At 33.9% G+C, this 72,089-nt stretch overlaps 1 protein-coding gene, 1 long non-coding RNA gene, 1 other non-coding gene and 1 pseudogene across 4 annotated transcripts; 3 read left to right on the top strand and 1 right to left on the bottom strand.

Annotated features, from left to right (window-relative positions):
- Window positions 1–18,052: 18,052 nt before the first annotated feature.
- Window positions 18,053–26,728, top strand: LOC132616156 (ferredoxin--NADP reductase, leaf-type isozyme, chloroplastic-like; annotated as a pseudogene).
- Window positions 18,809–22,144, top strand: LOC132643279 (uncharacterized). Of its 2 annotated transcripts, XR_009583590.1 has the most exons (4): window positions 18,809–18,986; window positions 19,412–19,519; window positions 20,986–21,060; window positions 21,879–22,144. It is a non-coding gene; the product is annotated as an uncharacterized LOC132643279 (long non-coding RNA). The 2 variants fall into 2 exon arrangements; XR_009583592.1 differs by lacking the exon at window positions 20,986–21,060 and having other exon boundaries at window positions 18,813–18,986.
- A 30,153-nt stretch (window positions 26,729–56,881) lies between the features above and the next one.
- Window positions 56,882–61,711, top strand: LOC132643263 (stearoyl-[acyl-carrier-protein] 9-desaturase, chloroplastic). Its single transcript, XM_060359914.1, has 3 exons — window positions 56,882–57,119; window positions 59,791–60,295; window positions 60,898–61,711. Exons 1-3 carry the CDS (start codon window positions 56,995–56,997, stop codon window positions 61,456–61,458), a joined length of 1,191 nt encoding a protein of 396 aa, XP_060215897.1. The 5' UTR covers window positions 56,882–56,994; the 3' UTR covers window positions 61,459–61,711.
- Window positions 61,712–66,458: 4,747 nt separating this feature from the next.
- On the bottom strand, window positions 66,459–66,581 carry LOC132619323 (small nucleolar RNA snoR86). The gene has a single exon (XR_009574680.1). It is a non-coding gene; the product is annotated as a small nucleolar RNA snoR86 (small nucleolar RNA).
- Window positions 66,582–72,089: the final 5,508 nt, after the last annotated feature.

Raw genomic sequence — 72,089 nt, 5'->3', positions numbered from 1 at the left:
GGCTATTTTGTGGTTGAATGTAAAAAATAAAGTATATAAAAGGAGAGCAAATCTAAAAAAGACGTACAAAATTATAAGAACAAAGATCATTAAGAAAAGACTCCTTTAAGAAATATTAAAGTGTTTTGCTATGTAATTTATTGGCATGTAATTTTTATTAGCTAAATGAAAATAGATAATGTTGAAAGAAGAGGACGAGACGGCGAGAGAGTCCCAACTTAAAAGCTGATTTTTAAATTAAGCATGAAAAATATAAATGTAAAAAGTCACTAAATCAAAAGTTTTATTTTTTATCTCCGAGCATTAGAAAAAGGACCAAAAACTATGTCGATAATATCACCGCGCGAAGCACGGATAAGTTTACTAGTTTATATAAAAGTGAAAGTTCTACTTGCATATATACCTAGTATTTAAATTTTAAAAAAAAATTGAATAAAGATTAAATATCCTTTATTGTATAACTATTTGGTATCCGTCCTAACTAATTCGTATTCTTGCCACATAAGATCGATAAAAGGGAAAGCACTCCCATCGAAATATTTTTCAGTCCCATAAAGAAAGTCTATGCAGCCCACCACATGAATATTTAACTTAAATTAGATATTTGTTGTTTTCACTTCATATTCTAAACGATTTTGAAATTATGAGATCTCATACGACAGAGCATATTTTTCTTTTTCTTCGGCCATATTTAAGTTTGGAAGCAATTTGAAAAATATGAGATATTTTGATTCAAATATTAGTTATATCGATGGTTGGCTTGCAGATTAAATTACTATGCAAATTCTCACCTCTTGGGTGTTTATATTTTTCTTATAACCTCTTCTAATAACCAATGTATTTGTCACCCAATCAACATCATTTTTTTATTTTTTATTTTAGTTTATTTATAGGCACATATTCTTTTTTCAAATCTTATTTGGTTCTCATTCTCAATATAAAATAACTTTTATTAACTAATATGGTTGATGCACTTAATTAAAAGAGAAAATTTAGTAATTTTTCTAATCAAAGAGTAGGCAACTTGTGCTGCTGATAGCTACTCATAGTACTTTCTCCGTCCTATCTTAACTATCGCTTTAACTCGAAAAGATTGTCCCAAAATATTTATCACTTTAAGAATTCAAGACTAAATTTATAATTATTTTTAACTATGCCGTTAACATGAATGAAATAGTTATTTTTAATAAATAGGGGTAACTTAGTAATTATACCTTGTATTTTTTTTTCTTAAAGAGTGTAAAAAATTAAGTAACACAGGATCACGCTAAAGAAATATATAGTTCAACCACAATAAAGCAAAACTGCACAAAGAATCGGTTGAAAAAATACGAGTAACATAGGATTGATTTAAAAATATTCATAATCCAAGAAAAATAAAGCAAAATATAACAAAATAAAGGAAACATAGTTGAGAAAATCGAATTAACATATGAGGGTAAAACGGGAAAATTAGTGCACAATTATGTTACCCATCATTTAGTTAACCTTCAATCTTAATTTCACGAAATACTATTCATCACAAGATATCCAAATTCATCTTTTCTATTTTTAGCCCTAGGGTTCTTAACACATTAGTTCTTCACAATTAGTGTGTAGGATGACTATGAGATGATGATAATCGACAAATAAATAATGAATGCTAGGTTAGAATCTTACCCCAAAGTGCTTGTGAATGCTTTTCCGTTGTTATCTCCTAACCCTCCAACTATTGAAGATTTCATCAATTCTTGGGGACTAATCTTTCACCCACCATTAATGGAGCTTAAGCTTGTTATGAGATTTGAGAAAGGAAAGATAATGAATCACGTGAGGGCACTTACCTTTGAGGAGGAACTCCTAGCCCTAGGAAAATAGCCCCTTATGTTCTAGGGAAGTGTTTTTGGGTTTATGAGGGGAAAGACTTGAAAAATAACACTTAAAAACGACTTTCAGCCCAGTGCACCCGCTGCACCCTTTGCTATAGCGGGTGCCCAAATTTCTGATTTGTTCAAAACTTCATTTTAGCCCTCGAAACTCATCCGGAACCTCCCGAACACAAACCATATATGCGTTTTGATTGTAAACCACATTACCGACGCACCGTGATCTCGTAATTCCCAAAAGAGATCATTTTAACCCCGTGTTGACCAAGTCAACCCCAACATTATGAAACTAAGCCTTCACTCAAGACTCAAAACATCCCTAAACGCCTTGGGACCCAAACCAATGGCTTCACTAAGTCATAGGTCGTACTAACGGGACTCGGGGAAAGGGTCAACACGGTTAAATGGGTCAAAGCACTATAACGACTAAACGGGTCGTTACAACCTTTAATTAAGTATCCTAATCTATATCTATATATAATTAAAAAGAGGATAGTTTGCAATAGATACCTTTCCCCCACGAACCTTAAATTAGGGATACCACGATATCAATCAGCAGGTTTTTTCAGGATGCAGCAGATTTCAAAGGGCAATAAATCACGATGCAGCATTTTGTCAACACTCATAATTCTTGACAAGAATCCTGGTTGTTCTCTGCAAAAAGCTCTTTTTACACCAAAGTGAGTAATACGATTTCTAATTTATGAATAATACTTAAATTTCTTCTAACATAATTGATGTACTTCACATTGATTAACATCTGCACAATATTCTTTTCACGGTTTACTGTTTTTCTACATTCATGGGTATATCATTTAGGTATTTGGTGAATTGGGTAACCAAATCAATTCCTCTACATTAATGAACACAAGATATTTGATTATATGCCTGAATAATTTGGATAATGTGATTTTACTCTTCTCTTATAACAGTTGCTCTATAATATTGACTTTTCGTTTCTACTTGCTAACTCACTATCAATATTGATTCACACTTCTTCTCTATTAATAGAGGAATTAATGGCAGCTGAAAGTAATTTTATTAGCGAAATTAACACCAAGCCGATGATTGGAAGTTAAAGGTTCGTATTGTAAGGCTTATTCTTTTTCAACTGAGCTTATTCTGATGGATGAAAAGGTTATGTGTTTTCACTTTACTTCTATTTTGCACTGTTTACATATGCATCAGTATATAAGAAAAATATGCAGAAAAACTTAGTCTTATTAACTGATTTAGTGTTTTTGTAGGGCAACAACATTGACACAAGTGTTGGCAGGAATATTATTCAAAGTTTGAAAACGATGAACCAAGAAATCAAGGAAATTGGTTTGTACATCATGAAGAATTTTGTGGTTTGTCCAAATAAGGAGAAACTGAGTGTTGACACCCAATTTTGTCCCTCCTTTATTCCAATTTATTTCCTTGGGCTTTTAAATTTATTAACGAGCTAAATACTTTGTTTTCACTACTATTTTTATTACTATTAACCTCGTTACTTTCATTACTTTATCAATAATTTTAAATGGTTCGTCATCGTTTCATTTTAGGATTTGTACTCGTTAAATTTTTTTTTTTTTACTTTATACACACTAATTACTATTTGCCTTCACCTAATATATTTTGTACTAGTTATTAAGTTAAAAGCCCAAGAATAATTAAATAGAGGAGGAAGGATCGACAATTTTCAGTCAAATTATTAGCCCAAACGACCAGCCCATTACCCCTTAATAATTCACCCGACCAGCCCACACTTTAATTAATTAAATCAGTCCACTACCCGGTCTAGCCCATTACACTACCCACTTAACAGATCAGCCCACTTCACCCACGATCCGACCGGAGCGGCCCAACAACAACTTGACCCGACCCGGTTCATTAGAATGAAACCATTAGGGTTCATTCTTTTCCCTCTTGAACCAGCCGCATCCCTTCAGCTCTCTCTCTCGTCTCTCCCTTCTCTCCTATCCCCCATTTCCATTTCAAGTTAAACCCCAAATCCCTTTAGCCATGGCAGATCCTTGCCCCCCACTTTCGTGCAATTCTCCTTCACTCTCTCTCTCAACCAACGATTGTGGCAAAATCACAGATCATTTTCACAAAAATCAGGCCATGCATGGCCATTTGAGGAAGTGAAATTAATGAATAGGTTTTGTTTTCTTTCACCATGATCTGCCTGTGATCTGAAACAAGTTAATGATTTTCATCCATTTGTGAAAAAAAAAAAGAATCTGCTTTATCAGCCTTCTGATGTCTCGAGTACAAGTTTTCAAGGGGATTTTGTCTCCATCTTCTTGGTTCCGGATTAAAGTCAGAACAAGCCCTAACGTTCGGATTTGGGGAAAGATTTCAACTTCAAATCCCGCTCAAAAATCGCAAACCCTAGTCTTTTCCACCTATATATATGTGACATAGTCTTCAGCTGAAGGGGGAAAAAAACGAATCCCTACTCTCTGTTTTTTTTCTTATTATCGGGTTCGATTCATCGAAAAAAAAGGAGATCAAAAGATCCTTAGCATTTTTTTTAACTGGCATTCTAAACTTTAAGATTGCTTAAAAAACATCTCGTTCTGTCTCGGTTAACTTTAGCCGCGACTAAGATATTCGGTTTACCCAACTCTAGTTTCGAAATCGTTCGTGTATTCGAGAATAGATTCGAGACCTCTACACCAGTTCACTGCACCCGACAAAGGTAATTTTCCCTCCTTTAGTTATTTTATTTGGTTTTCTGTTTGATCATGTTGTTGTTTTGTTTACATTTTAATTAAGTTTGTAGTGGTAGGATGTTTTCCTGCTGTTATTATCAGTAGATTGGCATGTCTGTTTGCGATGTATTCATCGATTAGCTAAGTATATGGTAAAATGCTAGTTTACATGACATGTTGGTCAAATGAGTATGTTTGGCTCAATTGCTATTTGTTCAAAATAGGATTGTTAGGAATCTGTTTTCAATTACTGCTTGTTCACGTTTATGTTGATGCGCAATACTATCATGATGCTTTAAGTGTTTCATATAAGTTTAGTAATTACATAATGCCGTAACTGCCTGAGATTAAGGCTTATAAGAGATAAATCTGGTTCGATATAGGATATGTATGCATATTCATGGTGATATTGTATGGCCTTAGTAACATTTTATCTAGTTGTTGTGGTTAGTAAATTTGCTAAACTGTGATGTAGTTGGCCTAATTTATAAGTGTAAAGGTTTGGCCTTCGGTTGACTCATTCATTAACCATAGTCCAAATGGGAATTAAACATCAGTCTCATCTAGTCTCCAACCCCTCTATTGTTGATACTCAGTTGGGACAAGATTGTCATTTGCATAGTTTTTGCCTTGCTGCTACTGTTGTTTGCTATGAAATAGTACTATTTTGACAGATGCTACACTTGATGATAAGAGGTTATTGCACTTTGTCATTGTTATGGCTATTTGCTGGTCCGAAGTATCATTTTTTAGGAAAGGTTGTTGCATTATTAGAACTGGTCTGGTTTCTGATGCCCATTTTGTAGATAAATTTCATTTCATTTGGGTTGTGGTGTGTCCTTAAGGGCAGATAACTTGCGGTCCTAGGAACAACTTGCTGTTATGAATTTTGGGCCCACTGTGTTGCTATACCGGACTGAGCAGATTCTCTATTCTGACACCTATTTTGGAAAATAATTGCTACTTATGGTTGTTGTATTGCTGCCATTTTATTGCTATCCCTGACATGTAAACTATTTATAATCTGGATTGGGTTTTTGTTGTGTCACGAGAATTAACTAAAACAAATCAGTACCTACGTGGTTAAGTTAAATTCATATTACGTATGCATTTAAAACCATGATAGCCTCGGGTAAATTTCCTCGTCACTAATCTTTATCTTTTTCTTTACATGTACACATCGGAGAAAATGGAGTCCTAATTCGGGACTCATCATCTGCCGCATTCGGTGTTGGGCCAAAGCCCAACGAAATTTTCTTCTCGAGTCATCCTCAACCCGCAACATATAAAAGAAAATTCTTGGGTCAAGCCCATATGGCAAAAGAGCCGAATACCATAGCCTTTTAAATGGGCTAGGCCCATCTACTTTCTCTACTCTATTCCTTTTGTATATTTGACTTGTATGGATTGACTAACAATTTATCTTATTCTTGTTCTTTCTTAGCTTAGATGAATCCTAGCGGGGTTTGTAGGATTTCTAGTTTGAAAGATTAAGTAGGTTTGTTTAAGACTTAGAATGAGTTTAAATGTTGATATCTATAACATTTTGGGCTACATGAATGATTTCCCAAAAGGACGCCAAGAGAAAATAATAACTATACTTTCCAAACAAATCATGTTGATTTCAAAACATTTTAAAATAATGAAGACTTGAATCATTCCTTTTATACATTAAAATCCTCTCTCCGATTTCCGACGATTTCGTCATGTTTTAATAACGTAAAACTTTAAAACTTTATCGATATCAATCTTACAATGATTCTTTTAATTTTTTACTCGGTATAACTTATTTTCTTCAAAGTATTTACAAAACGTTATACATCCCGCACCTTCTCAGTTTATTTACAACTAAGCTCTTTTACACCAATTATTATTTTTCTACAAATTCTATTTTAAATAGCATTACTATATGTCTATCTATAACTTTAACAATTCTTATAAAGATATTTTCTTAAATATTATAAAATGTTACATTTACATTTTAGCCTAATTAACTTTAAGTCCGGTAGGTTAACCATTGTTAATGGATCTTAAAGGGTGCCTAATACCTTCCCTTTAAGTTAGTTGAACCCTTACCTAGATTTTTGGTTTCGTAGACTTAAAACGGAGTTAACTTTAATTAACCTTAGGTGCCCTAATTCACCGTAAATAATTAGGTGGCGACTCTTAACTTTAAATAATCCCGGAATTACCCGGATGTTGTAAACTATTTTGACCCCGGTTAAAATAGGGTATAACAGCTTGGCGACTTCACTGGGGACTACTTAGGTTCTAACCATAACGGACTTAGTTTAATTAGGCTTTGTGTGCTTGTCTGAATTACTCTATTTGTTGTTAGCTGTTTTTACATGCTATTATTTCTTTGTTTGATATAAACTGTTTATATGTTACTGTTTTGATATAAACTGTCATTCCGTATCACTTTTCTCCACATTTGGAAATTCACACTATCACACGTACACGCGAGATGTGTTTTGCGCACCCGCAAATTTCTTTCAAAATCCAAAATTTTAGGAGAGTTGGCATATGCGCGGGGTGTCTGGATTTTCCGTGTGACGGCGTAGCCTTCTCACTCGAGTTATCCGCTCGGGAACCTTGCGTCTAGTAAACCCGCTCTTAGTCAACCTAGGATAGAGCTAAACCAACACCCTTTATTAGGAGCATACATTTCATGACATAGGAGGTTTAATACCCTTGGTGTATTAAACTCATTAGATGACTTTACCCAAAACGTCCAAGTCGGTTCACGACCCCAAGTGACACTAATCATACTTTATGTGCATGTTTAAGGGGTAACTGTGCCTAAATATTGACTATTTGCTTTAACTAATTAAACTTTGGGAGGGAGAGAATGACTAACGTTTCTATGACAGGTATGAAAACTTTATATTGGACGACGTTTCAATCAACAATTGACGAGGATCAAAGGACATCACAAACTGGAGCTAGAAGTTAGACATAGGAAATTGCATTTACTTTACTTAGATTAGGAAACATTTTGTGTTGTACTCACTTGATATGTAATAAATATTACATTACTTTTGTACTTTATTTTGGGGAATAGAATTTGTTTAATTAACCAAAAGCAATGGGATGACATATTATGGCACATTTTACCCTTCAAACAAACGTTAGGCCTACCTCTGGCACAAAGAGGTCACGTGCATATTAGGACGCGTTATCGTTTGATATACTCATTTGCATTTGTTTGACAACTTGTTTGACTTTATTTGATGAATTATTTGCTACATGACTTACTTGACTTTACGTGATCATGACTTTACCTAGACTGACATCATTTGCACTTTATGCTTCTTTTTATTTTTTATTCCCAAAGAGTTGATTCGTGTTGACACTCGAGCTGGCCGACCACCCTTACCGCACAAGGTCAAAAACGTCATCATTACCTCGACGTAGTTGGGTTGTTCAAGGAAAGGAAATCATTATGTCTGATCCGGCCGCAACCATTTCAACTGGTTTGGAAAACATCGTAATCTCTAGTGATCCCCCCGAGACTTCCGAACATAGAATCACTATTCAACATGACGAACATATCGCCCGCCTGACTCAAGAGATTGAGGACCTACGTGGCGAACTAAATCGGGTTAGGGACCTGACCAACTTATCCGTTACACTCCAAAGTCCACCTCCTGAACCCAGAACTGTCGCACCAAATCCACCTCGTTTTCCATCACTTGAATCTCCAGTTCCTGAACATTTTCCTCCACAAAATAATGCACCTACCAACAACAACTTTCCTCCAATCACCCTCGCAAATCCACCAAATTCGTCATCCGTCTATACTCCTCCACAAAGTCAACCACCCACCTACACTACCTATACTCCTCCCCAAAGTCAACCACCCACTTACAATACCTATGCTACTCCTAATCCACCACCCGTCAATCCACCAAATCAACCGTTGGCTCACACTCCTTATATCCCTTTAACCGCCAACATTAATCCACCACCTACAACTACTCCTCTAAACCCACCAAACCAACTACCTACAAACACCACTTATAACACACCACCTCCAGTCCAAAACACTCCCACTGTCCAAACTTATCCAACCCAGTATATACAAGGGGCACATTTTGCCACTCCTAATGCGCAATATGTTCCTCTGGTATATGCAGCGGAAACACAAGCCTTCACCAACCTAGTAACGGTCAGGTTTCAACCCGAGGTAGATCAATACGAGGAAATGGAAAAGGATGCAAAATCAGGAGCAGATAACCTATTGCTAAAAGAGATCCACAGCCTCAAAGAGGCAATGAGAAACCTTCAAGTTGCCAGAGGAAGCAAGAGTGTAGAATATGAGGATCTGTGTGTTCAGCCTGACGTTGACTTACCCCCAGGCTACAAACCGTCGAAATTTGATACTTTCAATGGAACCAGCGATCCCCATACACACTTAAGGGCTTACTGTGACAAGCTGGTTGGAGTAGGTAGAGATCAGAACATAAGGATGAAGCTATTCATCAGAGGCTTATCCGGTGAGGCCCTTACTTGGTACACACAACAAGACGTCCGTAAATGGCGTGGTTGGAGTGATATGGCACAAAACTTCATGGACCGATTCACTTTCAACACTGATATCACACCAGATAGAGTCTATATGACTAAGTTAACTAAGAAGTCAACTGAGTCGTTCCGCGAGTATGCTCTACGTTGGAGGTCAGAAGCAGCCAGGGTTCAACCCCGATGAGTGAGAAATGACTGCTACCTTCATTGAATGCCAGACTGGCATATTTTATGAGAAAATGATAGGCATGATGGGGCAGAAATTCACAGAAGTCGTCAGAATGGGAGAAGCCTTAGAAGAGGGAATCAAATCAGGAAAAATTCAGGATCCTACTGCTTTGCAAGCAGTAAACAAAGCTATTCAATATGGTTCTATCAGTGGGACCAAAAATAAGAAAGAAGATGTAGCTGCGGTCATGAACATCCAAGGGCATAAGCCGAGCCAAGCCATTACATACTTTAACCATCCACAACAACCTTTCTACCTTTACCACTATGTTGAACCCTACCAAGCTCTACTATCTCCTTACCCTGTCTACAATACCCAAGCAAATTACTGCCAACCCCGAGCACCTCCACATCAAAAACCACGTCCATATCAATCCGTTCAAGCTCCAACTTACCAAAATCGACCACATGATACACCCAGAACCCGTCCAAACCCTAACATCAAAAACACCCGAAATTACACTCGGTTCGCTGAACCCTTGGCTCAATTGTTCGAAAGACTAAAAGTCGCAGGCGTGGTACAACCAATTGAGAGGAAAATTCCCGATCCTATTCCAAGATGGTTTGATGGTTCCAAACGTTGTGCATATCATTCTGGAGTTGTTGGGCATGACACTGAGGATTGCTACGGGCTCAAAAACAAAATCGAAGCCTTGATTAAAGAAGGAGCGATCCAGCTCACTGGAGCTCGGCCCAATGTGGACAACAACCCTCTACCTACTCACGAAAATGCCAACGTGAACATGGTAACTGTTGAAGAGGATAGGTATTCGAAAAGAGCCATTATGCCAATTGAAAAGGGCATGTCATCAACTTTTGCTGCTCCCATGGGAACAATCCAAAGACAAGCACCAATAGAGATTGTTGTTACAACTACTCGCGACACCGAGACACCGACCATCCAGGGTGCCGAACCAGGAGAAACTCTGAAGAATTGGACTTGTACTCCGTCCCTGGTTCGCCGGGAGTCTTGGTAGATTTAAACATGTAGTGAAATTTTTGAAATAGCACGATTTTAAAATTGAGGCTTAAATCGTGCCCCAAAACTTTTGTTGTTTTGCCTCATCTTTTGGAAGCTTAAATTGCAAAAACTATGAATGCATTTTTGATTTTCCTTAATCATCTATTATTGTTATTTTCCACTTTATTTATCGAATGCCACCTCTATGATTGTGACATGAAATGAACGAATGAATAACCTACATCTCAAGAGAATAACAAAGAAAACTAGAGGACAAGATAAGATTTCGCTCGGAAGAAATTGAAATAGCCGATAGACAATGACACAAGCATGAAAGCTATCAGTCAAGAAGAAATCAAGGAGGACATTAGGTTAGACAGCCTAGTTTGCAACCTTTCCTTTAACAATTGTACGAACTACGCTGACCTGATTCCCGTGGTGGGATACGTAGGCAGCCCACATAGGGTTCGATTGCATTATAACAGAAAATCCAAAAATCCTTATGTAAGGAGAACTACACATCCAAAAATCCTTTCTATCAACATACAGACAGTCGTATTTAGTTAGAAATCCAACAAACATTTTACCATTTACATAACAGAACTACGCTGACCTGATTCCCTTGGCGGGATACGTAAGCAACCTATACAAGGTTCGGTCACACCACATCATAAGTTTAGCATACCCTTCTGAGCCTGAAACTGGGGCATATTTTGAAAGATTAGACAAGAGAAGAGTTGGACATCGACAAGATTAAAGCTACCAGACAGGAAGTATTATAGACCAATGACTTTGGAAGTGTCACAATCTAAAGTTGGCAGAAATATTTTACAACTTACATACATATATTTACACATATATCTTTCCTTATATACATATACTTACGTATATATCTTTCCTTATACATATACTTACATATATACCTTTCAAATGAAACACTTTCTTTTAATTGTTTCACTACTATTCATCTACTGAGGCTTGAACGGAGATCGCAAGATCCAAACAGACTAGACGAATGGAGCGCCAACAACGCCAAGCTTCGATTCAACACGAATCAACCTCCCCCTCCCAAACTAAGAGTTTTTCTTTGAGTGCAGGAACCTAAAACTGCGAGATCAACAGTCAAGTCTATCAATCATGGCCGAAAAGCATCATTTGGCTCATTATGGCCTCGCCTCAAAAGCCAAACGACTTTATTTCCAACTTTATCTTTAATTTTATTTTTATCACAATAACTTTATGACTTTATTAACAAATATACCTATTTTGTAGGTTGTCGAGATTGAAGACGAATTAAATCAGGATTACGTGTCATTAGTTTGGCTTGTCACGATACCGTCAACATCATCAGCCAAACGGCTATGCTATCACTTTACGCCATACTTCATCAATTATTTTATCATTCAATTTACCTACTTTAACCACTTTACCCTGAACTTTACAGGAACCAACATTAAGTCTCCGAAGACAACCGGAGGCATCCTTTGGCTATTCAGCCTCTTTCGCATTAGGAAAACGACTACACCATCACTTTACTTTACCAATTACTTTATCATTTACTTTACCAACTTTAACGACTTTATCCTGAACTTTACAGGAATCAACATTAAGTCTCCGAAGACAACCGGGGGCATCATTCGGCTATACAGCCTCATATGCATAATCCAGATGGCTACACTATGACTTTACTCTCTACTTTATCATTCACTTTACCAACTTTAACGACTTTACCCTGAACTTTACAGGAATTATCATTAAGCCTCCGAAGACAACCGGAGACATCATCCACTTTACGACTTTACCCCGAACTTTACGGGAAACTTCATAAAGTCTCCGAAGACAACCGGAGACATCATTCACTTTACCTACTTTAACCACTCTACCCGAACTTTACGGGAATTTTCATCAAGTCTCCAAAGACAACCGGAGACATCATTTACTTTACTTACTTTAACCACTTTACCCGGACTTTACGGGAATTTGGATCAAGTCTTCGAAGACAACCGGAGACATCATTCACTTTACCCACTTTAATGACTTTACCCGGACTTTACGGGAATTTGCATCAAGTATCCGAAGACAACCGGAGACATCACTCACTTTACCTACTTTAACGACTTTACCCCGGACTTTATGGGAATTTTCATCAAGTCTCCGAAGAAAACCGGAGACATCATTCACTTTACTTTAACGACTTTACCCCGGACTCTACGGGAACCTTCATCAAGTCTGCGAAGACAAACGGAGACATCACTCACTTTACCTACTTTAACGACTTTACCCCGGACTTTACGGGAATTTCCATCCAGTCTCCGAAAAAAACCGGAGACATCATTCACTTTACTTTAACGACTTTACCCCGGACTTTACGGGAATCTTCATCAAGTCTCCGAAGACAACCGGAGATATCATATGGCTATACTGCCTCATTTTCATAAGCCAGACGGCTGCACTCATATTTCACTTTCTACTTCATCGATTACCTTATCATTCACTTTAATAATTCTACCCTAATTTCACAGATATCGTCGAGTCCCTGAAACAACCGGAGACATTATATGGCTATACAGCCTCTTCTACACAAGCCAAACGGCTACATTTTTACTTTACTCTCTATTTTATTACTTTACTTTATCATCCACTTTACCTACTTTAATGACTTTACCTTAAATTCCACAGACGTCACTTATCATCAAGTCCCGGAAGACAGCCGGAGGCCTTATTACTATCATTAAAATCTCCAAATACAACTGGAGATATTATTACATCTTCAGCATAAACATCACACATTCATTCAAGTCCCTGAAGACAACCAGAGACAACATTTAGACACACGACCTCACTATAACCCACACGGCTTCATCTTCATTCTCACACTTATATTTATCATCATTTTACATTCTTTATAAGATTTACATTTTCAACTTTACCCCAGACTTTATTACTGAATTTGACATAAATTTCAGTTTTTGACAGAAAGTACGACCCACATACAGAGACACAGCACAACGTGGAACTTTATCTTACGCAGTGAACTGGGGCAAACATGCTGAAGAGGAATATCAAACTCACAAGCAAGGGTCACGGATCTACTCTCGAATTCAATTCCGCCTATGTCCACAAACAGGTGATACGTAGGTTAATTTCTCTTTCATATCCACCGCTAAAACTCTACTCAATCAACTCCTCTCACAATCATGTAAGCCTTTTCTATATCCCGGTCTCACCATAATTCAACACTGGGGCAAAGCGTAGCGTCGGTATTGATTCGCTTCTTTCAAACTTCATAGAGCTTGATTCTCACAAAACTCGAGACATGTAGGCAACTCGAGATTGGGTTCGACCATAATTCTTTCCATCCAAGTTCTTCCAAGTTCATATTTGTCGGTCGGAACAAAATTGGCTACTACGTCAACTTCTTCGCCCGAAAACTCTTACATCGTCTCCGGTCGAAGAGGGGCATCTGTTGACACCCAATTTTGTCCCTCCTTTATTCCAATTTATTTCCTTGGGCTTTTAAATTTATTAATGAGCTAAATACTTTATTTTCACTACTATTTTTATTACTATTAACCTCGTTACTTTCATTACTTCAGCAAAAAATTTAAATGGTTCGTCATCGTTTCATTTTAGGATTTGTACTCGTTAAATTATTATTTTTTTTACTTTATACACACTAATTACTATTTGCCTTCACCTAACATATTTTGTACTCGTTATTAAGTTAAAAGCCCAAGAATAATTAAATAGAGGAGGAAGGATCACCAATTTTCAGTCAAATTATTAGCCCAAACGACCAGCCCATTACCCCTTAATAATTCACCCGACCAGCCCACACTTTAATTAATTAAATCAGTCCACTACCCGGTCCAGCCCATTACACTACCCACTTAACAGATCAACCCACTTCACCCACGATCCGACCGGAGCGGCCCAACAACAACTTGACCCGACCCGGTTCATTAGAATGAAACCATTAGGGTTCATTCTTTTCCCTCTTGAACCAGCCGCATCCCTTCATCTCTCTCTCTCTCTCATCTCTCCCCTCTCTCCTATCCCCCATTTCCATTTCAAGTTAAACCCCAAATCCCTTTAGCCATGACAGATCCTTGCCCCCCCACTTTTGTGCAATTCTCCTTCACTCTCCCTCTCAATCAACGATTGTGGCAAAATCACAAATCATTTTCGCAAAAATCAGGCCATGTGTGGCCATTTGAGGAAGTTAAATTAATGAATAGGTTTTGTTTTCTTTCACCATGATCTGCCCGTGATTTGAAACAAGTTAATGATTTTCGTCCATTTGTGAAAAAAAACAAGATCTGCTTTATCAGCCTTTTGATGTCTCGAGTACAAGTTTTCAAGGGTATTTTGTCTCCATCTTATTGGTTCCGGATTAAAGTCAGAACAAGCCCTAACGTTCGGATTTGGGGAAAGATTTCAACTTCAAATCCCGCTCAAAAATCGCAAACCCTAGTCTTTTCCACCTATATATATGTGACATAGTCTTCAGCCGAAAGGGGGGAGGGGGGGATGAATCCCTACTCTCTGTTTTTTTTCTTATTATCGGGTTCGATTCATCGAAAAAAAAGGAGATCTAAAGATCGTTAGCATTTTTTTTAACTGGGATTCTAAACTTTAAGATTGCTTAAAAAACATCTCGTTCTGTCTCGGTTAACTTTAGCCGCGACTAAGATATTCGGTTTACCAAACTCTAGTTTCGAAATCGTTCGTGTATTCGAGAATAGATTCGAGACCTCTACACCAGTTCACTGCACCCGACAAAGGTAATTTTCCCTCCTTTAGTTATTTTATTTGGTTTTCTGTTTGATCATGTTGCTGTTTTGTTTACATTTTAATTAAGTTTGTAGTGGTAGGATGTTTTCTTGCTGTTATTATCAGTAGATTGGCATGTCTGTTTGCGATGTATTCATCGATTAGCTAAGTATATGGTAAAATGCTAGTTTACATGACATGTTGGTCAAATGAGTATGTTTGGCTCAATTGCTATTTGTTCAAAATAGGATTGTTAGGAATCTGTTTTCAATTACTGCTTGTTCACGTTTATGTTGATGCGCAATACTATCATAATGCTTTAAGTGTTTCATATAAGTTTAGTAATTACATAATGCCGTAACTGCCTGAGATTAAGGCCTATAAGAGATAAATCTGGTTCGATATAGGATATGTATGCATATTCATGGTGATATTGTATGGCCTTAGTAACATTTTATCTAGTTGTTGTGGTTAGTAAATTTGCTAAACTGTGATGTAGTTGGCCTAATTTATAAGTGTAAAGGTTTGGCCTTCGGTTGGCTCATTCATTAACCATAGTCCAAATGGGAATTAAACATCAGTCTCATCTAGTCTCCAACCCCTCTATTGTTGATACTCAGTTGGGACAAGATTGTCATTTGCATAGTTTTTGCCTTGCTGCTACTGTTGTTTGCTATGAAATAGTACTATTTTGACAGATGCTACACTTGATGATAAGAGGTTATTGCACTTTGTCATTGTTATGGCTATTTGCTGGTCTGAAGTATCATTTTTTAGGAAAGGTTGTTGCATTATTAGAACTGGTCTGATTTCTGATGCCCATTTTGTAGATAAATTTTATTTCATTTGGGTTGTGGTGTGTCCTTAAGGGCAGATAACTTGCGGTCCTAGGAACAACTTGCTGTTATGAATTTTGGGCCCACTGTGTTGCTATACCGGACTGATCAGATTCTCTATTCTGACACCTATTTTGGAAAAAAATTGCTACTTATGGTTGTTGTATTGCTGCCATTTTATTGCTATCCCTGACATGTAAACTATTTATAATCTGGATTGGGTTTTTGTTGTGTCATGAGAATTAACTAAAACAAATCAGTACCTACGTGGTTAAGTTAAATTCATATTACGTATGCATTTAAAACCATGATAGCCTCGGGTAAATTTCCTCGTCACTAATCTTTATATTTTTCTTTACATGTACACATCGGAGAAAAATGGAGTCCTAATTCGAGACTCATCATCTGCCGCATTCGGTGTTGGGCCAAAGTCCAACGAAATTTTATTCTCGAGTCATCCTCAACCCGCAACATATAAAAGAAAATTCTTGGGTCAAGCCCATATAACAAAAGAGCCGAATACCACAGCCTTTAAATGGGCTAGGCCCATCTACTTTCTCTACTCTATTCCTTTTGTATATTTGACTTGTATGGATTGACTAACACTTTATTTTATTCTTATTCTTTCTTAACATTGATGAATCCTAGCGGGGTTTGTAGGATTTCTAGTTTGAAAGATTAAGTAGGTTTGTTTAAGACTTAGAATGAGTTTAAATGTTGATATCTATAACATTTTGGGCTACATGAATGATTTCCCAAAAGGACGCCAAGAGAAAATAATAACTATACTTTCCAAACAAATCATGTTGATTTCAAAACATTTTAAAATAATGAAGACTTTAATCATTCCTTTTATACATTAAAATCCTCTCTCCGATTTCCGACGATTTCGTCATATTTTAATAACGTAAAACTTTAAAACTTTATCGATATCAATCTTACAATGATTCTTTTAATTTTTTACTCGGTATAACTTATTTTCTTCAAAGTATTTACAAAACGTTATACATCCCGCACCTTCTCAGTTTATTTACAACTAAGCTCTTTTACACCAATTATTATTTTTCTACAAATCTTATTTTAAATAGCATTACTATATGTCTATCTATAACTTTAACAATTCTTATAAAGATATTTTCTTAAATATTATAAAATGTTACATTTACATTTTAGCCTAATTAACTTTAAGTCCGGTAGGTTAACCATTGTTAATGGATCTTAAAGGGTGTCTAATACCTTCGCTTTAAGTTAGTTGAACCCTTACCTAGATTTTTGGTTTCGTAGACTTAAAACGGAGTTAACTTTAAAGATAACTTTAATTAACCTTAGGTGCCCTAATTCACCGTAAATAATTAGGTTGCGACTTTTAACTTTAAATAACCCCGGAGTTACCCGGATCTTGTAAACTATTTTGACCCCGGTTAAAATAGGGTATAACACTGAGGACGAAAGACCACAAGTGTAAGTTGACTTTTCACGCAGAAGACCACTGTTGAGGAAATACAGGACCCACATTTCAACATGTGTATCTTCAAATTCAGTCCCTCTGGGCAGCTGTCTAATCCACAAGAATTTGACGACACCGAACTATTCGATAATTAAATTTTTTCCTTTTTTCTTTTACTTTTCGTTATTTTCTTTTAGTTGTCCATGGGTTGAACTGATTGCCAAAACGTACAGACCAAACTACTATCTACATTATACTATTAAACTTTAAACAACAACTCATGAGCCAAAGTAGTAATTTCAATATATCTAAACTCTTTGAGCATTCGGTGGATCTCACACGTTAAAACCCAATACTATTTTGCAGAACTGGAAATGAATCTACCAACATTTCATATTATGTGTTTAATAAAATTATCTACATTTGTCACCAAACAAAGATTCTGCAATTCCAACATTGTTTTGATTTGAATATTTATGGAATTGCGTTTCAAAGTAGACTGTGTTTAGTGAACACTTAACTTCCTTGGTGAATCTTCATTTGGGACTACCGTGTGAGCAACACTTCCTACACTATTTGTAGGTGTGCACTTCATAATGATCCCAAAAAAAAATGGGAAAAAAATTCCCACAATATGTCAGACATTGTACATATACACATGTTTCTACTCTCCACTCTTTTTTTTTTTTTTACAATCCGTCAATTGCACGGGTATGTATGTCATTCTTAGATGTCCACTTAACACTAACATCACTGGTGATGATGCTCCTGGTGAAACTTGGCACATGGTCTTAGCATTGAGGGCATATCACTTAATCTTACAAATTACTGGTCTTTTCTATTTGTACTATAAACTGATAAAGTTTTGTTTGAGCTATACTGTTTTTGTTGGGTTGATCAGGTCCCATATAGAGAAGGCGAATCCATTGCTGTGATTGCTGATGGTGAAGATGCCAATGGGAAGCCTCACAAGCAAAGATTGTACTCCATTACATGCTAATAGTGCCCTTGGTGACTTCGTTGACTCCAAAACTGTAAGCTTTTAATTCCTATTTATTCAACTATTATAGATCACTCTTAACAGATTGATAAACATATGCCTAGATTGTGGTTTATATTGACATTTATCAATTCTACCAACAACTATAGGTGATACATTATATATATTCCAAGCATAGTCATAATTGTTTAAGGTCTCACAAGTAGGGGGTGGGCATAAATACCGAAAATCAAAAAACCAAACCGAATCGAACCGAATGGATTCGGTTTTTTGGTTTTCGGTGTTTCGGTTCGGTTCCGATTTTTTTAAATAAAAAATTCGATGTTCGATTTCGGATCACCGGTTTTTCGGTTTAACCGAATATTTAATATAATATTTTTTTACAACACTCATATATCAATATCAGATATAAGTCCTCACTCAGTCCACTCCACTATCAAGCCCAAATTAATTATTCAAGCCCAAACCTTTTCATTTCACTAGTAAACCACTAAACCCTAGTCTCTAACATCATTTGACTTAGGGTTTTCATTTCCTCTTCTCCCACAAACTAAGTCACAACAATTTTCATTTATTCTTCTCCCACAAAGGCACAAACCAGCGGCTCTGCCCCCACAAACTAGCGGCGAAGCTCTCACATTCTTAAGGTAATTTTATTTTCTTCTTATAATTTCTCATTTTTAGGCTTTAGCTCTTACATTCTTAATTTCTCAAGGTAATATCAATTCTTATTCAGATGAAAAACAGGGTGTAGCTTACATTCTTCATTCTTGAATCACCGAATTTGTAATTTTGTAAAAATAGGAGTTGGATATGTTTTAAATTCTTTTATTTTTAAGTAAAGTTTGAATCTTTATTTTGGACTTTTCACTTTTTACAGTATACTCACTGTCACTGGCCACTCATTTGATGTGGTATTTTTCCAGATTTGTTAAATTTTCTTAAATTATCAGTGGATTAGAATAATTTCTTGCATATTTGCTACTTTTTGCTTGGTTCTGTTGAGTGTTTGTTGAACTGCTCTACTGTTATAGAGTTTTATCTTATAGTTTCTCTTTTTAATTTTTTATAGATGGCGGATGAAACTAGATTAAGTTTGGCCGGTTCAACTGATAGCGTACCTGATAGCGTACCTAATATAGATGATAGCAATGACATCTCACTTGACACCGAGCCCCAGGTAACAAAGAACAGAAAAGAAAAGATATGAAATCTAGATCAGATGTTTGGGATCATTTTGATAAGGTCGTTGTAAATGGTATTGGTAAAGCGAAGTGTAGACATTGTAAAAATCTTTATGCAGCTAATACATCTGTAAATGGGACAACGGGATTGAGACAAACATATAGCTTTGAGGTGCCTACCATATAAAGTCAAGATTGAAACTTGCACTCAGAAAAAGATAAATTTTGCATCTAAGGATGAGCATGAGCCGTGTTGGGAATTTGATCAACAATTAATTAGGAGGGCTTTATTTGAGATGATAATTTGTAACGACCCGTTTGGTCGTTTACCACTTTTGAACTCGTTTTCGCTAAAATACCCTTTTCATAGTTTTAAAGGGTATTCTTGACTTGCGGGAAATAGGTGGCACGGTGATTTAATTGACGGGTACTTTTAGAAATATTTATTTAATGTGTGCATATATTTATTAATGGGAATATTATTTGCACATGTATACAAGGCATGGGGTGAGAGTATTTTTTTTTATTTTTTTTGGCCGAATGTGCTAATGGATTGGTGGACTAAAGTGCAATTGTTTGGTTATTAAATGGTAAAAGAAGTGGGTCAAGCCCACCATCCTTCACGTAATTGGTCTTAGGGGTGTTTGGGAATAAATGAACTTTCTTTTTTACTTTATACCTAGTATACTAATCAAAAAGGAAACTGCATATATTCGGTTGGGCTACATTCCACTTCGGGAAAGAGGCGAAAGAAATTTTGTTGAAGGAATATTTTCATGGAGCAAACTATTGAGGCATCAGGGAACGTGGAACAATGAAGAAGTTCTTTATATTTTGTTTGTTCTGAGTGTTCAATTTTTTTTTTTTTATGTTTAATCATTCGGTGATGATGGCGTCAATGATTAGAGGGAATGAATAAGAGTAGTAATTAGGCAATGATGGGCTAATCATTGGAAAGGGTTAAGGATTGTGGTTCTGCACCTTTTTCACGTACTGGTTACTGATTTTGTGTAGTTTAGGCTTCCGTTCTAGGTTTCTTTTTATTTTTATTTTTATTTTATTTTATTTTGTATCATGTTGCACTTCAATTCTAATATATAGGGTATGTGTAATTGAATATTTTGGTATTTAATTACATGTATACCTTTAGATTCATGGTATTTGAATTATGGAAAGTTAGATTTTTGTTTGAAGTTAAGATATTGGGGTAATTAAAGGTTTCGAGTCCTAGTCCTAAGAAAGGAGAATTAATGATTTGAGAGTCCATTTATGGATGAAATTGAATAATGTTCAAAATATATGATCCTTAGATAATGGGTGAAATTATTTTTCAATAAAATTCCAATCTTGCCCTTGTGGGCCCAAGGCCACTTTTCGGGGTGCGTTTTTGGGTTTCGAATATAAATATAGCAATATGGGTGTCCTTAGATTCATATTCTAACGTAGATCGCATATTTGATAGATTTTGATCATTCAGAGGCTCTACGCAAAGGGAAGGCATTAGTTTGATTGTTCGTGGCACCCGCTCGACATTGAGGTAGGTTACGGTTTACGTTAGTTAGACTATGATTAGAGAATCGTATGTAGTTGTAGAAAGTGACGGGGATAGCATGATAGGCCTTCAGGCATGAAGTGGAGGTGAAATCCAACTAGGTTGGTTCTATCAGCTGTTATGTGGGCTTGTCGTCATATGTGTTGTTTTATGTGATTATTATCTATTCGTATCTCTGTCATATACTAGCTCACTCATCACATAGAAGGGAAGTGTTATATTGATAATTGAACCGTGAACAGTAACATGACTTGTACTTGTTGATTGTATATTGGCGATATTGTTGAGACTGATATCATGCATGACATGCTTTGCATATTATTCTTATGTTGTCCTGATGGTGAGGTGAGTGATTGAGAGACTCCGAGGTCCCTGCCGAAGATTGAGAGTGACAGAGAGACTTCGAGGTCTTTGTCGGAGATTGAGAGTGATTGATAGCCTCCGAGGTTCCTATCGGAGAGCACGAGTGGTACCTGGACTTCGCGGGTCCCCCATGGGTCATGGCTTTGAGGCACTGCCCTTAGCATGTGTGTACGAGAGTAGAGTGAGAGAGGTGACTGTTGCATTGCATTCATCCACTCATATATTTGACTGATCATTTGGTGAGCTATATCTGTCTTGGTTGATTTTATGATTCCTTTACACTCTACTTGTATATGATACGTGACCATACCTGTTTGCTCTATGTGCTACTTGTTAGTTTCCACTTCTCTATGCGTTATCTAATCATTGTCGGCCTATGATGCTTATCGGTACTAGTGTTGTACTGATACTACTCTTGCTGCACTTTTTGTTGAGTGCAGAGTACGATCTAGGCTCCAGTTCTACGCCCCGTGGTTGATACGCGAGGGCTATATCTTTCGGTCATTCAGGGTGAGCTACTTGGTCATCCGTGGCCCCTGAAGGACCCTCTTATTTAATTCTCTTTTTTTCTTCGACAGACAGTATGTAGCCTTCGGGTATTTTTAGACTTCTATTCCAGACTATGTTTAGCGCTCTTGTACCCTTTGACCAGATTTTGGGGTTGTCGTGACATTTCTAGTTATGATTAGTATTTAAGACTTGATAACTTATTCTTATTTAATTTTTCGCTTATTTAACTTGTTATTAGTAATGTTGTTCGCCTACTCGGAGGGATAGTGTAGGTGCCACCACGACTCGCGAATTGGGTCGTGACATTATTATAGATGAACTACCATTTAGCTTTGTAGAAAAGGAAGGCTTCAAGAAGTTTATGAAAGTAGCCCAACTTTTATTTCAAGTTCCTTCCCGTAGAACAGTAACAAGGGATTGTTATGAACGTTACGATGAATTGAGACTAGATTTGAAGAAGACTTTTAGAGAAGCAAAAGCAAAAATTTGCCTTACCACTGACACATGGACATCGTTGCAAAGAATTAATTATATGTGTTTGACTGCTCACTATATTGATAGAGATTGGGTTTTGCATAAAAAAATATTGAATTTTGCCCTATCACTAGTCATAAGGGTGAGCATATGGCAGAGGCTATTGGCATTTGTTTGCTTTATTGGAATTTGGATCAGATTTTTACTGTTACTATTGATAATGCTTCTTCCAACGATGTTACAGTTAGAGAATTGTCTAAACAGTTAAATAATTGGGAAACTAATATAATGGATGGTAAGCATCTTCATGTGAGATGTATGGCTCACATACTTAATCTAATTGTGTAAGAAGGTTTGAAGGAAATTGATGCTTCTGTCAAACATGTTAGGCAAATGGTAAGGTATGTTAGATCATCTTTGGCAAGAGGAAGTCACTTTCAAAAATGTTGTGAAGTTCAAAAGGTGGAATGTTCTAAATCATTAGAGCTAGATGTGCCTACTAGATGGAATTCCACCTACTTGATATTGGATACAACACAACACTTTGAGAAGGACTTTGATAGGTTTGATCTTTTTGATGAGAATTTTAATAATTATCTTTCTACTCATGTTCTTGAAGATGGAAGTGTTGCAGGTCCTCTCGTGTGTGATGATTGGGCGAATGTAAGGAATTGGTAAATTTTCTTGAAAGATTTCATGAGCTCACTGATCAGTCGTGAAATTACGCGATATTCGACGCTAATTCCTTAAGCTTTTGTGACTCCTTAAGCACTTTTGTTGTTACTTTTTGTGTTTTTATGTTGTTTTGTAGGAAAAGATGCCCGGAGAGCATAAAAGAGCAAAATGGATCAAAATGGACCAAAATGGAACAAAATAGAGCAAAACAAGCCAAGTAGCTGAAATGAGTGATCGGAAGATACCAAGTGAAAAGAAAGTCAAAAAGAGGTCAAACTGGACATTTTTGCAAAACTGTCAAAACTGGACAGTTTTGCAAAAACGGGACAGATTTGCAAAACTGTCAAAAGTGGACAGTTTTGCAAAAACGGGCAGAATTGCAAAAACAGAAATATAGGGGCAGATTTTGACAATTTTTTGGACTTGGAAAAATAGAGGGCTGCTACAAAAGAGAGATTTGGGGCATATCATTTTCATCTTTGGTCATTTTGCAAGTTTTGGAGGCTAGGGTTTTCACCTACACCATTGGAGGAGAAGATTGGAGCACTTTAATGAGATAATTCTTAAACCTTTCTTCAACTCCTTGTTTTGTATTGAATATTTTAGTGTGTAGTATTTCATTTCTAGACTTGAATCTCGTTTATGAAAGTATTCTTGATTAAAGTTTGGTTTGAAACTCTTGTTATGCTTATGTATTGAATGATTCTTATTGCTATAGAAGTGGGTCTTTGTTGATTTAATTAATCTCGTTCTTGAATGTTTCCAAAGGGATTAGCTAACCCTAGGACTCACCCATTTACTTAGATTGAGCTTGGAAAAGGAAATCTAGGTTGGGAAAGATTAATTAACAAGAATTTGGGTCATTAAACTCATCTAATAACTTGAGCTCGGAAGAGGATAGTTACTTGAGGTTAAATTGATTGTGCCTAATATCACACTCTAAGGCTTGGAAAAGCTTAGAGTGAAATTCATTGATTTGGTTGGAAGACTTTCAATGAGATTTTAGAAATCATTATCTATTGACATAAACCCGTTCTTAGTTGTAAAATCGTGAAATACATTGGATCGTTACTTGAGTGTAATATCCTATTATCCATGCTTGTGGCCATTGATCATTTTACTCGCTTTCTAGGTAATTTTACATTTCCGCATTAGTTATAATTTTCTCAAAAACCCAAAATATTATTTATCGTTTGGCTTTAGCGTAGTTGGTGAAAGTTCCTTACTTTCTTAATCGCCTAGCATATTGTTCCCTGTGGGATCGACCCCGACTCATAGTTGGGTAAATATATTGCATACGACCGTGTACACTTTCTCTTTGAGGAGTGTATTTGGACGTTATCACTCACCGTAAAGGTTTCATATTCACATTACGTTACTTCTAATGTTCATTTTGAGGATATATGTGAGCTTGATGTACATTTGAAAGTGTGTTTAGAAAGTGAAGATCTTAATTTGAGTAAAATGGCTGAGCGAATGAGACAAAAGTTTAAAAAGTATTGGGGTGATCCTGAAAAGATGAACAAAATGATTTTTATTGCTTTCATGTTGGATTCTCGTAATAAGTTTGTGTATGTTAGCTTTGGGCTTGAAGAGCTATTTGGAGAGGAAGTAGGAAAGAAAGTAAGCAAAGGAGTGTATGATTATATGAAATCTTTGTTTGGAGAGTATCTAAAAAATTATTCAAGAGAATTTCATTATAAATCATCTCCATCTACATCTTCTTCATCTCAATGCTCATCTGATGTATCTTCTAATTCTGACACCTCTTTGAAAAAAAAGGCTTTGAGAACTAAGCTTCACTTGAAGAAACAAAAGGAAGATTCTGGATGTAGGGTGCTAAGTCGGTGTTGAATAGATACATTAGTGAAGATCAAGAGCTTGAAGATGAACGTGTTGAGTTTTCGATCTTAGATTGGTGGAAAGTAAATGCTCCTAGATTTCTTGTTCTTTCAGAGTTGGCTCGTGATGTATTGGCTATTCCGGTTTCTAGTGTGGCATCAGAATGTGCATTTAGTACCGGTGGATGTATTCTTGATCCATTTAGAAGAATAATCCTGTAGCAAAAAGGAGTACAATTTTCCAACACATCAATTGCATTAGATTGAATGATTGATGCCTTGCGTTACTCTTATAAATCAACAAATAATTTGGGTTTGGGGACTGAATGCTATTTATTTATGTTAAACTTGGTCGATGGATAGGTAAGGTCACAGTATTCTTCAATTAGCTGGAAAAGTTTGAATATTATTAACGGGTGACTATTGCTTAACCAATGCCAAAAAAATCGAATTAGAAAATCGAAACCGAACTTCAAAACACCGTACCGAACCGAACTAATTCGGTGCGGTGTTCGGTGTCCACTTTAAAAAATCGAAACCGAAATACCGAATCGAACTTTGAAAAAATCGAATCGAAGAACCGAACGCCCACCCCTACTCACAAGTTAGATGTCTGAATTTGAGATTTCATAAACGTTTCTCCATGCGTCAAAAGGCTTGTGTACACCAATGACAAAGGGGAAGAAGTTCAAGGACTTTGCTCAAACTTCTTATGCGTAATAAACGACTCCCTAATTCTCTAAATGATGTAAGATTTGTCTGTTCTTATCTTAGTTTTTCCGTACAGATTAAATTTAAACCACTCTTCCTAATGCATAGTACAAAAATATTCTTGGTCTTGCTTTCTTATGTAGCTACAAATGTTTCATATTTCAGGTGACTTGAAGCCTGGAGCAGAGGTCAAGATTACTAGAGTTGTTGGCAAAAAAACGCTCATGCCAAAAAATCCAAATGACACCATTAAAATGGTAAATTTTATTTTAGCCACATTATTGTCATCTAACACACTTCTGCTGCCTTTCTATTTGAATATGCATTAATTTCAATTTGTCTCCCAGCTTGCCATTGGAACTGGAATTACTCCATTCGGTTTATTCCATGGAAAATGTTCTTCAAGAAACACAACTATTACAAGCTACACAAAACCATTTGATTCCCTTTATTTTTATTTTGATTGGCTTCATCAAGTCTAGGGAAATGATAAGAACTAAAGAAGAACACTGCTTGGTTATAGGCACAAAAGTTTGAGTGTTAGATAGATGAACTGGTGGACAATTAAGTGCTGAGTCAAAGATGAATAGTTATTAAACAATTAATATATCCAGCATTAGTTTATCCAAAAGTTTGAATTACAATCACAACTACTCTTTAATATCGGATAGGCTCCAAATGCTACCAATGACTTGTGTCGTTACGATAAGTTGGTTGATTTATTTGATCAACTTATGAAAACTCATACATTCGATCCTTATGGAGTTGTAGGACTATTTTTTTGGTCTCTTTATTTAATTTTTTGTTGTCAGATATGTTGGACGACTCTTAACCGCATGGAAGTGGCAAGCCGCCGGAGATATTAGCAAAGCTAAATGTATTAGTTGGCTTTTCACCTGATGAAAAGATTGGTCTTTTTTATGCTAATTTTTCATCTTCTCTTGCTGCACGGTTTTTAACTCAAAACAAACGGTTAATAATGAAGTTGAAGCAGTTGTATGTACCATAGGAAAATATTAGTATGTGATAAGACTGATCTGAAAAATGAGAATATTATATCTGCAATATGTCACATATGGTTCATATACATCTATTTCTTATCTCTCTCCTCTTTTTTTTTGTTGAACAGTCTGCGCATCGCGAGGGTACGTATACTAGTGTCAATTAGAAACCATGTTGAATTTATTTTTCTGTTTGAGAATTGCCACATTAGCCTGTGAGAAAGTTTTTAGCATATTGGTTTTAGGATTCTATTTTGAAAATTGTAGTCAAATAACAATCTTTTAGTTGAATTAAACGTCTTAAATATTGGTAAAATAATTTTATCCAACAGTAATTAATATTTTAGCTTCCAAAAAGCATAATAGTCCATCAATATTTCAGGAATATTTCATCGTTAAAAGGTCACTATTTTTAATTTCGAATAATAATATAGATAGATATTATGTATGGTTAAATGATGTTGTAACTACACTAACGATTGATTTTAGGGTGTTAAAATCTCTTCATTTGACCTTTAATATTATTATTTTAAATGAGCAACTTCATATCGGATATATTAACTTTATTGAAAATTTGGCTATAATTGAACTTTATAATCTAAAGTTTCCAAGAATTTGACTCCGATCTCCAACTAATGAAGATATGGATACATCATTTTACATTTGATGTGGACTATACAACTAATGAAATACTGTTTTACATTTTTGTACATTAGTTGTGTAGAAAAGAAATAAGATTAGAGCTTATTAAGGGTATAAAAGTCGTTTAATATTTGAAGGAGATTTTCGTCAACCAACATTTATATTCATGCTTTTATAATAACTAGTTTCTATGTACGTGCCTCGCAAATTCCTAAATGAAAAAAAAAAAAATGAAACAATAATAGGATAATGTAACAAAGTAGATATTAATAGTTTTCGATTTTAGGTGCGGCTAATAGTTAACATCGTAAGATATGCGAATACTCATAATTAAGTGATATGCCATTAGTCGGGCGTAAGATAAAAACCTTATCTTACAGCAATTGTAATTAAATAATCCTAATTGTGTTCCATTAGTCAAAATGTTCTAGAGTCCCCCAAAAAAAAAAAAAAAAATCTAAATGTTCTAGACGCTTCCTCCACCAATGCTCCCATAAATAACATTCCTACACACCGACCTTCCCTAAGTGACCAAGGATTAGGTATATTTGCGAGTTATTATAGTAAAATTGATAAGAGACAACAATTTGATAGCAATATTATTTAGATGTGAGTATTAATCCAATTAACCGGTAGGAATTGGTGAATCTGAGCTAAAGTCGATTGATATTTTAGACATGAAGGAATGCACTTCTCCTGCTCTAACATGTTCTCTTTACAATTTTTACTTTCCTTTTGTTTTTTTAGATAGGTTGTCCCTATTATGATATACACCTCTTCATCATTTATAACAACAACTGAGTCCTTAATGAATCCCCATAGTAATTAACTTTAATGTTTCAAAAGTGTAAAAAGTGGATCCACAAATAGATATAAATACATTGTGTCAATAAATTGGAGAAGGTAAATTCATAAATAATAATTAAAAAAAAAGTAGTGGGCATGAATTTTTTTAACTTAATCATAGGGTATCTAAGATCCACTGACAAAACTTATCTAACTATAGTCTAAGGGGTCATTTGGTGCATGGTATAAGCTGGGATATTCCAGCACTAATTTTTTGTACCATGTTTGGTACAAGGTATAAATTTATCCCAGAATAATTTTATACATTGCACCAAACAGAGTATAAAATGAAGCCCAAAACTAATCATGGGATATCCCACCTTATCCCATCATAGTTGGTAATATTTTATCCACCTTTCAGATGGGATAAATTACTCTTAGGACTATTATCCCAGGATTATATTACCGGGATAATTTAGTCCGAGTATCAAACGACCCCTAGTGCGCTGAGTTAGTATTCTCGACGGTTGAGACGAATCTAGTATTTTTAGAACATGAGTCACTATTCAGAAAAAGAGAAAAAAATTGCATTAATTGGAAGTTGATCCTTGTTCCTCTTGATAAATAACTAAGCTTTTAACTAAGTGCATAATTAAAGCCTTAAGGGTACTATCAGATGCTATTAGATCAATTATAGAAAATATGTACATAAAATACTTAATTTTATGGAAAGATCACAGGTTCATGTGCCGCAAAATAAACACATAGATTCGCCCCTTATCTTGGGCTCAAGAGTCAAAACTTGAAATCTATAAATAATATAAAGTTAGGCATAGACAAGGTCATGTGACACATCTCTATGGCCAACATTCATATTTGTCTTTTTTCTCCTTTTTTTTGGATTTTTTTGAATTTTTTCTACATAGAGATAAAAGGAAGAAAAGTGATCTTTATTTTAGCTACAGTTATAACATTTTTAATAGCTACAGTTACAACATTAAAATGACAAAGAATTACGAGAGAAATAAAGAGTTGCTTCATAATGTGAGGAGACCAACAGTTACGTCTATGTCTTCTACATATAAAAGATCAATCTGAAGGGCAAAAATATTTAAAGTGAAAGAGAATCACAAAACATTCCAAAAAGTATGGTAGCTAAAAGTTATTCATGGCCTAATGTTCATGTGCTCATTCTTGCAGGTTGGGCGGAGTAGAAAGGAACTTTATCACGGCATCAAAGTGACTATTGTTTACCCCGAATTTGGATAATCAATTAAATTTGTGAGTAGGTATAGGATATGTGGTTAAGCCTCAATCTATTTGGTGAAAAAAGGTATATATGGATACAATATGAAAAAAGTAATAATGATCAGAGATTCGCTATAAATCTATGTATCTAAAAATATGTAAGTATTGCTTGAACGGACAGATTGAAGAGATGAACTCAATGAATCCGGACCAAAATCCGATGTTGAGAGAGAGATTTGTATATATTTGCTAGTACAAAATGTTCTTGATATGAGAAAACCAACCTCTTAAGAGGGGGACAATGCCCCTTATTTATAGTAGTGCCCTATGGGCTTCATACAACATGAACAATAAAATAATGATGAAAAAGCTCTGAGTTGGATTAGGTTGGGTTAGGTTGGCCGTACGGTCTGACACCCGTACGATTGGCAGTTGAGCATGACAGGATGCTATCGACGCGTGGCAACCGCGTAACGGATCTCCCGGATCAACGGCCATGACCAAAACGGACTAACGGCCAGGATCTCCTGGACTAACGGCCACGATTTCCCGGACTAACGACCACGATCAAACGGACTAATGGCTATGATCAAACGGACCAGCGGCCACGATCAATTCGGACCAACGGCTATGATCAAACGGACCAGCGGCCACGATCAATTCGGACCAACGGCCCCGGTCAAACGGACCAACGGCCACGATCAATTCGACTATGGAGAAATCGGACCAGATGACGATCTTCCCTCTTTTCCTTCGATCTCTGGTCTTACCGATTCTAACATATGTTCGATTTTTACCGTATACAGCTATAATAAGCAAGGAGTTTGCACCAAGTTACCAACAACGAAAGATGAACAATACAAACTCTGTACGTTTCCTTGCAAATTGTGTTCTTTTCATTCTCCTCTTTTACATAGAAAATGTATAATATGTCTAAAATGGTACGAAAAGTATATATGGAATTTTACAGAAAATTAGGATGACAAATAACAGGAATTGCCTGGGTAACTAAAACAGAGTTGATGGGAGGGAATAAGGAAAAGAGCAAACGGAAAAGGAAAAAGATTGTAGATGGAAGCACTAATTTACGGAAATAAAAAAAAAAAAAAAAAAAAAAAGAGAGAGAGAGAGAAAGAAGAAGACCAAAGAAAGTATACGAAATAGGAGTAAGACAGAAGATACAAAATTAATTTCGTCATTGACGGGTTCTGGTATTTAGAAGTCAAAATTTTCTTCCCTTTAATTTTGGTTTCCTTTCAATTTTACTTCCTTTTCTTTTCTTTCAATAATAATGTATACATATGGAAAAAGTGTGACAACAAAATCTTAAATAACTTACCATTCTCTTGCCATCTAATATTTCTAAGCTAATTTATTTTTCTTTGTTTAAAAGACAGGATATATTTTTATGTTAATTACTTCGTAATTAGTATTATATTCATGAAATATAAAAATCTATTTTGTAGTATTAATTTTTTATTTTATTGTTTAAATGCTTTACAAATGAGATAATTTCTTAAGTTAAGTTGAAAAAATAGATTACACTAAAGAAAGGAAAAAAATGGAGGGGGAAAAAAAGGCAAATATTAGAAATTAAGGAATTTGATTCCGTCAAAGACGGAACACATATAGAGCCCGTTTGGATTGGCTTATAAGTTGCTTATAAGCTGTTTTCAGCTTTTTTGAGTATTTGGCTGGTCAGTTTAAAGTCATTTTGTGCTTAAAATAAGCTCAAAAAAATATTGGGCCCATTTGACTTAGCTTATCTAAAGCAGCTTATAAGCTGAAAACAACTTATAAGCCAAAAAAAAAGTTAGACTACCCCAACTTATTTTTTTTAGCTTATAAGTTGTTTGCAGCTTATAGGCATAAGCCCATCCAAACAGGCTCATTTTATCTTTTACCTTTTTTATTTCTTTTCTTTTTCTTTTTCTTTTTTGTCACTTTTCCTTTTCTTGTGATTTTATTTGACAGAATGAAAATGATCTTAAGTATTATGAAACATAATTGTGCATAATTTATACTAAGAAACAAAATACTAAAAGTAAGCTAGGCTTTAGAGGAAGAAAAATAAAAAGTGGGTATCTTAGGTATGCATTTCTAATATTCTTTATTACTTCTTTTATATATATATATATTTTTTTAATTTTTTCGTCTTTCGTATTAAAAAATATTTATATGATTTAAGGAGTTGTTTCATATGAACTTGGAACGTTTCAAATCTGTATTTTATAAATATGATAGAAATTTATAGTGGGACATTCTTTTTATAGATACTTCAAGTGAGAAAGGTGTTACAAAGTTGATTTCAACATGATGTTTCATATTATAAGCCAAGAAAAGATTCTTCTCCTCATTCTATAGTGAATTCTCATATTCTTTTTCTCAATGAAATCATATTATATTTACCAATTTTAATTTATTACTACAACAATTCAAACTTCTTTTCATTTTTTTAGAAATAAAACTAATTAATATATACAAAACCACTTTTCATATGTTGATTAGCTCGTTTATCGAAGTTTGAAAAAATACAGCAACATGTGCTTGAAAAATGGAAATTGCACCATGAAAAGGTAAAGTCAATTAAGATACTTATATTCGTGATTTGATCAACTTATAGAATTAATTTTGTAACCGTGTGAAGCGCGGACAAATACACTAGTATTAATATTTAATTATAACGACAACAAGAAATTGGGCTATGTTTGAATTATTATGATAGTTCACAGTACTTCAACCAGATCAAACTCCTGATCATGGCCACGGACTTGATCTTTTGCAGGGAGACATTTTTGCGCGGATTCCCCTTCAAAGGCACTGGCCTTTAATTTTTGCCCATCAAATTGTTGGTCTTTAGCTTTTGTCATTTGCCTAAAAATTTATGGGTTCCGGGTTTGAACTCCGCTTAGTCAAAGTTTTAAAAAATAAATAAATCGCAAGTCCGAGTTTTGGATTCAAAAACTACCTTAAGGTATGGTTTTGCAGGCAAATTTTGCCTTGCGAATCCCAAACTCTGGTTTTTTTTTTTATTTTAATTTTTGACTGAGCGGCTCCCGAATTTTTAGGCGAAATACAAAAAATAAAGACCGGCGATTTAATGGGAAAAAAATTAAAGACCACCCCAGAATAAGGACAATCGTGCAAACTGCTCTTGCAAGGATCGGTTGTTACTTGCTCTCCTGCGCCTCTTACACGACTATTTCCAACATACCAATCTCTAATAGATCTTTTAGACTCTTAAGTCTACAAGTAGTAGTCAACTAAGAGTGAAAAAATAATTACACAATCTTGAAGTTCATGCAAAGTCCTTCTAATTGACCATTGTTATCTTCCAAATGAATTAGTCTGTTGATGAGTCGTGAAATTACGCGATATTCGACGCTAATTCCTTAAGCTTTTGTGACTCCTTAAGCACTTTTGTTGTTACTTTTTGTGTTTTTATGTTGTTTTGTAGGAAAAGATGCCCGGAGAGCATAACGGAGCAAAACAGACCAAAATAGAGCAAAATAGAGCAAAACAAGCCAAGTAGCTGAAATGAGTGATCGGAAGAAACCAAGTGAAGAGAAAGTCAAAAAGAGGTCAAACTGGACCATTTTGCAAAACTGTCAAAACTGGACAGTTTTGCAAAAACGGGACAGATTTGCAAAACTGTCAAAAGTGGACAGTTTTGCAAAAACGGGCAGAATTGCAAAAACAGAAATATGGGGGCAGATTTTGACATTTTTTGGACTTGGAAAAATTGGGGGGAGCTACAAAAGAGAGGCTAGGGCAAAACATTTTCTATCTTTGGTCATTTTGCAAGTTTTGGAGGCTAGGGTTTTTCTACAATATTGGAGGAGAAGATTGGAAGCACTTCAATGAGATATTTCTTAATCCTTTCTTCAATTCCTTGTTTTGTATTGCATATCTAAGTGTGTAGTATTTATTCCATTACTTGAATCTTGATTGTGAAACTATTCTTGATTAAAGTTTGGATTAAAACTCTTGTTTTGCTTATGTATTGAATGATTTTTATTGCTATTGAAGTGGGTCTTTGTTGATTTAATTAATCTCATTCTTGAATGTTTCCAAAGGGAGTAGCTAACCCTAGGACTCACCCATTTACTTAGATTGAGCTTGGAAGAGGAAATCTAGGTTGGGAAAGATTAATTAACAAGAATTTGGGTCATTAAACTCATCTAATAACTTGAGCTCGGAAGAGGATAGTTACTTGAGGTTAAATTGATTGTACCTAATATCACACTTTAAGGCTTGGAAAAGCTTAGAGTGAAATTCATTGATTTGGTTGGAAGACTTTCAATGAGATTTTAGATATCATTATCTATCAACACAAATCCGCTCTTAGTTATAAAATCGTAAAATACGTTGGATCGTTACTTGAGTGTAATCTCCTATTATCCATGCTTGTGGCCATTGATCATTTTACTCGCTTTCTAGGTTAGTTTACATTTCCGCATTAGTTATAATTTTCTCAAACAAAAACCAAAATATTATCTATCGTTTGGCTTTAGCGTAGTTGGTGAAAGTTCCTTACTTTCTTAATCGCCTAGCACATTGTTCCCTGTGGGATCGACCCCGACTCATAGTTGGGTAAATATATTGCATACGACCGTGTACACTTTCTCTTTGAGGAGTGTATTTGGACGTTATCAAAAATGGCGCCGTTGCCGGGGAACAATTTGGCGTATTTGAGTTAGTTTGGGATTTAAGCTAACTTGCTTTGGTTCAAACTTTCATTGCTTTATAAAAAATAAAAAAATAAAAAAAAAAACTGATCAGTTTTTGCAAAACTGCAAAACTGTCCAGTTTTTGCTTTTGCTAAAATAAATTTAAAAAAAAAAAAAAACATGGCATCTTGGAATGAAAACGAAAATGGGTTTGATGGTTGCAATCCATATTTTGATGACCCATGTCCATATTGTGAAGGACCCCACTTTTGGCAAGATTGTGAATATGTTCCCGGGAGAGAGATGTGTGCACCGTCTCAATCCTATGATGAGAGTATTTGTAATGTATGTGGTGGCCAAGGTGGACATTGGGGTGATTGTCCCAATTATTTTACTTCCCCTCCCCCAAGTTGTTCTAACGAAAATGCGAGCTGTGCTTTTGAGTTTGACAGGGCCAACAACATGACAAGTGAAGGACAAAGTGCCGGATATGAAGGCATCATGGCAATGCTCCAAACATACTTAGATCGAGAAGCTAAAATGGAGGAAGAGCGAAAGCTCCTCCAACAATCCGTTTTAGAAAATGGAGAAGCCATGAAAAGAATGAATGATTCATTGGAGGATGCCAATTCCTCAATTGTCATGGAAGTGTCAACTCCTCAAAATGAAATGGTTGAAGAAGAGATTTCAAGTTTACAAGATGAGCCCAAAAATTCGTGTGACCACAACGAAAGTTGTGAAATTGAAGAAGTGGTTCAACTTGAAGAAGAAGAGCAAAATCTTGAAGAAGAAATCTCCAATTCTCAAAAAGAAGAAGTTGAGGAAATTTTGAAAAGCATAATGGGGAGGAACAAAAACTATGGGCAAGTCTTGACCAGATTGTGGGAAGAAGTTCAACATGGAGATGATGAAACTATCCAAAATGTATATCTCACCATGGATGGATTTTTACAAGAGTTGGACGACTCTCACAATGAAGAAAATCTTGACAAAATGGAAATTTTGAGCCAAGATTGGCTAATGAATCAAGCTCAACAACTTGAAGCCTATGGAAATCACCGTGAAGGCATTTCACGGATGATGGAAGAATTTCTGAAAATGCATGTTGAGCAAAGTCAAGAAGTGGAGCTACTTGAAATTACTATCCAAAAATTGGAGGCCGAATTGAATGCAAAGATTGAGGCATGTGATGCTCAATATCAAAGGGCCATGGATTGTAGTTTTGAGTTGGTTTCCAATGAAGAAGAGGTCAAGATTAATTTTGATGAGCTAATGGCGAATTGCCAACCTACCAACCCAAAATTAGTGAATGATGCCGAAGTTAAAGAAATGATACTAGAGTTGCATAAAAGAGTTCATAATATAATTTTTGAAGACTCTAGTTCATTTTTTGGTGAGGATGTCAAAACTCATGCAAATTTGGAATTTGAGCGCGCTGGACCACATTCTAACCATTTTTCAACATTGTGCTTGGTTGATGATATGGAAGTTGAACTAACCAAGCCAATGGAGAATTTTGGAGATGAAGAAGAAAGCGTTTTCATATTGAAGTTTGCTATGCCAAGAAGACAAAATGGCATGCCTCACTTACGGGCCAAGAAGTACAAAATGCGACACCTGAGGGTTGGCCTCTTTGACTTCCTACCACCGCCTCACGAGCATCATCGGAATCTTGATTCAAAGCTGGGGCGCAAATTCATATCTTCCAAATGGAAGGAAAAGTGGTAAAGGTAACCGTCGTGCCGCGACGTTAAATCAAGCGCTTGGTGGGAGGTAACCCATCGTTTTAAAAGTTTTAAATCGTTTGTGAAATTTTATTTTTTAGAATAGTTTAGTTTATGGTTTTTGACTAATCTGCAAAGTTTCAGAATTTTTGGAGTTGTTTTGAGCATGTCGGATATTCGGACAGCCCCCAAAACCAGTAAAAGCTGCGAATTTTTTTTTTCTGGTGTCATAACCTGCGATTCGCAGGTCATACCTGTGAATCGCAGGTCACGTCGCACATGGTGACAAAAAAAAAAAAAAAAAATTGGTGACATCACCTGCGACTCGCAGGTGGGGTCGCAGGTGGTGACAGTAAGCAAAAAAAAAAAAAAAAAAAAAAAAAACTTTTTTTTTTTTCCAATATTTTTATGTTTTGTTTTGATTATGTGCAGCGAGGACACTGCAATGTTTATAGTTGGGGGTGGCACGTGGTAGCGCATTATATTTTGAAATTTGTTCAAAATTTCTAAAAATTTTGTTCTTTTGACATGTTGTGGATTAGTCACTCTTATTATTTTATCTTCTTTCTTAGCTTCTTTCATTAGTCTTGTAAGTTTAGGTGTAGGTTCTCCTTTGAGGAAAAATGTGAAAACTCTTGGCTTGTTTGGTACTAATAGAGTTAGTCTCTTGCATGTGAAATTGAAATGTGAATACCTCTCCAAATTGTTGTGAAAGTTAAAAAGCAAGGTGCATAGGAAAGAATGATCTTTATGACAACTTTTTGGCTCATTTTGTGACTCTCTACCTACTAGTGTATTGACTTTGGATTATGAGATATTGAACTAGTTGTTCTTGCTTGGGAAGTGAAATTGATCCATCTTGACTAGTTCATATGCCATGTGTGTGAGTGTTTGTTGAATAAATCTTGTGTTTACTTTTATCATCTAGAACTTGCCCGGTTAGTCGTTCAATGCTAATTTTGATTATGTTGGTTGGAGAGATGACCTTGGGCTATCTTTGTGAAAAAAAACCTCTTTAGCCTTTCTAGCCTACCATTGCATAAATAATATCACTAGTAACCTCATTTGAGCTTATGACCTTTTCTTTGATTGCTCCATTACAAGCCTTTACCCTGTTCGATGAAAAGTCTCTCTTTTGAACCTTTCCCTCCTTGAACATGAAATTGTGAATTTGAGGCCAAAAGCCTAAGTTGGGGGTGTTAGTGTTGCTTGAGAGTGGTGAAGGTTGGTGTTGTGAAAAAATCAAAAGAAAAGAAGAAAATTTGAAAATACAAAAAGGTTGCAAACTTTTTGTGCAAAAAAATGTATCTTAAAAAAAAAAAAAAAAAAATTGCAGGTGGCATGACCTGCGACTCGCATTTCAGACATGCGATTCGCATGTGGGGTCGCAGGTCGTGCCAGTGTGTAAAAAAAAAAAAAAAAAATTTTTTTTCTTTTTCTCTGTTTTGTTTTGATTATGTGCAGTGAGGACACTGCAATATTTATAGTTGGGGGTGGAATGTGCTAGCACATTATATTTTGAAACTTTATAAAGGAAGTGTGAATAATTGGGGAAACTGGTATGCAAAGGAAGGAGTGATATTTCGAAATGAAGAGGAAAGTGGACATAAAGTATGTGTAGTGTTCAAGGAGGGCGTAGTCACTTGTATCCCAAATACTTATCCTACCCTTCTCTAAGCCTACATTACAAGCTTAAAAAGCGCCTATGTGATCTCCAACCGAATGTTTTTGAGTTAGTGATAAACGAAAATAAGGGCAAGCTTATGGTGTGATATTTGTTAGCACTAGAACTTCTTTGTTGAGTGTGAGCGACTTTTGTGTATTTGTCCCTTGTGTCGTTGCTGTGAATATTGTGATTTTGGGACTTTCTTTCTTGTGAGGGCATATGGATTACGATAGAGTGGTGATGTTCAAAAATTTCAAGTTGAGTCAATTGAGCATATCTAACAAACTAGTGGTTTTGAGTCACTTATTGAGACTTGAGTGTTGTTGCTTGATTATTTTAAATCTCTAATGCATTCTTGAAATTGTATTTTGAAACGAGGGAGTTATTTCGTTGAAGCTTCACATGCTTGTAGCCTAATTATTGGTACCAACCAAAGTCATGTTTTTGTGCTTAAAATGGATCCTCATTGGGATTTTTGTTTTAGTTTGCTTGAGGACAAGCAAAGACTTTAAGTTGGGGGTGTTGATGAGTCGTGAAATTACGCGATATTCGACGCTAATTCCTTAAGATTTTGTGACTCCTTAAGCACTTTTGTTGTTACTTTTTGTGTTTTTATGTTGTTTTGTAGGAAAAGATGCCCGGAGAGCATAACGGAGCAAAACAGACCAAAATAGAGCAAAATAGAGCAAAACAAGCCAAGTAGCTGAAATGAGTGATCGGAAGAAACCAAGTGAAGAGAAAGTCAAAAAGAGGTCAAACTGGACCATTTTGCAAAACTGTCAAAACTGGACAGTTTTGCAAAAACGGGACAGATTTGCAAAACTGTCAAAAGTGGACAGTTTTGCAAAAACGGGCAGAATTGCAAAAACAGAAATATGGGGGCAGATTTTGACATTTTTTGGACTTGGAAAAATTGGGGGGAGCTACAAAAGAGAGGCTAGGGCAAAACATTTTCTATCTTTGGTCATTTTGCAAGTTTTGGAGGCTAGGGTTTTTCTACAATATTGGAGGAGAAGATTGGAAGCACTTCAATGAGATATTTCTTAATCCTTTCTTCAATTCCTTGTTTTGTATTGCATATCTAAGTGTGTAGTATTTATTCCATTACTTGAATCTTGATTGTGAAACTATTCTTGATTAAAGTTTGGATTAAAACTCTTGTTTTGCTTATGTATTGAATGATTTTTATTGCTATTGAAGTGGGTCTTTGTTGATTTAATTAATCTCATTCTTGAATGTTTCCAAAGGGAGTAGCTAACCCTAGGACTCACCCATTTACTTAGATTGAGCTTGGAAGAGGAAATCTAGGTTGGGAAAGATTAATTAACAAGAATTTGGGTCATTAAACTCATCTAATAACTTGAGCTCGGAAGAGGATAGTTACTTGAGGTTAAATTGATTGTACCTAATATCACACTTTAAGGCTTGGAAAAGCTTAGAGTGAAATTCATTGATTTGGTTGGAAGACTTTCAATGAGATTTTAGATATCATTATCTATCAACACAAATCCGCTCTTAGTTATAAAATCGTAAAATACGTTGGATCGTTACTTGAGTGTAATCTCCTATTATCCATGCTTGTGGCCATTGATCATTTTACTCGCTTTCTAGGTTAGTTTACATTTCCGCATTAGTTATAATTTTCTCAAACAAAAACCAAAATATTATCTATCGTTTGGCTTTAGCGTAGTTGGTGAAAGTTCCTTACTTTCTTAATCGCCTAGCACATTGTTCCCTGTGGGATCGACCCCGACTCATAGTTGGGTAAATATATTGCATACGACCGTGTACACTTTCTCTTTGAGGAGTGTATTTGGACGTTATCATCTGTGGATGGAATTTCGCATCACGTTATGTCTTTAAAAAATTCTACCACTATTAGTTGGTCTCAAACTCCTATATTTTAGGCACTTAATGAGTTAATGTTACGATTTCATCCAACACTCTGATTATTTTTTGAAGGGCATAAAAGTCAATCAACATTCTAAGGATATTTTCGTCGATCAATATTTAGTCATATTTAGTCCACTACTAAGAAAACATAAATTAGCATTGACAAATTCTGTAGCTAACCAACAAAATCCGTCGCTAATACCATTTAGCAACGGGTTATTAAATAAAAATATTTTAGCAACGAACAATTTAACGACGGAGTTCTTAGCCAGTTCAAATTTTTTGTTGTAGCGGTCCAACACTAGATTTGAAAATAATATAAGAAAATTCAGCTCATGAGAATGAGGCCTCTAAATAGTTTCAGTAATAATGTATAAACTATAAACATTCATAATAAACAATTACAATTAGATCATCTAAATTATAAGAAGTAAGCATCAATAATAACTGATATATTAGAATCCAAAAGTTTAAAGAATGGAGTCAGTTAGAATATGATAATCAAATCTAAAAAATAGTTATAAAGCAGTAAAATTGAGAGATGATGAAACGATCCATTAGATGAGAACAACTTACCAGCATTACTTGATAGAGCAGAATTTGATCTAGCATGAATTATATTGTAAAATTCGCATTAAATACGTAAGAGATAGTGATCTTATACTATCAGACTCTATAAGCAAAATGTTTTATTTATAGAATTAGATAATTAGAGCCAATTGCAAATTACCTATAGTAAGCGTCTCTAGTAACGGTGATTTAGTAAAATTCTAAGTGGACAAAAATTACGGTTTTGATTTCAAAATCTTAGTATAAGTAAAATTCCAAACTTTACAATTATATCCAATAAGAAATTATATAATAATATAAATTAAAGAAAGAATTAAATCTTTAACGACACAAATTATAATTTCCTTGTATTTGTTATGTGACCTTTATTACTGTAAATATAGAGCTTCAAATCAAATAAAACTCTTAGTGATCACTATTAATTTTATTGAAAATTTGATTACAATATTGAACTTTGAAATATGAAAAACTACATCTCCAACCTTGGAGTCTGCTTCCAAGAATTTGATTACCAATAGTCTTACTGAAAGGAGTCTCCGGGACTTCCTATATTTACGAATTTGCTTTTTATGAGATTTTGATTATGAATAGTCTTACTCCATTTTATATTTTGATTTGGAGAATACAACTAATGAAGTAATTTACGTTTTTGTACATTAATGTTATAAAGTTATGTAAATAATTAAGGACATAAAAGTCGACAAATATTTAGAGGATATTTTCGTCGTTCAATATTTAGCGAAAATTATTTGTGCTTCTAATAAATGTAGATAGATAGATAGATAGATATAAATATTAGATTATACGTTTAATATTTATCACCTCACCATAATCTTCAATGGTGATGCACAACTTATGTTACAAACGATCAAAACATATTACTCGATCTATATTATAATAATTACTGTAATAAACAACTCATGTTTCAATTTGTACGAATTTCTATGGACAAAGTATTGGTTATGATCTAATCTGTTTAATTCAGGGTTATCTTTTTCCTTTGCTCTTCGGTTTGAGGATTTATAGGCAATACGGCATTATTATCAACCCTACATTTTCTAATCATATACAATTTCAAAACACATGTTTCTTGTAGCATATTGCATATCTTTGGCACATCTAGCCTCTATGTCAAAAATAATTATACCCACTAGCCAAATATACAAAAACATACATTAATTATGTAATGGCGTAATATACAATAATATACAGAAAATACATACTTTTTACTATTAATTGATGAACGGATATACAGTGTAAAAATTCCAACTTCCTTCTAGTTGTGCCTGTTCATAAAACCCAATATGATATTAGAGTAGATAAAGATTTTGGATTCAAAATTTTCAAACAGTATATCCTCATGTGCTTAATCCGGGAAAAAGAATAACAAGGACACAATATAAGTATAATGAGACAATTCTCTAATTCTCAAAACTAAACTAATTTAAACTTTTAAATGAAATCGTTCTTACAACTCAACAAATAAAATGTTGAAAGAGGAAGAGGCTGGGAGAGGAGAAACGCTTCTTGTAAAGGGCGAGGTTCGTAAGGAGTACACGTGAAATTTTGGGAAAGGACTATGTCATATGTTCATTTTAATTCAATCACTTTTCTCCTAATTTTCAAATGACGTGTTCATTAAGTTTTATATGTACTTCAAAAGCAAATAAGTTAAACACATGATAAATATAAGGTTCAATCTATGATGAAAATAAACACCTCTCCCATACATAATTCTTACGTACGTTCAAAAGCTAATTGCATTGAGATATCCATCTCATCAAACAAAATCTATATCTATACATAATATAAAGTTAGGCATAGACAAGGTGATGTGACACCTCTCTATGACCACTATTCTTAGTTATCTTTTTTCTCCCTTTTTTAAAAATTTTGGTTCATTTTGTACATAATCTACTAAGTAAATGAATTAATAAAAGCCTTATAAAATGAATATTAAAATTAACCACGTAGCAGTAAGCATCAAGGCTGTCTTTATGATAAAACTTTGCAATAAAGTCCAATCTACCGTTTAGCCTAAAACAACCCACGCTGGAGCGCTATAACATGACCTTAATGACAATTAATTCCTATTCATGCATTATGTCAACCTACGTAGGAGCACTATAACATGGCCTTAATGACAATTAATTCCTATTCATGCATTATGTAGCAGTATTAATGCATTACATAAATTTTGCATATTGCAAGTGCTATATATATGTATATTTAGCAACACACTTTTTAGGAATAAAGTGCAATTTAGATGTTGATTATCTATCGGAGTGAAACGCCACAAAATTTTATTCTCTTTTCTTTTCTTGTACAGCAACTTTTTCTTTCATCTGAAGATATTGTTTCAATATATGTCAATTGAAAATAGAACTTGGATATTTTTGTTTCACACCAAACTTAGTTGATTATGATAATTACTTTGGTCCATTTAGCAGCATCATTTTTATTGTCTCAGTATCACCTTTTACACTAACCCTATCAACGTGGCTTTATTTTACCCTTTTTTGGTTTTGTTAGTGGAAATAGTCTTTCACTTTGCGCCTACTTGCTTTGTATTTATTTTGAATGTGCTTATTGGTTGTAATGTTTTGAATTTTCATTTTCTTTGCTTTTGTTCCTGTAGATGCACTCAAAGAGATGTCTGAGGCTAATAAATACGCAGTTTGTTCTTATTTTTCTTTTCTTTTTTGTATGTCTTTCCCTGTTTTTCAAGTAAATTTATGCTTATTAGCATGTTGATTTTATAAAAAAATCATTTATATTAAATCAAATGTCATCATCTAATCGGAAAAAAAATGTTTGAAACTAAGTGTAGGACCTAATATTAATGCCTTTATTTGATTTATTGTATAAAAAGCCATCTATTCTTTTTCAGTAAATATACAAATTTTATATATATTTGCATATTGTCTCTGTTACATTAAGGTATTTTTTGTTGTTGTTGAAATTACTAATTATCTGCCAATAATATGGGTAATCGTTGAAGAATGGCTTCACACAATTTGGGAGTAACAGTAAGTGCATAAATACAAATAATCATGTCGGTGCTTATGCTAAAGTCATATGAATGAATATAGAAAGTTCAAAACTTTTGTACTCATGACTGTAGATTTACAAAATCATTTTTTCGTCTAAATTCCAATTTCTTACCTTTCTAATTTCAATGTTTGTTCTGTATTTAATAGTGTTTACCTTGGTAATTATTCGTAGAAGAAAAAGGTGTACCAATAATATGTTAAGTATATGTGGTGAAAATAAATCTATATCTATATATAATATAAAGCGAGACATAGACTAGGTGATGTGGCACATCTCTATGACCAAGAATTGTGTTTATCTTTTTTCTACTTTTTTTGAGATTTTCTCTATCTTTCCCTCATTTTCTTCTAATTAATAATTAATCATATTCTACCTTATTTAATCAATAAAGTCATTGAATTACATATCGGTTATTTGGTATTCTTTCTTAAATTTTTAACATATTTTAACCTATTTATTGAATTTCAATGAACATTATAATGTCATATCAGTTACACACTTTTCCACCTCCCTATCTTCCCATATTATTTGACGTCGCTATCTTCTCGTATTCACGTTTAGTGTTTTCTAATATAAATAACAATTGACATGTAGCTGGTAGGTGAATACCAATTTACAGTAGTAATTTCATATTAAGGAGTTGTTATGTCATCATGTGCCCAATTGCTTCCTGTAATTGATGCCTGTTCAAATGTGATGTTAAAATTAAACAAATGCAAGTCCTTCGGTACATTAAAATGATCATGAGAAATGGAGTTTCAATATGAAAGTATTTACTGCTTTAATTTACATATACTTACATGTATTATACTTTCCGAACTCTTACATAACAAGCAATTATTATACTATTTTTATCATGTTTCATTTTTACCATCTGATGTTTGCATGAAGTGGTTACAAATACTGGCACTATGGAGATAGCAACATCCATTATCATTCCAGCAGAACAACTAGCAAGGTATTACCTACTTCTATTTATACTTTTTTTTTTTTCAGTTTAAGCTCTATAATTGACCCTCAGTCCTTTCTTGATTGAAAATTTCTTCTAAATGGAAAAGGATTAGAGGGAAAATGTAATATCCATTTCTTGAACAAATTTATTAATGAAGAGTTTTCACAAAAGTTTGTTGTAAAATGAAGTATGATATCTATTTAAGAGAAAGAATAGTGTAAAAAGAGGGAGGCATTCTTATTTTAATAGGTTATACGGCAAGTTTCACATAATTGGGTTCTAATGATTTCTTGAAAATGTCATCTGAATGAAAAAAATTAATTTTTGTTAGAATTACTTTTTCCATATAAAATATACAAGCAAGTTTCGTATATGATATGTTTATCAAAAGTTTAAAATCTATAGTTGACAAATAACATAACTATCGCTAAACTTTCACGTTACTAATTCTACAGATATTTCGTAAATAATATAACAATATCTTAATATATATACTATGAACTCTAATAAATTAAAATTAAAATTATTTAGTAATTTTATTTTTTGGAAAAACTAGCACAATATATATTAGTCATTGCTACAAAAGTTAATGCAATGTTAAAGGATTTTCGTATTATAATTGCTTAACTAAAGGGTTTTATGTTACTAACAGCTTCAGTTTAAAAATCCAAGGACCGTTTCCTTTATTCGGTCAATTACTTCCCCTCTTCCACTTCTTTATCTCCCTCCGTTTCTTTTTGAATTCAATTTATAATTGATGTGGTGTTGTCTTGGAATGGGAATAGTTTTCTCTAATAATGGCGTATGTAAATTGAGTTAATATCTTATGTTAGTTCCGAGTCCTTGTGTTGCTTCTTTTAATTACCTATTTGTCCTCTGGTATCCTTTCTCAACGAGCTACTCTTCTTTAATTCATGTTAGTGATTCTAATGTTAAACTCAATTGAGGTGAATGAATAGCAATATAGGGAAGCAAGCACGGAAAGAATGAAGAGAAAAAAAAAAAGGGGGGGGGGGGGGGGGGGGATTTCATTCTTCTTTATTTTTAAATTTTAAATTTCGAATTAAGAGAAAATTATGAAAGCTTCAAAGTTTAATTCACTAATGATAGGGAAACTTCTTGATATTTATATCACGTACTATCAAATGTACAAAGTTAAAAACAATGTTTTCAAATTTATTAACATATGCACGTAAAATGATCGATCTTTCTTGATTGTTTTCTCCCTTTAAAATGCTTTTTAAAGAAACATTAAACAATAATTTCACCTTTATTAACCTTTTAGAATAGATAAAAAAGAATACTCCATTTAAGAATTTTTGTTTTTACAGAATAATTTAATATTTTAAAATTTAGTGACGTGTTTTATTACTGCGCGAAGCGCGATTAAGTTAACTAATTATGATTCTAAAGTTCACGGAACTCGTGATCAATTGTCACAACTCAGAACCATAATTATGGAATGAGTAAAAATTGAAATTTGAATGAAGTTCAACTAAATGTCCAAATTCATTTCTTACTAGTAGTAAGCTGTGCTTATCAATGCCATAAGTTCTATAATGTAGTTGGAAGTAGAAACCAAATATAATTAGTTGAAGCATTCCAACCATATCTCTAATTTTCCTACTCATCAATTTCTTTCAAACGTAGAATTTACAACTTCTTAGATCTTTTGTCTTCACGTAAGTGAGCTGGTGAAGCTTCTCTCCCATATCTTTGTACTTGGAAGCCCCATGACTTAGACTCCAAGCTCATGTACAAACCAAGATGTGTACGCTACTACTTCTTCTGTCTCAATTTAGGTGTTTTGCTTTTCTTTTTGATTTGTTCCAAAAATATTGTTTCTTTCTATATTTAGTAAGTTGACAATTCAAATATCCTGTATGACAAGTTTATAACCATAAGATTCAAATGACATTTTAGTATATTATACACATTTTTAATTTAGAACCACCAGATTCAAAAGTCTCTCTTATATTTCGTGCCTAGTCAAACTGACACTTAAATTGAGACGGAGGGAGTAATTCAATACACGATGTATGCTTTCAAATCCTGTTACTCTCTGTCATTTATCTTTCTTACTGAAAATTATGGAGGGGGGCGCAAAGAATCAAAAAAAAAATCTATTGCTTTCCATAACCAACTAAAATTTGACAACGTTACTAATATAATAAAAGGGAATGCACTCAAATATGCGAAAAAAAACTCGAAAAAATTCTCTTATATTATAAAATTGATCAACTTAATAGCTCTCGAAATTTCTGAATTAACCCTTAGCTCTTCAAATACCCTCTTCATTGATTACAAATAAAAGTTTGGAATATTATTGCAACTCAAAATTGAAACCTGCTATAAGAACGGAAACGCGGAAACGAGAAATTAGGAAGATAAACAAAAGGAAAAGAAAAGATAGATAGATTGACACAAGAAAGCTAACAATTGAGAACTAAGACTCTAGATTAGTCAAAACCCACAATTGATTAGATAAACAAGCACCAAATCTCTTATGTGTTGACCTCAAGGGAATTGAATTCCCAAGCAACCAATCTTCTCACAAACAATAATCAACAAGAGCCTACCAAAGGCCTCTCACAAGTTTCTCTTTCTAGAGATAACCTTAAATTACTCAAAATATTCATCAATTCATCAAAAGCTCCATGATGAAATAAAAGACCTACTATTTATACTAGAAAGCTAATGAAGACAACTATGCTATTACATAACTACCCTTAATGAAGTAAGGGCCTTGTTTGGCTAGTCTTTCTTGGGAAAAGATGAAAGTTTTGAATTTATGAAGTAGCCTATTTTGCAATCATAGGCATCTGTCACTCATTTGGCTACTTCAATGCTTATCCATCTCCAATCCGTCCTCCCATGCTATCATCCACATGTGGACTCCCTGGGACGGTCCTTGAAATGTCCTTGAGGCAACTCGGCTTGCATCATTCTCCCCTTCTTGAAAAGAATTCGTCCTCGAATCTAAACCTTGCAACACCATAAAGGAGACAAACAAAAACCAAGTCCTCAAAGGATGAGGGTTAGTGCTAGGGTGGACCAATCTACAACCATGCCATGTAAGCACAAATTTGTGATATAGTCAATTATCAGCTATTTTCATGAAAAGTAAGCTCTCAAGTAGAGCACTAAGGACTTGGCTATCCCGAAGATCAAGAAATGAGGACATTCTAAATGAGCCAATGGTTTCAAGATACCAAGTTGGCATAAGACATAAATGATCCTCAATTGCAAAATGATACCATTCACGCAAAGTGAAGACTTCACCGGGGTCAAAATGAAACGATACCCACATATCACTGGCAAGGCAACAACGAAGTACCCCAATAGGACCCTGCCAAACATCAAATGAACTCCCAACAATAACATGAATGTCATCATATGCAAATAGATAGTAAAGAAAGGTGTCACTCAAAACGACTTCATCTATGGTGTCCTCAAATGTAGCCTCATTACTAGGTTTAAGAATAAGATGTAGCTTGCAGTTATGAGTTTGAACGCACAAGGAAGAAGTACCAATTTGTAAACAAGAATCACTTTTCTTTTCAAAACACTCTTTCCCCATAAACGTATAATCATTCCCAAAGGAAAGATCTCCATCATAGGGAATGACGTCATCACTCCATAATGGATTTTCAAACACCATGTAGTCCTCAAAAGTGGCTACATGTTCAATGTTACAAAACATTCCACCAGATACTTCACTTTCAATAATCATGTTATGGTCAAATAAGTCATTATCCTTTACAAGAGAATAATCCATGAACAATGAGGAGTCAAAGCATGTCATTTCATTCTCAAAAAGACCAATGTCATTTTTCAAAGCATTTTCATTTACATGACTATCCAAATGACACATATCACCATCACAATTTTGAATCTTATCACATGACAATGTACTATCATTCAAATCACAAGTGTCAACACTAGGCGGACACAAATCGATCTTATAAGAAGAATCAATTCGGTCATCAAAAGGATCAACTAGTGTAAGAGCACTCTCGATAATGACATTATCAACACATGACAAAGGATCATGATACCTAAAACAATGCAAGAAATTACCAAGTGCACAAAAAGATAACCCTTCATTTACACTCAAGTTTTCATTATGCATGATCACATCACTTGGAGTGTAAATATTAGGCATTTTACGTTATAGTCCATTTGAAAGGTTCTTCTCACCTTGATTGATCTCAACTTGTTCTTTCAAGCATGGTAGCTCTTCACATGAAGACTTCTTTAGCAATTTATTTCTTTGAGTACCTACAAAAGAGTCTTTAAAACAAGATGAAGGAGTGGAAAAGTTAGAATGATTTTGTGGCAACTCTCTCACATCACTCCGCACATCCTCTCCTTTTTCCACTTGTGAGTTGCCACTTTGCCCCTCCCTTACTCTTCTCTATCATTCCCGTCTTCTCATCTAGGTTATCCACTAGGTTTTTCAATTTGATTACCATAGCCATCAAATCACCAAATGTAGCTCCCCCAGTGGAAACTTGAGTTTGCTTCACCGTCATCATCGTACCTGCTTAAAAACACTTAAAAACAAGCAAACAATGTTAGTAGTAAAGCAAACCTCACAACTCTCGTGTTTACACTCTTTTGTGCTTGGCTAGCACTACTCAAATGAACTCACACTTTCTTGCCTTTTACCACTCAATTGGATCGGCCGATGTTGATTCTTGTTTAGATCTGGTGTGTTGCAAGGTGCACTATTGCTACTTGAGGTCGAAATGGATTCTCGTTCAAGTGAGAAGGATAAATGACTCAATTTAAACTAACAGACTTGAGCCAAGAATTAACAACGAAGTAAAACGAGAAAAGAAGCAAAAGAATTAGTACGAATGAAATGGGACTCTAGAACTGGTTAAAAACTTAGGTCAATTACTAGTGTTAATTATCTTGGAAGATCAAAGAAAGTATGAACACGTACCTAGCGAAACTTAGAAACGGAAATGAAATGAAACTAAGTTGAAGAACAAACTTGCAATGAAATTGCGGGAAAATGCAAGTGGAATTAAGGGTTGAGGCTTCACATATGTGTTGTTCATGGCATGAAATGCAACCCCACAAAGGGCCGAAGTGGGCCCAAAAGCAGAAGCATAAGTCGCAGTTGACAAGTGAGATTTATGGTCCGAATTTTTTTTATGTTTGGGACTTGCATAATATACAGACTGTATTTTTTTTACGGTCCGTCAATTGGAACCGTAAATTGGGAAAAGTAGCTCGAACTTTGCACCTCCAAATCACAGTTGAACCTTCAAATTTTATACGGACTGTATCCTATCTACAGACCGTATATGGTGTCCGTAAATTAGCAACAATACCTTCAATTCTTGTGTACACTTTCTACGGTCGACTTCACTTGTGATTGTACGGTCCGTATTTTATTTACAGACCGTATAAGGGATCCGTAGAATGGTTTCCACTGATGATGTCACATACGTAATTCTTGGATCTTGGGTTGAATTTCTGACTTTTGTTGACTTGATGGACCCGCTCAACCTAGGAACTTTCCAATTTGGGGCTAGAAAACACTTTTCCAAAACTTGGGTGTATAATTTTGGATCTAACTTGCCTTTTGGTGTCTTCTTCAACATGAAGATTTACAGATGCCCAAGAACACTAAGAGCAATTCAAATTCCCAACTACTTCAATCCCAACTTGTTTGGTTCCCAAACTTCAGATCTAGGTTCCCCTCAACAAGGAGAACAAAGACCACTAGGAATTGAAGTCAATTGCACCCTAAATCACCAAGACCCACCAACTTGTTCTTCAAGTTTTCAAGAGCTTCAAATTTCAAAAATGGTGGATTCTTCAAATTAACTTCAAATCTTCCCAAATTTTGGATTCAAGTGCTCTTTCACTAGAAGAACAAAGCCCACTACATTTCAAGCTATAATTTCACCCAAATCATCAAGACCCAACTCAAGTTCTTCAAAACCCAACAATGGTAGAAATCAAACCCCAACTCGAATTTGACTCAAATTTCAGATCTAGAACCTAAGAACTCTAGGGAACTTGAATCTAACACTAGAATGAACAACAAAACAAGAAATCAAACGAATTTTGGGATTTTCAAATTTTGGACAGAATTTTTTTTTTTTTTTAGAATCAAAACCCAAGACTAGATTTGCTAGGGAAAATCTATTAGTGGTTCTGATACCAATTGATATAAGAACGGATACGCGGAAACAAAAAATTAACAAGGAAAGTAAAGATAGATAGATTGACACAAGAAACCTAACAATGGAGTACTAAGACTCTAGATTAGTCAAAACCCACAATTCATTAGATAAACAAGCACCAAATCTCTTCAGTCGACCTCAAGGGAATTGAATTCCCAAGCAACCAATCCTCTCACAAACAATAATCAACAAGAGTCTACCAAAGGTCTCTCACAAGTTTCTCTTTCTAGAGATAACCTTAAAACACTCAAAATATTCATCAATTGATCAAAAGCTCCATGATGAAATAAAAGACCTACTATTTATACTAGAAATCTAATGAAGACAACTATGCTATTACATAACTACTCTTAATGAAGTAAGGGCCTTATTTGGCTGGTCTCTCTTGGGAAAATATGAAAGTCTTGAATTTATGAAGTAGCCTCTTTTTCAATGATAGCCATCCTTCACTCATTTGGCCACTTCAATGCTCATCCATCTCCAATCTGTCCTCCCATGCTATCATCCCTACGTGGACTCCCCGGGACGGTCCTTGAAATGTCCTTGAGGCAACTCGGCTTGCATCAAAACCCTTATATGGTATATTCTCCAACTAAGAACATCATTAGGGTGAGATTTGATGGAACATCATTCCATGTAAACAACTAAATTCAGTATGTATGTCTCAACTTGTAGTTTATCTTCTCTCTTACGGTGTGTTTGGTAAGGAAATGTTTCCCACTGAAACATATTTTCTACTCTTTCCGTCCATTTTTCACTTATCATTATATTGACTTGACACACTTAATAAGGAGCCAAAATTAGAACGACAATTTCACTATATCACCTGTAAATTATTGCTATGTAACCTAATGATTGAAATTAATAAAAAATACTTTAAAAGTATGCAGCCACTAAGAATTCCTTAAACTTTTTAACCCAATAATTAATAATAACGGTAAAATAGGTATGAAATGGTAAATTATCTCTTATTTTTTCAAACTGGACAAGTGAAAATGAACAACTATTTTTATTATACAGGACAAGTAAAAATGGACGGAGAGAGTAGAAAAATAAGTAGTTTTCTTAATACTTATTTTTTGGTGTTTGATAAGTAAGCAAAATATATATTATTTTAAAAGTATTTATATATAATTTAGACAAACACTATGGAGTGGGATGGAAGAAGGTGGGAGTTGGAAAGGGGGTGGTGTGAGAGGAAGGTGAAGGCTATTTTGGCTTCTTACAAAATATTTTGGAACACTCCACTTTTTATGTTACAAATTCTTTTGACCAGTTTTTTTAGTGCATGTGGTCTCTAGCGAAAATATTTTCCAAGATACTTTGACCAACCAAAAGTGAGAAAATTGAAAGACATTTTTCTCCATACCTAATCTAATACACGCACTTATAGTCTCTCTGGTCAAGCTTCTAAACTCTGTTTATTTTGAAAAGTATTTTTTATCATAAGTACTATTTTTCTAAAAAGTATTATGGTAGCTGTTTGTGTGTGACTAATCAATTTAAAAAGCACTCTTGATAATATTGAGTATTAATTTGTGCTTGATTAAGGTTACAAAAGTGCTTTTCGAGATAAACTACAACTTTTAGCTTATGAAAAATAACTTCTGCTAATACTCAAAACTACTATTTTTTTCCCTAAAAGCTTGGTCAAACAACTCAACTCTCTAAACTAAACATTAAAAAAAAACGAATAAGCACTTGTGACTTCCTAGAAGTTTGCTACTCCCAAAATAAGTGTCACCTTAACAAAAATTATGTCCATTAAAAAATTAATAAATACAATGTGGAGTTTACTAAAGTACACCTATTTATTAGATGTATTTTGAGAATTGAACAATATTAAAGAGACTACTTTAATGTTAAGACATAGTTGGAAACACTTGCCAATTTTTATCTTGAATTTCTAAAGTGATACTTATTTTGAGACTATTCTTTGTTTTTTTACAAAGATGACACCTATTTTGGGACAGAAGGAGTATTAATTACCCATGTTTTTTCTCTTCACTATTCTATTCGCACTATTATCCTTTTTATGTTTACGTGTTATGTGATTTTTTATTTCATAGTTATTAAGTGTTAGCGAAATAAAAACTTCAAGGCAACCAAATTTGTTCTCATAATTGCAAATCGTTATAAATAGGGATAAAAGGGAGGGCCATGAGGCTACACAGTTGTTTTCGGTCCATTACTAGTGTTGTTCATTTGGTACTTTGACGGTGACTCCATCAGACAGCGTTTTAAATTTTCACATGTTTGCTACGAAAATGCACTAGCTTGGAGCTCCAATCTAAGTGGACCGGGATAAAGTGAAGTATATGCTTCAGCAAAATAGAGCAAGTAGGTGTTTACACGTAAGAAAAAATATACTATATAATATTTTTTAAACAAAAAAAATGAAGTTAAGTAGCAAAAGAGTATTTAAATGTAAGATGGTGTTTGGACGTGCATTTAACTCGAAAAAATTGAACTTATGTGAGCTGAAAGATTTTACACATTGAAAGTTGGTCAAAAAAAATTTCAAACTCGAAAACTCATTTTCATTTTTTTCCTTAAAACCAGTCTAACGTATAATCAAATAATGTTTTAATTCTTTCTAAAAGGAAAAAAGAAAAAGAAATTATATGGACCAATGGCTCCTTAAGAGAGGTTGTCATCATCGTGTCGTCGTCGTCGTCTTCTTCTTCTTCCCTTTCAAAAAGGTGTTAATTGGCCCGGCTCACGCCATCAAAGTTTACAGAAAATTTCACCTAATGATATTGAAAATGGATGTTCTTGAACTTTTAATTTCCGCTTGTTCGTGAACAAACCTTCAAATCAAAAAATAAAACTTGTTAAACTTGGAATTTTGTCCATGAGGCAACCGAGGTCAAAAATTCAAAATCACCCACCTCCTAGGTTATTCTTGTAAATCACACCAGAGTTTAAACAAATAAGAAAAAAATACATAATTTATTTTGTCTCTGTTGAAATTTAAACTTTATTCCTTGTAATATCCATTCAAGGAAAAAAAGTTTTATAAGAGGATTATTACATTTGAGTTGAAGCTCTCAACTCGACGAAATGTCTTATGTTTGCTAATAAAAAATTAATGATCCCATTTTTTATTCTTAATTTTGTTGTTTAAGTAAAAAATTATTATTATTGTTGGAAGTCATGACCTGACTGATGATGAGCATTGAGCGATGAGGAAAAGAGAAGCAGAGGGAAAGAGTGAATCTGCTGAAAAGGAAAATGACCAACTTAGCTTGCATTACTAACTGATCTGATATTTATACAATGTCCTAACTAACTGCACTAATTAGTCTAACTAGCTTTTGATTATTCATATCTTAGCACACTTATAGTGTACAAGTATAGAAAGTTGTAATAACTAACTTCTGCCCTCCCCTCAAGTTGGGTGATGAAATGTATCTATCATCCCCAACTTAAACACATCATTGTGTAGTTTCTTCCCCAGTGCCTCGGTGAACATATTTGTTGGTTAGTCCATGCTGACAATGCACTTATATTTGACCACACGTTTTTGTAATCTTTCTCTAATGAAATGACAGTCAATTTGTGTGTGTTTAGTTCATGTATGACACATAGAATTTGAAGCAATCTGCAATGTTGCTTTATTAGTATCACAATATAGCTTCATTAGCAATTCAATAGGCTGCCCAAGTTCCGTCAATAACACCTGCAACCAAACTAATTCATCATAGTTGTTTTCATGCTTCTTTACTCAACTTTTGTTGAACTTCTTGAGACTATCTTCTGTTTTTTTTTTTTTTTTCTTTTTCAATTCCATAAGATCAAAGAATCTCCTAATTTGATGCCAAAATTTGTTACTGATTTTCTGGATAATAAATAATTTGACTACATGTAGTGTTGCATCATAGTGCAAATTTTTGGGGATATGTATGAATTGGCTAAAGTGTTGTACAACAACAAAATACCTGACCCTGTCATGGCCAGATACAACAACCTCCCTATCAACTTCTGGTAAATTCTCCTATCCTCCAAATCTGCACCATCTATGATGTTGAAAAGATCATTATACTCTAGACTGGTGAGTTTCTGATTTTGTTCTAGAGGAGTAGCTATTAATTTTCCTCCCTCAAAATCACATTTTAATATTGATTCAAGTGCATATCTTCTTTGATTCATCATTGTACTTTTACTTGACCTTGCAAAGTCAATACCAAAGAAGTACCTTAATTCACCCAAATCTTTCATCTTGAAATTGTGATAGAGAATAGTTTTAGCTTTGAATTTTTTACTTTGACCCATAACTTTCAGTAATTATAAAAAGAACCACGACACCCTCTTAATCTTCCTAATCATCTCACCATTGCTTGATGAAAACAGGCGTCACCTCCCTTTATTTCACTATCAAAAGGTTTTTTTGCTTCATTTTTCCCAAGAGATGAATTGAATTCACATATTGGTTAGAATGCTCGTTGTTAAAATTACTTTGCTCATTTATAAGTAAATGATATTTCTTTTGAAGCAAAATATATATACAACTTTTGTTTTATTTTATGTGAAGCTTTTTAACTAGATGCAAATTTAAAAAAAAATTGAGACTTATGATCTTAGCTCCATGATATATTTGTGGCTATAAAATAATGATATTAAAATAAAATAGGAAGATTAAGCTTAAATTATTCTAAATATAAAAATGTATCATTGTTTCTAGAACATAGTGAAAAAGGAAAAAAAAACATCACATAAAATGAAATAGAAAAATATCTCTTTTCCTTTTTACTTTTCACCCTTATTTTTTTAACTGCCATTACAAAATAATATGGGAAGATCAAAGTTAATTCATTTCCAAATATTAGAATATAGTATATATAGCAAAAAGATTGTCTTATAAAATGAAATAGAAGTTTTTTTTTCTTTTTAACTTTTTCCCCTTATTCTTTTTATTCAACTTATGTTAGAAATTCTTCATAAAGTTTTTATTAAAAAATTATTGTACTAAATTTTAATAGGGAAAGAACAAAGTTACTTCATTTCTAAATATTAGAATATAGTATAGCAAAAAAAAAAAAAAATTGTCATATAAAACGAATCTGAAGTTTTTTTTTCTTTTTAACTTTTTCCTCTTATTCTTTTTATTCAACTTATGTTAGAAATTCTTCATAAAGTTTTTATTAAAAAATTATTGTACTAAATTTTAATAGGGAAAGATCAAAGTTAATTCATTTCTAAATATTAGAATATAGTATAGCAAAAAAAAAAAAAAATTGTCATATAAAACGAATCTGAAGTTTTTTTTTCTTTTTAACTTTTTCCTCTTATTCTTTTTATTCAACTTATGTTAGAAATTCTCCAGAATTTTTTATCAAAAAATTATTATACTAAATTTTAATAGGGGAAAAGATTTACTCACACTCGATTTTCATCATGATAATTATAATGTATGCGCCTTATAATTAACTTTTTATGGTTTAATCATAATTTAGTTATATGTATTTTCATTTAAATTTGAAATTCTTAAGGTTAAATTTATTATTTAAGTGCAAATATTAAGTTCAAGTAAATATTTTATCTTTTGATTCTAGAGGGAACTTCTTTTTCTTTTTCTTTATTTAATTTTTCTATATGGTGTGGACTTTTGGGAAACTTGGCTTAAAGGTACCAAATGGAGGTGGAACCGCTGATTTCTTGGTACATCACATTCATGCATTTACGATTCATGTGACGGTATTGATACTCTTAAAAGGTGTTCTATTTGCTCGCAGTTCCCGTTTGATACCGGATAAAGCAAATCTTGGTTTTCGTTTTCCTTGTGATGGACCTGGAAGAGGGGTACATGTCTGGGAGGTTGCAACTTGGAGCAACTGTGCATGTTTGAAAACTTGGCAATGAATAAACAAATGAAGTTAACAAATGGATCTCATGCAATGGAAAGAAACAAATTATGCCAAGTGGAATATACTTGGCAAGTGTTTTTTCTGGCCTTTAAATTCATTGTACTCTCTCCTCGACCACATCAAAATCTCTTTTATTTTTCGGTTTTGTCAATATTTCCATACTAAATTCAAAAGATGCCTTGACTTTTGTGATTTTCTTAATAGTCAATATTTATATATAATCAAGTTACCTAAATAACATTAAAATATAAAATCTATAATTTTAAAATAAAACAACTTACTTACTCTACATCAAATAAAAAAGATTACAACAACATCAACCTACCCAGCGTAATTCTACTAATAGAGTCGGGGAAGAATAGAGTGTACGCAAACCTTACTCTCACCTTCCCAGGATAGAGAAACTATTATTTTCGAAACACCCCGGCTTAAGAAAAAACATAATAAAAAAGATCAGATAAAAATTGACGAAACTAAAGAAACCATAACAAAATATTATAGATAAACATTATGATGAAAAATAACGGTAATTATAGTAAATTAATACAATAAATAAAGTACAAGAGATATCTAAGTAAAAAAAGATTGAATAATAATTTAAAAGAATTATAATAACGGTGTTTATATATAATTTAAAACATCTTCTAATTTTATTGTACCCACAGGCCACAGGTAAATGAGAAAAACAGTGGGGCAAATTTGTTGGAATAGTACAAACTGTAAGGGCCCGTTTTGGCTTACCTTAAAAAAAAAAAGCTAAATAAAAAAAAATAAGTTAAACTATTTAACTTATTTTTTAAAATTTATTTTAAACATAAAATAATTTATAAATAAGCCAACTAAACACTCAAAAAAAAACTGAGCTATTTTCACCGACTTCTAAGCTAAGACAAACGAGCTCTACGTCCAACTGGTTTAGCCCTGTCCCACTATTCAGTGTGTCTCTTGTCGTATAAGTTTGCTATATGTTCACTTTCACTTCTGTGGAGGAAACAAATCCTATAAAACAAAGCAAAATCACGAGAGAAAAGAAAAAGGATTGAAACAAAGTAGAGAGAAAAAAAAGATGGCTTTGAAGCTTAATGCTTTCAACTTTCAATCTCCCAAATACTCTTCTTTTGTTCTTCCACCAATGGTTAGCCTTAGATCTCCAAAGTTTTTCATGGCTGCAAGCCTTCGTTCTGATACAAAGTGAGCATCTTTTTTCATTTTCTTTTGTGTTATTTCAGCTGCTTTTAGTGTATTCTTGAAACCCATTAGTCCATCTTCCAATTCTTGTATTATCAAAGTTGTCAAAGAAAGATCTTTTTCAAAACAAAAGTTGTTAAAGAAAGATTTTTTGGGTGCAAAGTGAGTATCTTTTCATTTTCTTTTGTGCTTTTTTAGTTGCTTTTAGTGTACTCTTGAAACACATTAGTCCATTTTCCAATTCTTGCATTATCAAAGTTGTTAAAGAAATATCTTTTGGATGCAAAATGAGTTTCTTTTTCTTTTCTTTTATGGTCTTTTAGTTTGTTCTTGAAACCTATTAGTCCCTTTTTTGTATCTTTATCAATGGTTGGATCTTTGTTGAAAAAGATTGTTTCCTGACAGCTTTTTATTGGGATTTTATTTATTTTAGTTCTATTTTGTCTTTTAAATTGATATTTCTGAATGTGAGGTGATTTGATTAATTTTGTTTTGGGCTATGATAAGTTTTACTGTTCTTTCCTCAAGTTTGTAGTTTGGGATTTCTTCTATGAATTGATAATTGGGTGATGTTTTTGAAGGTTTATACTAAAGACATTGTGAATGTTTTGTGCATTTCAATTTTCCTGAATGCCTTGTACCATGCTGATTATTTTGCTGTTTCCCAGAGAATTTTCTCTGTTGTATTTATGATATATTGTACTACCTTCTATATATGTTGAGTTTTCAGGATTCAATACTAGTTTTGTTCTCTGACATACAAAAGAGATGGACAGAGAGAGAATTGAGAACTGAGGGTGGGTGAAGAGAATTTAATGATATACATAATCTGATCTTTTCTTGTTTATTTTTATTTTTTATGTGGAAGGAAACTCAGATTCTAAAATTGTCTTTCCATTGTCCAATTTAATTTGTTGGGAATTACTTCCGGTAGATAAAAAAGAGTGTCCACTTACCCATTTGCACACCCCTTAAGAAAATATTAACTCCTAGACAAAAATAGGTAATTTGACTAAACTGTCCCTAAGTACGTAGGTATTGGATTTGAGATCACATAGCACTTTATGGGGCAAATATAGAAAAATAAGGGCAATTCTTTCTTGATTTGATAAGTGGACACTTTTTTTGACCCAAGAAAAAAAGGCTAAGTGTACACTCTTTTTTATCAGGAGGGAGTAAGGCTAGATATGTTAGTTTCAGCTACAGAGTTGACTTAATTTATGACTAGCTAGTTACTTCTTCATTAAATGATTGATCTCTCTCTCTCTTTCTCTCCTATTGGTATATGATAGTTCAGTAATATTTGTATTTTCTTTGATATTTTCCTTTGCTTCATGTCCTTGGTTTTTCATTAAAAATTTATGTTTCAGTTATCCATGTTTCTTTAAAAAAAAAAGTTCGTGGGGGCTGGGGTTCTCATGATCCATTACCTTTAAAGTTTAACGAGGTTGTATAAACATAATTTCTATGCTTTTTTTTTTCTCGTACGCTTGTGAATTGTTCAGTGAGTTCAGTAGTTTCATTGCTAATGCTTTCTTGAAGCATATTATGTGACAAAATTGAGCTGGCCAGGTCAGTAGCAAAGCTGGAAATTTCAGGGTTTCTTGCCAGCGATCCATTTACCTAGTTGTTCTAGGAATTTTCCAGGCTGTCGAGCAGTGATCCATTTTATCTTTTTTCGTGAACAAATCGCCAAGTGTTTGTTTGCTTAGACCTTTGTTTTTCAATCTTCTGTTGCTTGGCAGTGATGTTAGCTCTTTTGGAATGTATTGTTACTCTTTGATTGGGTCCCTTTGCTATTTACATAGTCCTAAATTACTTGGCTGAGGTGTACAACATTTAAGCGCTTCATCCATAGATTTGGTTGAAGCATGATGAGGTGACAAGACATATTTATGCCTTTTTTATATGCATATCTTTATCTCGATTGGTATAGTCATTTGTTATCAATCGACAATGAAGTTATCAATTTGGCTAGGCTTATGCTTGTTTTCCAGCTAACTTTTGTAACGAAGCATACATGTGTTTTTTATTTTCCCTTGGCTTTACTTTCTGTTTGGAGTCTCAAACTACTTCTCCTTAGCAACCTGGTTGTGTGGATTTTCAATTTGTTTGGATTGGCTTATAAGTTGCTTATAAGCTGTTTTCAGCTTTTTTGAGTGTTTGGCTGGCCAGCTTAAAGTCATTTTGTGCTTAAAATAAGCTCAAAAAAATAATTGGGCCTATTTGACTTAGCTTATCTAAAGCAGCTTATAAGCTGAAAACAGCTTATAAGCCAAAAAAAATAAGTTAGACTACCCCAACTTATTTTTTTTAGCTTATAAGTTGTTTGCAGCTTATAGGCATAAGCCCATCCAAACAGGCTCTTTATTTTTCTTTATAGTTTCGTCCATCCGTCCATTGAAATTAGCCTAACATGCTTCTATAAGATGTATAGCATAGTTTTTGTTTATGCATGGAGATTAACCAAGTGCTGCTAATAATGCTGTTTAGTGTGTAACTAATTTCAGTGCAATTCTTTGTAATATACTCTTGGATAATACTTTCTCGCATACGAAATATCTAGAGAATCTAGCCTTTTATGAAGGCTAATTTGTTCCCATTTACAGTTTTGAGATATATTTTGTTGCTTCATCATCTGTTATAAGTTGGTTTTCTTTTTCACCGTGTCTAGGGAGGTTGAGAAGCTGAAGAAGCCCTTTTCTCCTCCTCGCGAGGTTCATGTTCAAGTAACACACTCTATGCCGCCTCAAAAGATTGAGATTTTTAAATCCATGGAGGGTTGGGCGGAGGAAAATTTATTGACTCTCCTGAAACCAGTGGAAAAATCATGGCAACCACAGGATTTCCTGCCCGATCCCGCTTCAGACGGATTTCATGACCAAGTGAATGAATTGAGGGAGAGGGCTAAGGAGCTTCCGGATGACTATTTTGTTGTTCTAGTTGGGGATATGATCACAGAAGAAGCCCTTCCGACATATCAGACTATGCTTAATACATTGGATGGTGTTCGTGATGAAACCGGTGCAAGCCCTACTTCTTGGGCCATTTGGAATAGGGCATGGACCGCTGAAGAGAACAGGCACGGTGACCTCCTCAACAAGTATCTTTACCTTTGTGGAAGAGTTGACATGAGAGCAATTGAGAAAACAATTCAGTACTTGATTGGTTCTGGAATGGTGAGTTCTTGCCTATTTTAGTTAAGAGTCCCTTTACAATCATACTATCTCGCTTAAACTGGAAAATTTTATCTTATACATGCTGAAACTATCAAATAGATACAGTCAGTGGGTTGTTTAAAATTTAATGAATACATCCAACTTCTATATAACCAGCAGCTATGTAATCCCTTTACTTTCTGGACTTTGAATTTTTTCGCCTCTAACTCTAAGCATCTTCAAAATTTAGAAAACAATGTTACCCATCTGCTGAGAGACTAATTCATTGTGCTGACATTTATTGTTCCCTCTTCGCTCTTTCGATTTACTATCCCCGCTTCCCTCCCCCTCCACGGACAAATTCTGTAGCTAATAGCAATTAGAAACAATATTATCAGGAAATTATGTTAACTGCAAGCAATTTAGCGACGAAAGTGAACAGAGAAAATAATTGATCTCTCAAGAGAATCCGAACAGACTATATTTTCTTTTGTGTTTTGAACACACACTGTTCATTAGATTGCAGAATAGACACTTAAAGTGTTTTCTTACTGGTTAGTGCCATATAATTTGATGTGTCAATCTACTGATTGCATATTTCAATTTCGTCTAAAATGTTTCAGGATCCTAAGTCAGAAAACAGTCCATACCTAGGATTTATTTACACATCATTCCAAGAAAGAGCAACTTTTGTCTCCCATGGGAACACAGCTAGGCTTGCTAAGGAGCATGGAGACATCAAGCTGGCTCAGATCTGCGGCACAATCGCCGCAGACGAGAAGCGCCACGAGACGGCCTATACTAAGATTGTCGAAAAGCTTTTCGAGATCGACCCTGATGGGACTGTGCTAGCATTTGCTGATATGATGAGGAAGAAGATATCTATGCCAGCGCACTTGATGTACGATGGTCGTGACGATAACCTCTTTGATCACTTCTCAGCAGTTGCTCAACGTCTCGGCGTCTACACTGCTAGTGACTATGCAGATATACTTGAGTTTCTTGTCGGTCGATGGAAAGTGTCTGATCTTACTGGATTATCTGGAGAAGGAAGAAAAGCTCAGGAATACGTATGCGGGTTGGCACCAAGAATCAGAAGACTGGAAGAGAGAGCTCAAGGGAGGGCAAAACAAGGACCAATCATCCCATTTAGCTGGATATATGACAGAGAGGTGAAGCTCTGAAGGGATCTCTATTATAGATAGTGTGTTTAAATCTCTAGTCATTGCAATTCATTATTGTTGTCCCTTTATGTGGAAAGTGATTTTGCTGGGGATGATTTCTGGTGAGATGTAGATACAGTTTGTTTCTGTTTTGTGTTGTTAGTAGTTTCTTTGTTTTTACCTCTTGAAATGTTGTGAACTGCATGAGTTTGTTTCCCTTGGTTCTAGTGTGTTGTGACTAAACATAACACCAATCTTAAAGAAATTTTGACAATTATGGTCTTTTCTTCTGTAAGGTTTCTTTGCATTTTGCAACCTTAACGGGTGTACTGCTTTTTGATTCACACCCTTTTCATTTATTTTTTATGATGAAATACCCCCTAATCGTAAAAGCTAAATTCAAAGAACTCCCTTCTCTAATATGAGTCACATAATTTCCTTTCTGGTAGAGGTACATGATACTTGTCTGGAGGTAATAGGTACTCGGTAAATTAGTTGAGGTAATTTGGTACTCGGTGAATTAGTTGAGGTGCGTGCAATTGATTCATATACTACAAAATTAGTTGAGGTTGCAAATTATGATCATTGATCACTGTGTTACTTTTGACTTTGTTTATAAATCCTTGAGCAAGCAACACAAGTTTTTGCAAGTTCGATTTGGGAACTATCGTGTCTTTCATTCATCGGCAAGAGGTGAATTGAACAGGTATTCACAGGTAAAATCAATTTAGTTTTTCTTAGAATTAATAACACATTTTCAGGATAGCCATGAGGACATTTTTGTTATACATGCACAAATTACTCAAAATAAACTTCTAATGGAATCTTCTTGGGATCGTCGAACGTATTGTTTTATTTGCAGTTGGTTTTTTTCAGCAGAAAATTTACAATTTCCTGCTATTGGAAAAAGAAAAAAATGAATCAAGTTCTATTTGTCCTCCTTATCTCGACTTATGAGTTACTTATATCTTACTCCAAACAATACATCCTTCTCTTTTCCCTGTTAATAGACTCTGTTGGCGTTTGGTTAGAAAAGTAGTGAATTTTTGTCCACGTTTTGTAAACTTTGGTTGCTTGCAAAGCAGTACTATGTGGTTTTGTGGTCTAAAAGAGTTTCAAGCCTAAAATTCATGCTAAGGGCCGGAGTACTTTTCTTTTAATAAATCATAGGCGACGCAAATCTTAATTATTAGTTGAATAAGTGAATTTCGGAGGATATTGAATGATTAAAATAAAACACTGGACAATAATTGACTCAGAAATCTTGGAATTTCATCATTTCCTTTTTATGCATATAGAGAAATGCCTCTATCTAATACTGGCTTTGATTGATGGTCCAGGAAAACTCTTCTCGAGTAACTATTTTGACTAAACTCTATTTAAAAAAGTAGGGAGGTTTTCACCTGTTTTAGTGGTCTATTTATGAAGCATAAAGACAGAGAATTAAATAGCTACATGTTTAGGTAGCCTTGTAGGTCACTAAATGAAATACGAATTCACATCAGTGTGAAAATAATACTCCCTCCATTTTATAATAAGCGATGTTTTTAATTTATGCACACTTTTAAGAAATTGCTTACTTTTAGAAAATTAGGAGTATTTTTACTAATTAACTTTCCCGTAATTAAATTTTACCTCCTCCTACCTTTTTTTGAGAAAAATTACTTAATGATTCTTGATTATATAAATAAGGATAATTTTGAAAGAATTAGATCAATTTCTTCTTGAATCTTAAAACACCACTTTTTTTGAAACAAAATGAGAAGTCTAAAACACCATTTATTTATAAATGAACGGAGTAACTGCCATAAAAGAAACATGGCTTAATACATATTTAATTATCATCTTCATTTTCTATATTAAAAAAAATCACACAAGTTGAAGGCTGTCAGAAAGAACTTTTCCGACAACTTATTTCGTGTAATCTTTATGTTTAATTTTAAATACCACTTGCAATCTATTGGAACAACTAAACATCACTTGGTTGATATGGTTTGTGCCGTGATATTCTTTGGTTTTTAAGGGATAAATATTGTGACAGCTACATTTTTTATGCGTGAGATATACTTATTGACAAAAAAGATAGTCAAACACGAAACAGTTATGAAGTTGCTAGTAATTATTTCTAGTTGGAAAAACTATCTTTTTCCCTTTGCTTTTCTTTTTGGTACTCTGACATTAGTTCAACTTCAGGCTTCAGCCACTTGAAGAATTTTATACTTTTAAAGTCATATTTGCAATCTGGATGAAATTAAACGACAAAAGGGCGCGGAAATAACTTTCTAATTGTCTTGGTGGTCCACATATTTCCTTTCCTATTATTGTGGTTCACCAGTATTTATTTTCAAATATGGAAATATTTCTCATTCACTTGTTTTAGATTTGGGAACATGTACCACGATGTCACGATTAAATGGTGTCACTTTCGAATGGCTATTAAGTTTGTCCCAAAAAAAAAAAATACACACACAAAAAAAAAAAAAAAAAATCCTATCCAAATTTCAAATACTCTCTAGTCCACTAATTAAAATTTACATAATTAAATATTAGATATACTAATAAAATAAAAAAATATCAAAGAAAATACTACTTTAACTTTAGTATTTTCTTACAATACATTTTACACATCTAACCAGTTCTGATTGAAGTATATTATTACTATTTAGAATTGTATTTTAGATAATGATCCCGTCTTTAATAAATCTTTTTGTACTGTTTTATTAGACTTAATAACACATAGTTTAAGCTAAGGTACTTATACCTAAACGAAATTACATATCCCTCTAATTACATTACGAGTCAATTCCACAAATGGTCATTTAACTTGTAGGAAAGTCCCCCTAAAGTAACTTTTGAATTTTTTTGGACAATAAGGTCATCAAACTATGTCCATGTTTCCAAAAAAGTAAAACCATCCATTTTTTGACATAAAAAACCCTTAACTCATTTTTAAATTATAAAACCCATTTGAATATTTCTATTTTACTTTCAAAATGTGAAATATTAATTCTAATAAAAAATCCAGAATATTACAAAATTATATCTCAGTGAACAATAAGAGGATACAGTTGAATGGTAATAGAACTGAGCACAAAGCTTAACTATAGGTTTTTTAACTGATAGTAAATTATTCTCCCTGATATATAAAATTTTCAATAATAAAAAAAAATATTTAGTTTTTTTGTTTTCTTGGAGGTGAACTTGTAATATTTTGATTTATTTAAGTTTTATAAATAAGTGGATTACAATTAAGGTAGACCTTTTATATTTTTAGAAAGCATATATACAACTAATTGTAAAAGTGTTTTCATTTTTGCGACGTCGTTATCCAACACGATTTTTTTCTTGAGAAAATTTATCCAAATATTCTACCAATATACCAATCTCGTTCTATATATAAAAACCGAAAATAATAATTACAAGCATCATGGATTTATATAACGTCTCATGTGTTTCAATTATGTCCAAACACTTCTATTCAGTAAAATATTTAAATTCCAACTTTGAACAATAGAAAAATATCAAAATAGTTCAAAAGATGCTGATATAACAAAGAAAATCAGCTTATAGCATACTTAAAGTTTGAAGGATTATAGTGTTTTATTCTTATATCTTGAAGTATTATTTGAATATTTCTATTTTATTATTAAAACTTAAACAAGAATTTTGGAGTATCTAAAAATTGTGCATAGGTAATGGGTTTTACAATTAATATATGGGTTAAGGGGTTTTATGTCTAAAAATGAGTTAATTTACTTTATTGGAAACAAAGACATAGTTTGATGACTTTATTATCTAAAACAAATCAAAAATTACTTTAGTAGAGCTTTTCTATAAGTTAAATGACCATTTGAGGAATTAATTCTTACATTACATAATAAATCTTTTAAGAAGTGTGCCGAAAGTTTTATCAGGATAAAGCTTTCAAAAATATTTTAATGTGAAACAATTTCTGTGATGATGGTCTTATTATTTCTTTTCCGTCCTTTGGCATGTGCTTCTTTTTGTACAGCGGAAGAAAATGATAAATTGATAGAGTCAGTTTGGATTAGCTAAAAACTTTTAAACATAAGTGTTTAAAGTATTTTTTAAGTGCTGAAAGTTATTTTATAAATAAATAATTACGTGTTTAAATAAAAATAATTAAAGAAATTTTAAAAATAAGAATAATATTAAAATTAACAAATAATATAAAGAATAAAAGAGTGAAGTTATTAATCAAACTGAAATGACATTTAAGTTAAAATAAATAAATTGAAGTTGATCAACTTTTTTATTTTAACTTATTTTAAGTATTTTTTAACTTAATTTAAACTGTTTTCTATTTTTATTAAACACTTAAATAAATTAAAAATAACTTATAAACTAGTTTGACCAACTTATAAGCCCATCCAAATGACCTCATAATGTCCTTCTCCTTGCTTTTATTATTTTATATAGTTAAAATATATTTCTTCCTTATCAATTGAAGTTATCAATTTAAGTGATTTTTTTATTTGTCACAAAAAGAATGTCTCTTGACAATTCAAACATCTTGTTTATTTGATATGGTTACTAAAAATAAATCTCAAATTATTTATCGTGAGAAGCTCAAAACAAAATTAATTTTCTTCCCATTTTTATTCTTATAATACATAAGAGAGTAAATATTTAACGGAAAGATATTATAACTTAAAATAAAGTTAGTCAAATATCTTTTTACTCCCTTCGTCTCATATTACTTGGTTACATTTCTAAAAATATATATCAAATTATTTTTTTCCATCTTTTAGTATTAAATGTTCTTAAAAATAATTAATATTAATTAAAATATATTTATTGAAGAAAGATAAGAATAAAATAGTTAAATGTATTTTTTATTTATGATTTTTCAGGGGTGGTCAAAAGAAAAATTGGCCAAGTATAATGGGACAGAGGAGGAAGTAATTTAATCTTATTTTTTGTGTAAAACAAAAAAGGGACATAATTTGAGACAAAAGAAGTAGTGTAGATGAAAAACAAAGAACATAAATGGGTGGGGAAATATAGCGATTTGTTCGAGGCCGTAATCAATACGAGAAGATAGTTTGAAAGGCACGGAGAATCGCTATAAATATTGCCAACCTTCAATGCAAGCGTTTGTCATTTGAAAGACAACCTTGCTCTGCAAATTGGCTTTCTTAATAACAAAAAGAAGTAAAAAATAAATAAATAAATTTGGAAATCCATAAACATGGACAAAGGAAAAAGGCGTACGGTTGAGAGAGAAATCTGATTTCTGCGAATTGCAGAAAGGGGTTGGATTTATAGGCAGAAAAAACTGTAAAACCCTAAACCCGTGTGGATTTGGATCTGGATTTCAGTTTGGGCTTTTAGCCCAGTCCCAATTGGCCTATGGCCCAGCTTCTTTTTTCCTAAGTACTTAGGGGTCATTTGGTGCGGGATTCCCAGTATTAAGTCTGTGATTAATTACACTGTGCTTGGTTGACATCTTGACTGTATAAATTTGTTCCAGGATAAATATACCGTCACTCAAACACAATATAATCTTAATCTCAGACTCAATCCTGGATATCTCATCAAACTTAAGATTATTTTTATTCCACCTACTAGTTGGGATAAATTAGTCTAAAAATTATAATCCTAGGACTGTAATTTTGGATAATTTAGTCTGCAAATCAAATAACCCCTAAGTGGAAAAGGGAAGGGGGGTTTTCCTATAATTTTTTTCCCCGTAATTTTTTCCTATAGATATAAAAATATGTTAATATTTACCCGCTTCAGTTGGATTTTTGAATTTTCAAAAAGTAACGTAAGAGTTTTTTTACAAAAATATGTGCTAATTTGGTCAAATTTAAAATATGCACTCTTGCAATGAAAGTCAAAATTTAAAATATGCACTCTTGCAATGAAAGTCAACATATTGCAAACTTCCGAAATAAGCTATGGTCCAAGTCAACACATAATATATGACGAGTCAGTATTATTTGTGACTAATTCAAACGAGTAGTTAGGTGGGATATAGCATGAAATCATACTTGTTAGTCATGACTTGCACACTACATACTTCTTTGTTTGTTGAGTCGAAATGATATCGTATGGTTTGTGAGTAAACAACGTGACAAATATGTTTAATATTAAAGTCACAGGGGGTTGTCATGGTTTGTATGTCACGGCATAAAAGTGTACCTTTTTATTTTGTATCTTAGAAATCACAAAAGAGATGTATGACGTGTAAAATTGAATAAATAAATAATGAGGTTTCATGAGTGAAATGGAATAAATAGAGGAGAGGTACATAAAAGAAAATCTGAAATAAGTTTTAACAATGTACCATGAGTGAAAAAGTTTAAATCATGACAATTTGATATGTGTTATAAAACTATATGATTGGAAATAAACAAGAGAAGCAAACTAATAACTTTGTAGAAAGGAGGGAGAGATTGTATTTCACTTCTTGTTGATATCTCCTACAAATTGAGAACTTAACCATCTATTTATAGAGATGGTAAATCTCTTGATGAAGTCATCAATGACAACACCAAGAGTTAAAATCAAACTTGTGTTGCTTCATTTCTTCATTTCATACATGCCACCAAATGTACATGTACCTATTCTTTTTAGGACATGTGGAAAATCTAGACTCTATGGACATTCATATATATATTTTATAACACTCCCCCTTGGATGTCCATTGATAGATAATATGCCTCGTTAAAACCTTACTAGAAAAAAACCCAGTGGAAAAAAATCTAGTGAAGGAAAAAGAGTATATATTTCTAATAATATACATTTTGGTTGCCTCATTAAAAACCTTACAAGAAAAACCCAGTGGGACAAAACCTTGTATGGAAAAAAGAGTACAACATGTATTAACTCCCCATGATGAGAACTTAGGCCAAATATTTGAGTCTTCGCATTCCAATCTTGTGCACCATCTTCTCGAAAGTTGCGGTTGGTAGAGACTTGGTAAACAAATCAGCCATATTATCACTTGAACGAATCTGATGCACGTTGATATCACTATTCTTTTGGAGCTCGTGTGTGAAGAACAACTTTGGTGAAATGTGCTTTGTCCTATCTTATTTTATGAATCCTCCTTTCAATTGGACAATACATGCTGCATCATCTTCATATAAGATTGTGGGTATTTTATCACATTTCAAACCACACTTTTCTCGAATGAGATGTATCATTGACCTCAGCCACATAACTTCACGGCTCGCTTCATGAATAGCTATTATCTCAGCATGATTTGATGAGGTAGCCACAATAGACTGCTTTGTAGATCGCCAAGATATGGCAGCGCCCCCACAAATGAATACATAGCTTGTTTGAGATCTAGCTTTGTGTGGGTCAGATAAATACCCTGCATCGGCATAACCAACAAGATCGAGACTGCAATTGTTAGAATAAAATAATCTCAAATCGATAGTCTCCTTTAGATACCTCAATATGTGTTTAATTTCGTTCCAATGTCTCCTTGTAGGAGCACAACTATGTCTCGCTAATACATTAACTGAAAATGCTATGTCAGGCCTTGTGGTATTGGCAAGATACATTAGTGCACCAATTGTACTAAGATATGGTACTTCTGGACCAAGAATTTCCTCATTCTTTTCTTGAGGTCGGAACGGATCTTTATTCTCATCAAGTGATCGAACAACCATCGGAGTACTTAATGGATGTGCTTCATCCATATAAAATCGTTTCAACACTTTTTCTGTATAGGCAGATTGATGGACAAAAATGTCATTTGTCAAATGTTCAATTTGCAAACCAAGGCATAATTTTGTCTTTCCAAGATCTTTCATCTCAAATTTCTTCTTTAAATAATCAATTGCCTTTTTGAGCTCTGCAGGAGTTCCAATAAGGTTTATGTCGTCAACATATATAGCAAGTACAACAAACTCCGATATTACTTTCTTTATAAAAACACATGGGCAAATTGCATCATTTGTGTAGCCTTCCTTTAACAAATATTCACTAAGGCGGTTATACCACATGCGCTCGGATTGCTTTAAAACATTAATAGATGACGTGCCTCGTTAAAACCTTATTAGGAAAAAACCCCGTGGGAAAAAGTCCTAATGAAGGAAAAAGAGTACACATATCTAGTAATACGCTTTGAGAGCTGCCTCATTAAAAACATTGCCAGGAAAACTCAAATGGGACAAAACCTTGGTCAAGGGAAAAAAGAGTACAATGCGTATTTGCTCCCCCTGATTAAAGCATCACATAATTCTTGACGATGATGTAACAAATCTTGTATACCAACTTATCATATCTTGAGATTGACAGAGCTTTTATCAGATCTGTTAAATTATCATTTGACGAACTGGTTGATGATCTGCATCTTCCTTTCTCAGATAGAGTTGCATCATCGCCGTATAATATTGTTGCAATCAGGACAAGTACATCATGACTTGCTTCGTAATCTGTTGTTGTCTTTCTATGATTTGACTGTCATGACAATAATCCTTCATGGAAATAGATAACACATCTGGATTGAATTCTTATGTCAATTAGATGAATGCTCTGTATGTCTAAAATACTTGACAGTATTGGTTAGGACAAATACATTCATGTTAGGGCTTTCATTTACAATATGCAGTTGATCTATTTCAATAACTCCATATTGGAGTAAATTATATCATGCCTGTAGTTATAGCAAGATATATAAATGCATCAACTGCACAAATATATGGTACTTCAAGACCATTTCAATTTTCTCATTTCAGCAGATATAATCAAGTGCTTTTGGAAACTCTTCAAGAGCTCCAATAATATTCAAGTCATCAACTTGCATAATAATTTGAAAGGTTCTGATTATCATATAGAGACAAGGGTAAACATGATCTTATTTGTACCCTTCGTCAATAAATATTCATTAAGGCGATTTCAGTACATCAGCCTTGATTCATTTAATCCATTTAAGGATTTTAAACAAGTTTCCCAAGAATTTGTATATGCTTCAGGCATTTTGAATCCTTCAGAAATTTTCATATAAATTTTGTCAAGTAAGCCATATAGGCTGTGACAACTTCCATCATTATAAATAATGTGACATTTTCTGATGTTTGGACTGCTGGCCCAATAAACATTACGTTTACCAAGATGCATCATTTTACTTAGTAATTATTTCCACATCAACATGCTTTAAGAGACGTAGAAATCAAATCCTCACAACCTTATACAATATTGCGCGCTATATTGTATCAAAATATTGTCGACAAGATATCATGTTATATCGGTTCGCAATTCGACATAACTTACTGAGATCTCATCACTTCATTATTTTTAGGTACCTGAACCTCGCATAAGGTTTCATGAAGTGTTATGTCGTCGGCTCTTCAAGAGCACTTTGCCTCCTTGTTATGATCATTTGCTCCTCCTTTTTTTCAAGGATTATTATATTTGGAACCGATTGGTCTATCATGCTCCATGCATGTTGTAGACTCTGTCCTTCAGGGACATTAGGAGCATTTTGCAGATGAAATATGAAATAGTTGGGTCAGCAAATGCTTCCAGCATTTGACTTGAATTATGTGAGGATCATACTGATGATAATTCACAACATATTTCTTAGCTGTTTATTCTCTCCCCCTTATTTTAGTGACATATGTCCCCATTTTCTTTGGGAAAATCCATCTGTGTGCATCATGGTATATCCATTAATCATTTACCGCACATCAAATGCTAAAAGATGGAAATATCTAGTTCCTGACCCTGAACCAAATATGAGGGGAGAATTTATCAAAATTTATTGATCTGAAGCACACAAGTGCTGTTGTATGCAATACCAACATCTGAAACTCTGTTCTCATAAGCAATGGTTTGGCTGTATTATGGAGGCATCTAATGCCAAACCAACTTAGATATAAACCAGCATTATCAAGATGATTGTCTTGATTACATATTCTGAAAATTGTGCTTCCAACTCAATCATTTTGAGCAAGCAACTTCGTAAATATCAAACTGTCGGTTGACAATAAACATACATGTGACCGTCTCATAGATGCATCTATTTAAGACATCACATTGCAGGTGAAGGGGCCCATATTCACCTTTTATATTTTTCAGAATTTTGGGGATTCAGTCCCAACATTAGCTGGTGTAATCAACTTATCATGAGAACTAGCAACACAAACAAATTCTTGAAGAATCTTCTAGTTCTTCAATATATTTTTAATACTCAATTAACACATCAGATTTAAATCAGGACGATCAAAATGGTCTTGTCAACTTATAAAATTATCTGTACCCGTAAACTTCAAGTTTACTATGACGAATGTTATTTCTTTTAATAAACTTCTGGTTTACTATTGCATGAAATTGTATATCAATAAACTTCTGGTTTATCGTGGTATATGATCTCATCATGCTCGGGTAACATTTCACTTGTGTATTTCTTACCCATAGTAACTTGAAGATATTTAATATTCCGATCATTTGTAGTCTCAATATGATAACCATTTTTATTGTTAGTAAACTTCAGGTCTACTACAGTGTCCGATCGTACCAATTATGATCTACGATGAATGGTATTATCATATATAACATCTTCAAGAGACTTCAATTTATTTATCATAATCAGATATTATTTGGACATTGCTAGTGTCATCATACTTGTAAATAAATAATTATCTCTTCTGGAGCCTTTGATCATTAAT

The sequence above is a fragment of the Lycium barbarum genome, chromosome 1, assembly GCF_019175385.1.
Source record: "Lycium barbarum isolate Lr01 chromosome 1, ASM1917538v2, whole genome shotgun sequence".
Classification (NCBI taxonomy): domain Eukaryota; kingdom Viridiplantae; phylum Streptophyta; class Magnoliopsida; order Solanales; family Solanaceae; genus Lycium; species Lycium barbarum.
Note: the sequence above shows the minus strand (reverse complement) of the source record. Positions and strands in the feature narration are given on the sequence as shown.

What these genes read in the sequence shown, in the direction of transcription:
- LOC132643263 (XM_060359914.1), top strand. Translation starts at nt 56,995, where the DNA reads ATGGCTTTGAAGCTTAATGCTTTCAACTTTCAATCTCCCAAATACTCT. An exon ending in AGCCTTCGTTCTGATACAAA is followed by an intron (nt 57,120 to 59,790) that starts GTGAGCATCTTT and finishes CACCGTGTCTAG; the next exon opens with GGAGGTTGAGAAGCTGAAGA. An exon ending in ACTTGATTGGTTCTGGAATG is followed by an intron (nt 60,296 to 60,897) that starts GTGAGTTCTTGC and finishes AAAATGTTTCAG; the next exon opens with GATCCTAAGTCAGAAAACAG.